At 34.7% G+C, this 72089-nt stretch overlaps 5 protein-coding genes and 1 pseudogene across 5 annotated transcripts; 3 read left to right on the plus strand and 3 right to left on the minus strand.

The window, feature by feature from the left end:
* The first annotated feature begins 6453 nt into the window (after positions 1–6453).
* LOC129305526 (aquaporin NIP2-1-like) lies at positions 6454–7887 on the plus strand. Its single transcript, XM_054945530.1, has 5 exons — positions 6454–6594; positions 6823–7047; positions 7176–7370; positions 7455–7516; positions 7611–7887. The coding sequence occupies exons 1-5, from the start codon at positions 6454–6456 to the stop codon at positions 7885–7887; spliced, it is 900 nt and encodes a 299-aa protein (XP_054801505.1).
* Positions 7888–9137: 1250 nt separating this feature from the next.
* LOC129306600 (aquaporin NIP2-1-like) lies at positions 9138–12195 on the plus strand. The gene is made up of 5 exons (XM_054947275.1): positions 9138–9308; positions 9467–9691; positions 11335–11529; positions 11643–11704; positions 11799–12195. Exons 1-5 carry the CDS (start codon positions 9177–9179, stop codon positions 12064–12066), a joined length of 882 nt encoding a protein of 293 aa, XP_054803250.1. The 5' UTR covers positions 9138–9176; the 3' UTR covers positions 12067–12195.
* A 146-nt stretch (positions 12196–12341) lies between these two features.
* LOC129306599 (structural maintenance of chromosomes protein 4) lies at positions 12342–22149 on the minus strand. Its single transcript, XM_054947274.1, has 28 exons — positions 21868–22149; positions 21449–21538; positions 21198–21299; positions 20897–21073; positions 20684–20814; positions 20336–20414; positions 20104–20261; positions 19933–20008; positions 19668–19796; positions 19446–19590; positions 18592–18722; positions 18158–18310; positions 17858–18047; positions 17053–17186; positions 16134–16292; positions 15447–15755; positions 15193–15369; positions 14975–15058; positions 14688–14897; positions 14483–14572; positions 14273–14394; positions 14041–14196; positions 13856–13963; positions 13715–13775; positions 13128–13262; positions 12932–13019; positions 12759–12831; positions 12342–12660 (listed from the first exon to the last, which is right to left on the minus strand). The coding sequence occupies exons 1-28, from the start codon at positions 22009–22011 to the stop codon at positions 12540–12542; spliced, it is 3732 nt and encodes a 1243-aa protein (XP_054803249.1). The 5' UTR covers positions 22012–22149; the 3' UTR covers positions 12342–12539.
* Positions 22150–32870: 10721 nt separating this feature from the next.
* Positions 32871–34313, minus strand: LOC129306912 (gibberellin-regulated protein 4-like; annotated as a pseudogene).
* Positions 34314–53102: 18789 nt separating this feature from the next.
* On the plus strand, positions 53103–54673 carry LOC129305107 (zinc-finger homeodomain protein 10-like). Its single transcript, XM_054945035.1, has one exon. It carries the CDS (start codon positions 53496–53498, stop codon positions 54450–54452), a length of 957 nt encoding a protein of 318 aa, XP_054801010.1. The 5' UTR covers positions 53103–53495; the 3' UTR covers positions 54453–54673.
* A 13604-nt stretch (positions 54674–68277) lies between these two features.
* On the minus strand, positions 68278–68976 carry LOC129307246 (mini zinc finger protein 2). Its single transcript, XM_054948149.1, has 2 exons — positions 68858–68976; positions 68278–68745 (listed from the first exon to the last, which is right to left on the minus strand). The coding sequence occupies exon 2, from the start codon at positions 68714–68716 to the stop codon at positions 68429–68431; it is 288 nt and encodes a 95-aa protein (XP_054804124.1). The 5' UTR covers positions 68717–68745; positions 68858–68976; the 3' UTR covers positions 68278–68428.
* Between the last annotated feature and the right edge of the window lie 3113 nt (positions 68977–72089).

Genomic DNA, 72089 nt, shown 5'->3' on the forward strand with positions numbered 1-72089 from the left:
TCACATGGACCATGTAAAATAAATAGACATTATATTATTAATAAATGAACTTTATCATGTTAGATATGAACTTTCTGTTATACATAAACCTGGAAAACTTATACAAATATTCAATGCGAATAATTTTACTTGCATCAATGCAAGTGCTCTCCATACATACACCATAATATTTGCCATATATCCATTTACCAAAAAAACCAATTCCATGTACAAAAAACAAACTTAAGATAGCATCCACACAATCCTAGCTAGAGTTAAACTAATTAATGCTAGTGCTTCATCTCATCATGTTTGTTTTTTCTTCAGTTTCTACTATGAGTGCAATGGCACTTTGAGCTTTGACATTATTGAAATAATCTACTAGCTAGCACAAAATGACACATTTGAACTATTTTATACTCCTGTACAAATTAACAAAATTTAAAATTTTCAAGTAAAAGTCTTAATATTCACAAGTACATGTGTGAATATTTACAAGTAAAAGTCCATATCTTAACAAGTAAAGCTTCAAATTTGACATGTTACCAAAGTTCACAAATTTACAACTAAAAGTCTAAATATTCACAAGTATAGATTCAGTTATTCATAAGTCAAAGTATATATTCACATATTCATAATATTAGGTTTACATATTAATAAGTGATTGTCCATTTTCTAAGTAATTCCATATCTTCTCGGGTAATGAAATTCTTGTTCAAAATTGATAAGTTCTTGTGCTGGCAAAGTTCACAAATTTACAACTAAAAGTTTGGATATTTACAAATACATGTTCAGCTATTCACAAATCAAAGTCCTTACAACTTCATATATTCACAACTTAATGATAGCAAATTCCATTTTTACAACTACATATTCACATTTTGACAACTTTAAGTTCACATATTAACAATTAATTCTCCATTTTTGGCAAACTCCATATAAATCTAGAGAAATAGACGTAAAGAATTAGCTAGACTTGAATTTCACTTTAATCCAAAATGGCATGCTCCTTTGTAGGATAATATTAAATATATACATGAAAAACATCCAATATGAACAAGTAAAGCACCATGATTTCACAAAGAATAATCCACTCCAAAATATCCACAACCAACTTAAAGTTCAACAAACAAGTCAAATTATATTAGAAATCAAATTACAATTACTAAGTCTAAAGAACAATCCTACCATTATATATATATATATATATAATATAGTTGAACGTATGTATTAACAAGACAACCTTCAAATTTTCACAACACTACATTATAATTTCATAACACAAAGTCCATTTAGGCTCCTAGGTAGATTCAGATCCAAAGAATTCACCATGTATGGAATGCAAATTATAGATTCATCATGAATCAATGTACTCAACATGATGTAGGGTTTCTTTAGTTCATTTGAACTTTCTTAATTTTAATTTCTTCAATCCAAACCCAAAAAGAAAATTGTTGCCTAGAATATTTCCACAATCGAATTTTCTAAACTATACTCTAGCAATCTCATGGATATAATGAAAGCTCAAGGATATGGTGAATGCACCACATTCTAAAGTTTCAAAGTTGATGATTCTAATTGAAGGAAGAGAAGAAAGAGTGAGGAGGAAGAAGAAGAAGAGAAAAAGAGAGAGGGAAGAGTGAGAAAGAAGAAGAGATTAGAGATTTGAACATGTGTGTGTCATCCTAAATTTTAACCTCCAAATTTATTTAATTAATTAATCAAGGGTAAAAAGGTGAAATTGAGTGTTAATTATTTTAGTGACAGTTTGTGATGGCTAACGAACCTATTGGTTTTGGATAAAGCTTGAGGGTCAGATCAAAAGGGTTTTAGGCCACCTAGGCCAATATAAAAGAGGAAAAGTTTTGCGCTAGCTCATCTGTGCCATTCACCATAGCGCATGGGGCTTCTCACCACAGTGAACAATTAGATAATTTAAATCTGCAACTCAAAAAAAGAAGGAGATTCAAAGAGAGACAAAGGGAGAAGACTTAGGTTAGCTAGGGCACGTGTCCTTTGGAATTTTCAAGGAGTTTTGAGCTTTATTTTATTTAAGTATGTCTTCCTCTTCCCCTTCCTTTCCTTTATATGTTTAAAAATTAGTTGTTATGTGGGGGGCATATTATTTTTAAACCTCTTGGCAATAGGTCCAAACCCATTAGTTATAATAGGAATAATAAGATTTATTTTACTTATCTAAACCTAGTTTAAGGATTTAACAAGGTTATGAGTTTGGCACTAGGGTTTTGGACAAATCCTAGCCACTTTAAGGGAAAATTTGGATTTTGGGTGTTGAAATTGTTGATATTTAAGCCAATGAGAGTTAAACATGGTTAATGGGATTTAATAAACTTATTGGTTGTAATTTTAAGCTTATGGTTGCAAAAATGATTATTAAAGTATGAGTTTTGGGAATTGGAAGTAAGAATTTAGTTGCTTTCTAATGATATTAGTCTTTCATAATTGTAGATTATTGTTGTTGCTGGAGTTTTGAGCTCAAGCCTAGCTCGAGCAGCAATTTATATTAAGGGTAACCTTTGAATTTCTAAATGTTTGAAGTAATCAAGGAATCTTTAACTTATGTTATTTCCTATTAGATTGATTTAGTTTGTTTTGTGAACATGATTAAAGTGAATTTAATCAATTATAAACTCAATTATTGTTTCAGAAAAATATATGGAAGTGGGGTTTTCTTAATTTTCCATTAAAAACATATTATGTTAAAAGATTTTTATATGAGATGGTAAAGCTTCCCATGCATGCTTGTGATAGTTTGTCTATATTATCTATGCATGCTTGAGTAATGTTATTGTGCATGGATGCCCTAGGAAGAGTTGATTGTTTTTCACATGGATTACATTAATATTATGAGGTCTCAATATTTGGTATATTGCTATACTCTTAAACCCCACCTAACAAAGGTAGTAATAAGTTTTACTCTTAAACTCCAATTAGTAAAGTTGGTAATAGGGTTTTGTAACATGCTTGTATTCAAGATAAGGAAATCTATGGTCTAAGAATGAGAGTAGAGCCTTAGCTAGGTCACTGCTCATGATCAGAGAGTTTAGGCTATTCCAGTCACATGGGTTTAGCTCCTAATTATTGTATAGCCTTTAGATTCAATTAGCAATGATAGAGGTTTGGAGATGTAGTTAATTATGCATTGCATTGTATTATGTTAACATTGATGTTAATTGTTATTTATTCGCCCATTATGCATGCTTATATTAATTTGACTTTCATGTGTGTGATTTAGAGCTTCCCTTGGTTAATAAGTTGTATTCACCCCTATACTTCACATTGTAGGTTCTAGCTCTAAGAAAGTCAAGGGAAGGCACCTAAGGCATATGAATATGAGATTACTACAATATGCCTGTCTCTTTGATATATATGTGTAATTGATGATGATATATTGCCAACTAAGACAATTATTTTGATTTATTGCACCAATACATATTAATTGTGATAGTTGAATGTACTTATTACCCTATCATTGTTATGTGTGCCATAAATGTTAGTCAAGGCCTAAATATTGGTGCAACTAGGTTTAGAACTTATTGATATTACTTTTAATGATTGTAAAGTGATTAAATCATGAATTTATGTCATAGTGACCTCCCTTGTGGTTTTATTGAGATTGGGGTTGAGGAGTTTAGAAGAAATATGTACAATATACTAGTGGTTTGGTGTACTGTATAGATAATTCTAAGGACTTGGCCTGGGTAGATGTTTGGGCTTGTGGCACTTGGTGTAGATTTTGGATTTAAGTGTGAAAAAGGAGTGTTTGGTTCTAGGTGTTCAACTTTTGTTGTGTCATTAACTTGAAATGAAACTAGTGCCACTAGCTAGCTTACCATCTAATTTTTTTAGAAACACCTAGATCACCCTAATCGAACATCAAACGGAGGCTCAGGGTGTGTCAAAAGTTTGCCTCGATGCTGTGGCTTGGCAACACTAATGATGTCATTTTTATGCAATTCACTGCCATGGATAGTGCCTTCGTTGCGTTGCATGACACAAAGGGGATCCCCGTGGTGCATTGTTGCATTGGCCATGATAGATGTCCTTAAGCTTCTTAGCCGCAGTGAGTAAACCTCTTGGCCATGGCGAATGAGTTTGTTTTGGGAAAATTAATTTTTAAATGTCTATTTTTAAAAGGTTTTTAATATTTCAAAGATATTCCATGAACTTTTCAAACTCTAATTTGAAATAATTTGAGCTTAGTCATGTTGATGTTGATATTAAACTTGGGATCCCAAAGATTGTTATGATGGGTTCCAATTCTTTTTGTAAACTCTAACAGTTTTTCAAGTTAAGTTGATATTGTTTATACTATTTTATATTTTTAAAACTTATGAGTTTGATTTTAATTGCTATAGTAGACCTTTCAATTAGGGTCTTTTCTTTTTTAGTATAGTTAGCTTTCCTTAACTGCAAATGATTACTATTTACCATGGTATGGTAACTAAGATGGTTAATTCTTAATTCCCATGGTAAAAGGTGGTTTTGAGAGTACGTCTTGTGATGAAATGAGGAGAGTTTTATAGTGTGCATGGGTAGATTTTAGGAGGTGCAAATAAGTCATTTTACTTAAAAATAAAATTGCAAATGAGGCCTTGGACCCTAAGAACAATTTTAGATTCCATTGGGACTTATCTGCAATTTTGCTGCTTCTAGGAGCCCTAAGTGTGATTCTGTCCTTTTTTTTTTTTTTTAATGGATCAAGTACGAGCACCCACACATGCCTATGTAGTTACCCTTTCACAACAAATCTAGGTTGTGGTTCTTGTATGCAGGATTGGGAACTCCATGCTGGAAAGGAAGAAAGCAGAACACTTTAGATGTTAATATCTTGGTCTTCCTTATGATGAGGCGTGATTGCAGTTTCCTGAACCAAACAAAGAGCGGCTACTCGACCTTCATTTCCGGACTTCCAAAATGGATTTAGGCCGCACAAGAGGACATGCAAATTCCAACTGCAACAATTACTATCTGAAGCAAGATGGAATCCATATTCCAAACCAGTCTGAGCAACTTTTAAAACAATGTTATTTCTGAAGACATCAAGCAACTCCTCTCTCGCTTTACGCTTTACCATTGTCAATACTTTTGTTGTATTCTCTTCCCCTTCTTTTGAGGATACAAATTTTAATTTTTTACGCTTTATATGATAGCTATATGTTTTTCATTCACTCGTCTTTTTGATTTTCCTCCAACTGATGTGCAGTTTGCAATTATGATATAAATATTTGATCTCCTTCAAAAAAAAAAGAAGACACACACACCCACCCTTTTACTATATGTGATGAAGAACCTACAACCTTCTCTTTCAAGGGAGTGTGGGTGCCACAGGGACGGATCTAGAAACTTCTTAAGGAGGTTCAAATGGCAAATAAATTGTGAAGTGGGGGCCAAAATTTATTTTATTTGAGTAAAAATTAAAAATTTACAAGAGATAAGTGAGCAGTGGGGGCAAGCAACCGCCGGGGGCGGGGTCGGTCCCTGGTTGCCACTGAGCACAAGATACTATTGGCAATGCCATGCTTATCTGACAAATTACCAGCTATAGGCATGAATAGGCTAGCTGATGAATTGGCAAATACTGTAGCTCGAAATTCTTTCCTGATGGTTAACTCATTCTGTATCATCAGGAATCCCCCCCTCTTTTTGTATCAAGTTCATTTCTGGGATCTGACCTTTCGGAAATACATTCTCATGGTCATATTGCTGACATTCCAGTTTCCACATGTTACAAATATCTCTAAGTAGTCTCCCTTAACTGAAACTTCTATTACTCACACTTCTACTTTTCCATTTGGACTCGTCCGATTCTCAGGCATCTCAGCAAATTTCTTTTGTCATTATTTCCATATGGTAAAAGGAATATATTAAATATATGAATATAAAAGTAGTATTAAATAAATATAGTATTTGCTTAAAGAGGGCATCTTATTGAATTGTCGTCCTACGTAATTACCAATCCCCAATATATTCCTGATAGAGACGAGGCTTGTTTTTAAACGATGCTGTTCATATTTACTTAGGACCATAATTCAGTAACAGACAAGCTCGTCTCGGATTTTCCAACCTATACGAGGGGCTCTTCAAATTCAGTGTCGTAGATGTAATATGCTTCTTGGTGGAATCGAGTTAGCCAGGCATAACCAATGCCTGTGCTTCGTAGGCCAATACCTATGTGCCATTTTACCATGAGTCCATTTCCATTAGCATTCAATAAAATATGAGGTTCCATCCATGCGTTGAGGCTTTGAGCCGCCAATTATAATATCGCAAATAATCAATTGAAGAAAACCAAGTACCAAACAGATTCAATTTTTAAATACAAACAAAAAATGGGGGCTGCGAGGCCGTGGGGCATTATAAAATTATGGGCACTCCAATCATTACCCTGCAGCAACTCATCAAGTGAGACGATAAACTTGTGAGATATCTCCTATACTAAATTAAACAACGATGTCGAGAACGAGTCAAAACATGCGCAGCTTGAATACTGAAACAGATCAGCCGGAAAGCTCTGGTACCCAGAAGCACTATGCTGGTCGTCTTTGCATTGCAAGACTTGCAGAAAATTACCCTCCTGGTTTTCTTAGGAAGGTAACAGAAGTGGTCTGTGCTCTCTATTGCACAGACCCATCCACATCACAATTATATTATATATATATATATAATCTCTCTGTTCCTCTTAGGCTTAGTTGTACATTTAGCAAAAGCACTGGCTTTTAAGTTGTTTTGGGAACATGATGTTGTGTATGAGTTATGCTGAATCAGGGGTTCATGAGACGATTAACGTTTGGGTTGATGAAGTATATAATAATAAAACAGGTATTGGCAGAGATAATTGGGACATATCTGTTGGTGTTTGTGGCAAGTGGGACGGCTGCACTGAGTGCATTTGACGAGCAGAAAACATCAAGACTAGGAGCTGCGCTTGCAGGAGGATTCATTGTGATGGTGATGATTTATGCCATCGGACACATCTCCGGGGCCCATATAAACCCAGCAGTCTCCTTAGCTTTCGCCGCTCTGGGCCATTTTCCATGGAAACAGGTACTGCTACTCATAATGTATTTTGATACTTTCTAAGCCGCGGTCTCAATATTTTCCAAGGGAGGACATGCCTCGGCCTCGGCCCAATAACCATGCACGGATATAAATCTCTTAGGCTTGTAATGCAGGTTCCGTTTTACGTGGGAGCTCAAATGACAGGAGGCATTTCGGCCTCTCTTACGCTGCGGCTATTATTGCATCCTATAAAAGAGCTTGGAACAACTTCACCTTCTGGAACAGATGCTCAAGCTCTGGTCATGGAAGTCTTGGCTACTTTCACTCTCATGTTCGTGATTTGCGCCGTCACAACTGATGCAAAAGCTGTAAGATGATTCCCAGCACTTATAAACAGATACATGATAGTACTTTACCACCTTCACATAAGCGTATATCTATATAATTAGCAGGTTCGAGAGCTGGCAGGAGTTGCAATAGGCATTTCAGTGTGCATAGCAGGCATCCTTGGAGGGTAAGTACGGTAACAAACTGAAAAAAAATATACGAAATACTTTTAACGAGAACTGAAGCCATTGAAGGTACTTTGTTTTGTTGGTTACTTGCAGACCAATATCAGGGGGATCGATGAACCCAGCAAGAACATTTGGTCCTGCAATAGCAAGTGGATCCTATAAAGGAATTTGGGTCTATCTGGTTGGACCAGTCGTTGGGGCCATTTTAGGGGCATGGTGTTACAGTAATATCAAGGAGAATGATAACTCTGCTACTTCTTCCCCCGTTAAACTACATTCGTTTCTATTCAAGCTACGCTCCATGAATAAGGAAACAGAGAAAGTTGGTGGGAAAGACGATCCACACGTCCTGCGCGCGAACAGTGTTTAAAACTTAGTCACCTGCAACATCCACAATTCCAAGATATTCAGTTCAGGGACTTCCTACTCTCGAACCCTTGTATTATTACTTATCCTCTTAATTCAAACTTCAAAGATACCCTGAAGTGGTATAGGTGCCACTTCATCTCCGGAGGTATGTTACTACATAAAAGGAAAAGGGAAAATGGGGCAAAAAAAAAAAATTAAACACTCTACTTCACCTTCTGCACAATCTTCCTGTTTCATAGGATCTGTTCTACCTATTTGAGACAGTATAGTTTTGTATTAGTTGGCAAAAAAGTGATCTCATTTTCAATGCAAAGTCGGAATTTCTCGTTGGACTTGGAAACGTTACCTTAATTCAAGGGAAATTGGTGAAAAGTAAATTTGGCATCTTTTAATTTAAAAAAAAAATGGCGCATCTTTGAATACAAAAAGAACTACTTCCCTCACGTTATTATTATTATTATTTTTTTTGGCTGATATTCGTTTTCTTTCCAGCCTCTTGAACTTAAAAATGGTGTCAAAAGTTTTACTGATCTTAAATAAACTTAGTAGGAGCAAGAACCAACTACTAAATTTTACACTTGTCCAGAAAATACTTCCCTAACTTGCAAACCATGGAATCCAGCAATTTTAAGATGAAGGATTACTTTGAATATTTTAATTTTTGCCCTGTTAACGCCTTCCCTTTTTTTTTTTTTTAATAGTAACATCAGGGCCAGAGCCCGGAGGTAAGTTGTGGAGTTTAGGGGCAGTCACACCCGTGGGGAGGGAGGGAGGGAGGGAGAGAGAGAGAGAGAGAGAAAGCTTGGTATGGTTAATATTACATGTTGTGTTGGAGAAAATGACAAAGACTGTCACTATTTCTTCACAAGTTTTCATTTCGCCCTCTCTTATAAATTTCTCTGAGTAAATTTCACCCCCAAAAAAAAAAATCTCTGAGTAAAATATTTGTATTGTGACATTTTTAAACAGACGGCCTAACTTACTAGATGTCAACAACGAATCCCCACATCATTTTCATGATTATTAGTTGGGGATTATTTTAAAAGCGCAGGCAGAGCCCAAAACAAGAACACCACAATTCAAGTGGAGTTAGGCGTGTGACCAAGGTTTAGATTTTAGAATAACTCTAACTAATTTAAAACTTTTTTTTGACCAACTAACTAATTTAACACTTAAACAAACATTTGGGGCACTCTTGGACATTATAAAAGGACTCTTTGATCATATTTCCATCTCCATGCGAGCCACTAATTACAGACTAAACTTATGAGAAATCGCTTCCTCTAAACAATGATGCAGACGACAAGTCAAAATGTGTGGAGATCGATTACTGAAAGAGAACAGCCAGAAACCCACGAGCGAGCTCTTCCTCTTCCCTTCGCAAAACTTGCAGAAAATTACCCTCCTGGTTTTCTTAGAAAGGTAATAGAAACGATCTATATATGTTCTATAGCATAGCCTCATCCACACCACCATTATATTAATCTCTGCTTGTCTTTGGGAAGAAGAATTTACAGGGGTGTGCATTTGTGGAACATATCACCGTTGTTTGGGTTGATGTATCTATTATATTATAACAGGTATTGGCAGAGATTATAGGAACATATCTGTTGGTGTTTGTGGGAAGTGGGGCTGCTGCCCTGAATGCATTTGATGAACAGAAAATATCAAAACTAGGAGCTTCACTTGCAGGAGGATTCATTGTGATTGTGATGATCTATGCTATCGGGCACATCTCTGGTGCTCACATGAACCCAGCAGTCTCGTTTGCCTTCGCCGCCGTGAGACATTTTCCATGGAAACAGGTCATTACTACATGTTTACTATCAATCTCTGCAATTTGAGTCTGTGATGGTAGAATTTTTCAACGTAGATGGGTTGTTTTTGGGGGGGTATGTAATATGCTCACTGGTTGAATCTAAAGCTATGTTTGGTTTGGGAGAAAGGGAGGGAACGGATGGAGAGAGTTTTTATGTTACCGGGAGAGGTTTCTAATGATATTTTATTTGGTTTAAGAGGAGAGGAAAGATAAGGCAATAACTAATTTAATATTATACCCTTAGATGTTAACTCTTTTTTTTTTTTTTTACTTCCATCTTAATATCTTATGTAGATTAATTTTCGCTAATTTTTTTATAATGGACAATCATTTGATTAAATAAGTAATAACTATATATAATTTCAATGAATGACGATGATTTCTTATTTATATCCAGAATAGTGATGGCTTTTTTTATTAATTATGTTTGATTTTCTAGTTTGTGTGGACCGTAAATTAAATTGAAATTAAGTGAAGTGAACTAGTTGGTCCTCCAGCTTCTTCATCACAAATTCCTCAAATTAGAATCGCGAACGTTGATTGATTGATTTTTTCTTGTTTAAATTGAATTATAATCAGGAGATCCATAAAACTCATGGTGGACATTGTTTAGGTTGCTCCATGGGTCCCTAAAGATAACCTACGCTTGAAGAACACTGTCGAAGGTAATAACACTGTCGGAGGTGGCGAATGATGATAGCAAGCAAAAACAAGGGTTTATTTTACAAATGACATTACTGAAATTTAAGCAAAAAAATGAGGGCAAATTAGTTCAGATATTTAGCTCAAAGAAATTTTGCCTCCCCTCATTTTTTAAATTTCTTAATCAAATGAGGGAGGGAAGCATTTTTCCTCCCCTCCCCTCTTCTCCTCTCCAAAACCCCACGCCAAACATACTCTAAACATTAGTGGTTGACAGTAGATTTGCCTCTGCCCAATCGATATGAGTTGGGGGTAACGTCGCTTCGTTTTTGTTTAGGTCCACGTCCGACCAGGATGGCCCCACTGCATGAGGCTCCATCAACGTATTGACGGCTGACCCACCAAATATTTCAAATAATAAATTAATATATTAATAATTATAAAGCGACAATCTTTTTTCCTGTGGTGTACATAGAGAGCGAAAATTTGCCACATGTTTTTATGATCATTGGAAGGGAAAGATCCAATGATGGGCCTCGAACATGGGCTTATATCTTCCACACGACCGTGCATATCCACGTTATCCTGTAATTATAAATGTGAAAATACGCCTGTTTTGTAATTCCGAAGGGGGAAAAAGCCGGTATCATTTGATACATTTTTACATTATTATTATTATTATTATTATTACGTCCCTTTTGCTCAACCGAATAGCCAAAAAATAACGATCAGTATGAATTTTTTTTAGCACACTTTTGGAATCAGTTTCACAGGTGGATTGTATTTCTTTTCTGGGGATCCAAGAACGTGTTAAATTTAGAACCAGAAGGAAAGTCAGTTGTAGTCTTTGTTCATGGAGGTTCAGGAGGTAGAGCCCCAAAAGTTTCCTGTAGAAGTTGAACTGACCGATTTTTGTTTACGGGTCTACTGTTGTAGGGTTCTAGGGCATACCCTCAAATAATGAATCACCCATTACTGTCAATGCAGGTCCCATTATACGTGGCAGCCCAATTGACAGGAGCCGTTTCTGCCTCTTTCACATTGCGGCTGATATTGAACCCAGTAACACAGCTAGGGACAACCTCGCCTTCTGGAAGTGACGTTCAAGCTCTTATCATGGAGATCGTGGCAACGTTCACTATGATGTTCGTCGCCTCCGCCGTGTCAACTGATGCAAAAGCTGTAAACTCATGCTTCTTTTAAAAAATAAAAACATTTCACATTATACCGTCACATGTTAGTCCCATCAAAAATTCACATTATTCCACCTACACTTCAATGCATTCACTTAACAGGTTGGAGAGCTCGCAGGAGTTGCAGTAGGCTCTTCCGTGTTCATTGCAGGCATCCTTGCAGGGTAAGTACAGTGGCATTGTACACACCCACACACCCACAGGCTCCCCTTAAAACAGATAGCTAAAGCTGTGAGTGGCGGTTCGCTGGTTATGCAGACCAATATCAGGGGGATCAATGAACCCAGCAAGAACCCTAGGTCCTGCCATAGCAAGCGGATCCTATAGAGGACTTTGGGTCTATCTGGTTGGACCAGTTATTGGGGCACTTTTGGGAGCATGGTCTTACATTACTATTAAAGAGACAGATGAGTCAGCTTTGGCCACTTCACTGCTATCATTCCCATTGGAGCTACGCTCAAAGAATAGGGAAACTAGGAAAGTTAAAAACAAAGACAGCCCACAAATTATGAGTGAAAATGTATAAAACCCAGCCACAGCACCCTCAATACTAGATACTAAAGGATCTCTCAATAGTATCATTCAATTCTTGAAGACATTGATCATTTAGGTACTATATACTGATGAAATACGTTCTGCATACCTTTACACCTTAGGGAGCAACACTTGTCCTAACTCAGAATACCCAGCATAATTTTCTAACGCATAACAAATCCAACTTTAATAGGTATAATTATATGTTTAATTTGAACTTGACACGACCAATAGATAAGAAACCAACTTTTCAATTACATGCAAGAGTTTACAAATCAGATGAAGCAATCTTTCATTTATGTTCCCATAGGTTCATACTATGGGAAAAAGTCAGATACAGCAGTAATATGTTACAGCAAGGAGAGCACTTATAAATAAACAACAATAATGCAATATTATGCAAAACTAGTACATGAGACAGTATAATGAAGCATCTCCTATCCAACATCATTAGTGACAAATCCATCAAGCAGCTTTTTGACATACCACAAAACTTCCTGGATTGATAGTAATGCTCTTGGTGCAATTATCAGTTTTATAAATCCCAACTAGTCGATCTGCCAGCTCAAACATATTGTTCCTGAGACTGCTCAAGGCAAAACATAACATGGTAAGTACAGTAATTATCATCAGCTGTACCAATAATCATCCTAGATAAAAGCTTAAGGTGAGCACCAAACCAACCTTATGATAATGAACTGGGCATCCTTAGTCCTATCCTTTACATAATGCCCCACAATAGATACATTCTTGAAGTCTAGCACATCAAATAACTCGTTAAATCAATTATATTGCAAATGAAGTTGCCAATGAAGAACACATTTAATCAATTTAGCAACAAGGTTAATAAAAAGTACCCAGAGCAGCATCGATTTCATCCATTACATAAAGTGGGGTAGGCTTATAATGATGAAGAGCAAAAACAAGCGCCAATGAGCTAAGAGTCTGCTAGTCAAAGAAAAATTTTAACAACATGCTCAAGAAAATATAATTTGCAATCCTTCTAATTTGAATCAAATCAGAGCTTAAGTGCCAACAAGTTTGACAACTAACCTTTTCACCACCTGATAAATTCGCAATATTCTTCCAGCTTTTCTTTGGCGGTCTAACACTGAACACAACGCCTTCAGAGAAAGGATCCAAAGAATCCACAAGTTCAAGCTCTGCATCACCTCCAAGTGTGATCATCTGCAAAAAAAACAGGGGAGGAATTACGTGCTAATTATCATAACCCTACAAGGTGTGTGCACACGATACTAAGCATGGAGAGAAAGACAGTTCAATGAAGCATAAACAAACAAGAACCCCCCAAAAAAAAAAAACACAGATCCATGGATAAAGGAGCAATGATTGGAAAATTCTGAAAAAGAAACTAAACCAGACATGAAAATGGAAGTTCTAGATCCAGAACCATATTGCCAGCAACGCAAAATCAGATTGGCATCCAAATCATGCCAACTTGTGGGAATAAGGGTCAAAGGAACTGGAATAGAATTTACAAAGTATAAAAATTTAAACTAAGGAATATGGGAAATCAAACATATCTTTTTTCCTTGTTACATAAGAAGGGTTTGAATATTTTGCATGTGCGAGTGGAAGAGTGAGAGGGAGGGAAGGAGAGAGGAGAGATTATCCAAAACCTGATACATTTCTTTCAACTTTAAAGATATGGCATTAAATCCTGCCATAAATTCATCCAATCTGAAATAACAAATTCAGCTGTTATTGTCACAAAAGGAGAGATAAAGTGAATACAAAGAACAAATAAAGAGTTTGCAGACCTTCTCTTCCTCCATTCATCATACTGTTTCTTAATATCATCACGCTCATGAGTGACTTTGTTAAGTTCCTCAACCCGGTCATTGTACAGCAATACCTTTTTACGATATCTAATAATCAAAAGCAAGTCCATCAATGCAAGTTCAGAAGGAAAGATAGTAAACGAAACAAACTTGCAAACTCATACTCTGAAATTGAATCAAGATTTGGATTCATCTCCTTCATCTGTGCTTCCAGCAAAGCAACCATTTCAAGGGCCCTTTTCAGATCACAAGCTTCATTAATATTATTTTCAGTCATTGTAGCCTGGACCTTCTCATGATCCACCAAATCAACCTGAATTCTGCAACCAATTTACAATCTCAGAAAACGTTGAGAATGTAAGACAATATATCCCATATAATTACCAAATAACATACTGTTCCAGATGCTTTTTAAGAGCTGTTTGCAATTCATCAAGTCTTTTCTTGTAACCCTTCCCCTTCATTTCCAATTCCTTGTATTCTCTCTTCATCTCTTTTAATTTAAAATCAGCATCAACCTGGGAAATTATCACTACCATCATAAATTTCACACTACCGACACCGAGTGACATGAAATCAAAAGAAAACATCCACAAGAGAAAGTACCTCAGAAGCACGCAATTCTTCTACTGTTTTCTTCACCTTATCATACTCAGACTTTGCTTCATCCAAGACTTCACTATGCTTTTCCAACATCTGTACAGCATCAGTAGTACATCAATGAACAGGAAAAGATATGTTGCATTGTTTAGTCAACATATTATCGTGTCAATACAACTTTATATGACCATAAGAAGGAAAAAGGGAAAACCTCTTGTGTTCTCTTGAAATTTTCTTGCACCACAAATGCTTTCTGTTCTATTTCTTTGAAGGTAGCTTTTGATTTCTCCTTCTCCTCACCTAGCCGTTCTTTCTCCTTTTTAGATTCCTCAATTCCTTTAGTCAACTTTTTAATCATTTTTTGTCCTGTCTCTATTTGGACTTTGTGCCGGTTAATCTCTGAATTACTCTTATCAATATCCTAGTAATTGGATGCCATTAGCACAGACAATACATCAAATTTATCTGAAGATTATTATCAAAGTAGTAAATGCTTACTGATTGAATTTTCTCGACCTTTGACTTCTGTAATTTCAATCTTTCACCCCCAGCATTTTCAATATTTCTCTGAAGCTTCAAAGCCTAAAAATAAGCAAAGTTAAGGATAGATGAGCATGAAAATAAGTAAAGTCCAGTTTTCAAGAATCAATCACACTAAAATAAAATCAAGCGCAAAACCAGATAGGCACAAGAACAAAAACAAGAAACCAACCAACCTCTTCCTTCAGCTGTTTAGACCCATCGGTAAGCTTACTAATTTCCAATTCCTCAGTAGAAATAATCTTCTTCAGCTGTTCCAATCTGTCAAGCTCATCCTTCTTTGGCTGTGAGCTAGCCTCAAGAGAAGCAAGTTGTTTTTCAATATAACTATGTTGTGAATTTAAACTGTCAACCTGTTGAGGAAAAAGTACTCAATGTGTGACATCAATCCAAATATTGTACCCTTCTCAGAATGTGAAACAAGCATTACCTCCTTCTGTGCTTTAGCCAATTCCATTTCCAAGGCTGTAACAGCTTTCTCTGAGGCCTGGTATCGCCGCCCTGCATCAAGGATCCTTTGGCGAATGGTATTTAATGAATCGACCATCTCAGACAATTCCTTCTCAGCATTTAAAACAGCTTCTACAGACACACTGCTGGCTCGAATTGATGTCCCCATTTTACCACCGCGTGGCTTACTACCTCCACCACTCATTGTTCCAGATTTTTCAAAAAGTGCACCATCTAGAGTAACAACTCGGCGAAAATCATTGTTTCTGCCATATGCAATACGTGCTGCCTTCAATTAGAGGAGGCAAAACATGTCACTTCATTTTTTCTCACTCAAAATAGAAAAAAAAAAAAAGATGAAAATATACTGTGAGACATAAGTTCCAGCTGCATACTTCAGCACGAGCATGGCATAACAACAGTAAGCCCTAGGAAATAATTATTATCTCCTTTTTTTTGAGTTGCTAATGAACTTCACGGTATAAACATGCAAGCTAATTCAGAGTAATAAAGATTGACCAAGCAACAAAATTTGCTTATCAGCCAAAAGTCTAAACCAGAGACTCATGTCAGCAAGTATGTAGAAGGAATTTTCACGGATGAAACTAGACGTTACAATTTCAAGATAGTAGTAGCAGAGAAAATCGATTAAGAAATGGATCCTGACCTGGTCGAGATCATTAGCTACAACTGTGTTGCCTAGTGCTGCAAAGAAAGCAAGTTTCATTCTCTCATCTTGAACTTTCACTAAATCGTAAAGGCGTGGAACTCCTTCTGGGGTGCTTACATTCTGTTTCAGCTTTGGAAGAAGATCAACTTGCTTCTCCTGGAGACAAAAACAATGTCCTTTACAACTATTAAAAAGAAAAAATCAAGTAAAATCAGTATATACAAAAAATTTGAACAAAGTAAATCAAAACCATTAGAACAAACTGAGATATGATTGGTCACTATGATTTTGTATTCAATCACGAGTGCACTGTGATCAATTGAAACATAAGCTTCATTTAAAAAGGTGGCCCAGCTTGCTTCCATTCCCCTACTCAGAATTAAATTGCTTCCATGAGTGGGCTTTCCTTTATAACCTTATAAATTAACCAATAGTAAGTATTACATTCTTGAAGGCAGCCTTCTGTTAGTTCAAAATTTCATTTGCCCCGTCCACAGAGCTGAGATTCAGATCATTAAATATGTCAGTTTAACATATCCATCTACGTATTGATCTTCACTCTTTTTTGGTTTTTTTTTTTTGGGGGGGTGGGGGAGGTGGATGTCGGAATCTTCACTTTGGCTTAGGGAGAAAAAAATTAAGCTACATTGAAGTTGGTTGGTCATTTATTTAAGGTATAATGAGTAGATTGAATAGCCCCTGGTCTCAAGTCTAAACTAGCAAAGGCCTGTGAATTGGAACAAAACTGTTAAAGGAACTAAATAAGGATGCATAATAAAGTCATAACCATAAATTCATCTGTTTTCCCCATAAAATCTACGATACCAGCAGAGAGCCCAGCTTAAAGAGGGGGGGAAAAAATATTATCTACACTACTCAAGATACCAAAAACCACTAAAAATACTATAGACAATACCAATATCATGAAAGTTGCAACGCCAAGATTCTCTCTTCGAAGTAGCTCAACACATGCTTGTGCTGCATTGGTCGTTTCTACCACGATATAATCAAGTCCAGGACATGCTGTTGATATAGCAACATCATATTTCGCTGCAATGATTGGTTTATGAGAAGTCAATATATTGGCATGCGTTGATCAGATGAAAGTTTGGTTACATGTTTTATCTTAAAAAAATGGAACATATTAAAATTTTTAATAGGAAAACTGAATAACAACAACAGATCTCATTTTCCTAGAGCTATTGTCATCCTATGTACTTCGCAATTTATTGACAGGACAAGCATAAGCTTGCTCTGTGTGTGTATTTTTATACATATAAAAAGGTCATGGGAAGCCATTTGACTTGTGAATTGTAACTAGCTTGTGCTAAATTCTGTGCATAGCATGGAGAATAATACTAGTCATTAAATTATTAAATTATATATGAAACAAGCAAATCATGTCCTCTTTTTTAGTGAAAGACCAAGCAAGTCTTTAATGGGATCATACCTAATAAGTAAGAACCAAACCACGAGGCCCAACAGGCTGGCCTAAGTTTAAACCATTACTCTATCACATTTATCCCAGCAGGCAAGCCCTAGAAAACTTGTGCTGATCTCAATTTAATAAAATAGGATAAATATATCCTCATCCTCATAAAATGATTACTATAACTCAGATCAGTCTTGTGAATTTAAAAAACAAGAATAGTATTTTAAAAAACCAGGAGAATGTGAATAAAAAAAGACTGAAGCTTGGGAAAACAGTTGAAAAAACTCACCATCAATAGCACCTAAATCACCCATGCGGCCATAAATTCCTTCTATTTGTTTGGTCTCCTTTGCTTTCAAGATTGCTTTTAAAACTGATCCCTGACTCTTCTCAGAATCCATAATAGACTTTAGTTCCGCAACCTTTTGTCTAGCAGCTTGTTCGAGAGGAATCAGTGCATCTTGTTCTTTGATGCATTTCTTAAAAAGACCATCCATATCACCAAATGCAAAAATATTAATGACCCAGAATTAAGAAAGGAAAAGTGTGAATCTTACAAAGCTAGAATTAAGAAAGGAAAAGCACAAACTTGTTCTTCTTGACGTGCTTCTGATGCTTCACGCTTGTTCTTTTTTATATCACTCTGTATTTGAGCAATACTCCCACTTTTTATTTTAATTGTTTCCAATATACTTTGCATCTGGTTTTTAGCATCTTCAAAAGCACCACGGGCAGCTTGATGCTGAAAGAATAAAAAATTACCTTCAATCTACTATTAAATAAGATGAATTCTGGTCAGAAAAGGTATTTGAAGGTGAAGCATACATTCGTGCCTCCTGCTTAAGTTCATCACTTACATATCAAATAGAAAAGTTATGTTTTTTAAGGAAAAACGTAGACAAGGAACTCTGATTTTTTATCAATGTCCATTGATACTTTCTTTCAAGCAAAGAGAAAACGAATTGCCATGGTAGTGAGCTTTCTCACAAGAGGTAGTTAAAAGAAAGAAAGCAGAAAAAACACCTTTTCGTTCAAAAGCTTGCTCTCTGTACATGCAACTTCTAGTTTCCCTTTGTGCTCTATCAAATCTTTCTCCCAAGGTTCTAGCTCAGCACGAATTTTGGCAAGCTCCAAGCGATATCTCTCAGTTTCAGCTGCTTGCCAATCAATAACAATAAATTTGACCAACAAAGCAAAGGAAAAAAAAAAACATGAAAAATCTAGAAACAAACACCACTACTGCATATAGCATTCCAGGTTATGCAATAACTAATAAAAAAGAGAGCAAAGACCATCCTTCACCACCCAAAAGACTGAAATGAAAAGGGAAAGATCTGATATAGGAAAGAAGCCTATTAGGAATCTCAGGAATTCTGAACAAGCAAACGAAATCAAATTTAGAGGCCACTTCTGCACAAACAAAACTCAAAGAAAATAATTTCTATCAATGGGTTGCTGGCTCATATTATATGACAAAACAATCATACGCATGCTGATATCAATGTCAGTGTCAAAATCAGCAAATTATGCCAAACCCCCTTCACAGCTATACTATAACAACATACTGATGATTCAAACTGAAAAACCAGAACAGTTCATTGCCATGATTCCATCCTCCATTAATCAAAATCAAGACACAACTATAGTATCAACAAATCTGAAACAGCACAAAGCAATGACTCTCTTATGAATAATGATCTGCTAAACAAAAAGTTTGAGAGCCCAAACCTAGAATTTTAGAGCAAAAAGGAATGTTGAGGATCAATAAAAATAATGGAAGGCATGATTAATTCAGGTGTATCACAGCTTCAACAAAGTTTGATCAAAACACAAAAGAACCTTCCAATTTCTTGAAATTGAAAACAACAGGCCTCTACCTTTGGAACTTTCTTTGATTTCCTCTAAAACCTTCTCCTCATCCAGTAATAATTTTTGCAGCCCTGGAATAGCATCCTCAAGTTTTGGTATCAAATTAGTTGATTCGTCACACTCCTTCACTAGGCCTTCAATTTTTGATGAATCCTGAAATAAAAAACAAATGAATAAGCTGCACCGTTCGTGGATACTATCGGGTGCAGTAAACTACACCTTCTTCTTACCTTTTCAACTTTATCAGCCAGTTTCTTGATCTTTTGATTCAAGTGCTTAAAATCTTCCCGATACTTAACATCCTGTCTCTCAAACTCCTTGAACTCTTCCTTACACTTCCTCATATCATTATCCAGCTCCTGCTCAACAAAATGAAAGAAAAATTGACCAAAAGATATCCTGCATGCTTGATCATAAGTGCATACATTAAAAAATATAAATATGGGCACATCATGTCGAGCAAATTGATATCAATTATATCCATTTCATTCAAACCTCTTGTCGTTTCATATAGTTGTTGTGCTTATCTTCAAGCTCTTTCAAAGTTTGCTTACTTTCTTGAATTTTGCCCCTGGCATCACACATCAAATTCTTAATGAAGAAAACATATTTTCAGCTACATATGCACAAAACACAAGTTAGTTACCGGTCAAAAACTAAATTCACCTTTCATTCTTGAGATTTTCTTCAAGGCTAGAAATATTTCCTTGTAGCCCCTCTATTTTTCCAGAGCTATCTTCATAAGCCAACTGTGTGGCCTTCTCTTGCCATTTTAGAAGAGACAACTCTTTCAGCATGTATGCTTCTGCTTCATTCTTCACATCCTGTCCCAAGAAAAACCTTTAAATGTTGTTCTGACATCAAACAACAAATGAACGTGGCCGCTTTATATTCATACCTCCAAGCTATCTCTTTCTTTCTCAGCTAGCTTAACCATTTGTACCACTCCTGATCTTCTTTCATTTAGAAGCTCTAACCTAAAATATCAACAATATCATTGCAGGCATTAGAAATCCTGAGTTGGAAGCTAAAATATAATTAATCACTGTATCAACATAGAAAATAATAATAAATCATTCCCACGAAAAGATAAACAATAGGAAGGTTGCATGAAAATTAATTTGTATGAAACTCCAGAAAATCCAATTATACAAAAGCAGCCACATGTAAGCGTAAATTTTTGTGATGATTAAGAAGGTCACATGTTCTCAATTATTGTTCATTGAAATAGAACAAGAGTCCTCACTGTTTATATGATTCATCAATCATCTCAACATATTTGTTGGTTCCGATGATGTCTTCAAGATATTCTAGAAATCCCTCATCATGCGGTCCTTGAGCTTTTGGTTTCATAAGTGAAATTTGCTCAACTTCACCCTGAAAACAAGAAGATCAACTTCCTGAGAGATGGATAGAAGCATCTCTAAAAAATTAAACTGCTATGTAACAAATTCCTGACCTGGAGGATCAAAAACCTGTTATTGTCAAGGTCAACACCTTTGCCCTTGAGTTTCTTGGTAACTTCAGTGAAATTACTGACGCGATCATTAATGTAATATTTTGATGAGTTATCGCGGAAAGCCACCCTAGTGATTGTAAAATCACTTCCTTTAACAGCCTCATATGTTTCCCCATCCTGGATGGTGCAATAATTTAGTCGTTGGATTACGTCAGCTGTGCCTCATCATTTATTTTTTAGTGTAATAAATAGGAGGAGAATATTGGGGGAGAAAAATCAGAATCATGATAAAAATATGCACCAAATCAACGATTTCTTGAAAATGAACAGAAACCCCTGCGCTATCCAGGTTCTGGTAATTTGTAGAATTGTGGATAAGCTCCGAAACTTTATTCAGTCGCATCTGCAAATATAGAGTTCACAGATGACGGAGTGAAATAACAGAAAATAACGGGAAAAAAAAAATTATAAACGATTGAACGCTTCATTGATTTCTACCGTTATAGGAAAAAGTTAAAGCACAACGATGATGATAAGGTCACAGATACACACCTGCTTGGCTCGCTTACCGAACACGAATAGCATGGCATCGATCACATTGCTTTTTCCACTCCCATTGGGTCCAACCACAGCCGAAAAGCTCTGAAGCCCAGGATGGGTGGGAAAAAGAGTTAAAATTGTAGAAGTGGAAACAGAACCTTTTTTATGCTCATATGATTTGCGAGAAACCACATTGAAAGCCCCATAAGGATGCCTCTTTAGCTTCCTAAAGATGCAAAATTTTGACGGAGACTAGACAACGTGACCTGATACGTAGCTAAATGGAGTGTTATTATACTTATGATCAAGTTCATCGCCGTGAAACTGCGGCCACCGAGCGAAATTTCCATTTACACGGAAACAATTGAAGAAACGAATGAAAACCCTAGGTGTTTGGTTAAACATGAAAGAGACGAGAAGAGATGCAAAACCTTGTGGAACGGGCCAACTCGTTGCTCGCCGGCATAAGATTTGAAGTTTTTCATAACCATTTCTTTGATGAAGAGCCTGGGTCGTCTGGATCCTCCAGGGACTGAGTCAGAGCCATCAGCCATCACCTCTTCTTGCGGTTCCATTTCCAATTCCAAGTCAACTCAGAACCCTGAAGCCTTCAATGCACTCCGCAGAATTCGAAATTGAATTTTACCGGAAGGAAGAAAATAATCTCACCGTTTCTTCGGAAATTTCTGTGAGGACGAGGTTTTTTTGGTCATTCGATGGATAGCGGGAGTGTTTTAGCGGGAACACAATGATGTCGACTTTTAAATTTTCAGTAAATGGACCTAGAGGCCCAAAGTAGTTTATACTCGGCCCTGTGCAATGTACTGGGCCGAGTTAGCACAATAGGGCGAGGCCACGGACAATATGTCGGCCGTCTGGCACTGTTTCAACCCGATTTGTGGATTTTATTCTGATTTTTAAATTTTTTTTAATATCATCATTGAGACTTTTTAAGATTTCAATATTTTAATAAAACAGATATGGACTATATGATATGTTACCTAAAAATCAATAAATATAGAAAAATAGATAAAAAATACATTAGAGCTATTAATTAAAAAAATGTTTTAATTAAGAAGGGATGGAAAATATATAAAAGGCAAGATTTATATATTTAGCCTTATATATTTAATATATTTTATAATAAAATCAAGATATGTGTAATATAATGTATTAATAATATTAATAACAAGAATTTATTATAAAATAAATAATTTATAAAAAATACACATATTTTGATTTAATTAAAAATAAACACTTTAAATATATAAAATTAAGTATATAATTTTTTTCATATATAAAGTAGAGGTGCTGGACTGTACTGTAAAGCCTGCTGAAAATTGATTTTTTTCATATAATATCAATGTCATATAAACTGTGAAAAATCTATAGAAACTTGCGTTGTGCCAAACAGTACAGCCCATGATTCTTATTGCATGTGAATGCATTATTGTGTCAATTTTATAATTTTATTATTTCAAGAATCGGTATTCTATAAAACATGTTCTGAAAATAAAAAAATTAAAAAAAAACTTTTTGTATGATTATTCTAAAAATTATATCTAAAAACAAAAAATATATATGTAAAAACTTTGTTTGATTAATTGTTCTTCGAACATGTTTTGAGAACACCAAACAAAAAAAACTTGTTCAATTAACTTGTTTTTATAATTAATATTAGCGTGATTTTTATATTTATTTAATACTATATTATTACTATAAATGAATTTAAAATAAAATTTGAATATAGTCTTTTACCCAAAAAAAAATTGAAGTACAATCATCCACTTAAACACCATCAAGTGCAATCAAGCCTAAGCACAAAGTCTTGCTCTCAGTTCGTTTGCCACAGCATCGATGAATTCCTGTGTTCAGATATTGCTCCCTTAAAACCCTAGCTACTTGCAAAAATGAGTCCGCACAGCGTTGTTGTCAGTAATGTCAAGCATAAGTGTAAATATGCATAACACATTTGTCATGTTATGGTAATATTATTATAAGTAACTCACTTGGATTCATAGTGATGCCAAATCCTTGGTCATCGTCCCTGACTCTATAGCTCCAATGCAAGCTGCCTCCAGTTTTTCAACGAAATCCAACAGTCTAGCATTGTCATCCAACTTTGCCCTGTAACAAAGAGATGCACCAGAGTTTCTTGATATACCAGACATTATTTTGCAGCTCAATAGAGTGGAAATTAAAATTATTCACACTCTACAAATCGCAGTATTATACTATATACCTGTGGGCTTGGTCCTCTTGTCCGAACGAAGATGGATGCTATGCTATTTGTGCCTTGGCTAAACATCTCCTTAGTCTCCTTGCATAGTGAAAAATGTTGTTTAGGTGCTAAGTATCAAGTAGAAGGATCTATGGCTAGAGAGTTTCTCATGCAGCTTAAACTTAACCTAGTAACATGTTCTTATTTTTGAAATCTATGTTCTTCTATATGTTATAAATTTTGTTGAGCTTACCAATTTTTTTTGTTTTCATTTTAGAGAGCATATACACCCAAGATCACAAGTGCCATGAGGGCATAAAACCAAAGTGGTAGAACTCTAAAACACTTAATAAAGGTTTATTCTCAAGAATAGAAGGATTCCTCTTCAATTTCAATATAAAAATATGATATCTACTCAACAAAGAGAAGGCAAAAGTTTCATGTAGAAATTATTTCAATTCTTGTTTGGAAGAATTGCTCTGTAAATCATACAATTTGCTTCTTACTCTATAGTAGTGAGTGTTTAGCTAATGAAATGAGAAATTAAATAACATATTTCCCCAAGTAGAAAAGAGATGTGAGGTCACAAGGTACAATGATTTCTTTAGGAGCATTACCAATCCTAAACTTAGCCTCATTTAACACAACCAGCAGTTAGAATAATTGACTTGTCCTCAGCAAATATTTTTATGCATTTATTGCACTCTATGCAATATAATACAATAAATCAATCAATAGACATATCACATAAAGGATTGTCCCTGAATCCAGTAATTTGAACCTTCTGTTAGCTTGGTCTTCTCCGAGTCCTATTCTCATTGACTTAATTTATTCTAGCAACATCTAAACTGCAAGAAATGATATTTTAGGAGAGAGATTTAGAAATCATGGTCATATTTCATATTAACTTGAGTATTTGAAATTTCTAAATTTTTAATTAACTTGAGTATTTGAAATTTCAATGATTTTAGTTAGTAAGTGTAGTACTTTGATTTATATATGAATAATTTATTTTTCTTCAACCATGACAAAATAAAACATATGAATAATTTGTTTTTCTTCAAGAATGCATTATAGCATAAAATAATTTCAATTCATCTCTTTTTATGGTTATGATTAAGATTTACATATTTGTTAAATTTATTATATTGAATTATTATCTCATCAATTAAGTTTTAATTGTTTGAGTTTATTATTTTTATCTTTTAAATTTTATTTTTAGCGATGCTATTCACTAAAAAATGTCTTCATATCAGATTTATTAGTTAACACTGAGCTTCTTGTTGATTATTGAGGAGTTTATCACTAATCAGAAGTGGAGGAGTTATAGGCTAAGCTACCTTTTAATGTAAACTTTGATTATAAGAAAATAGTACTATTTTATAAATTAAATTTCAGGCGCTCTACACAGGCTATAACTAAGGCCTTTATTTTGTTATATATTTTGTTTGCTGGCTAGAAGGAACTAAACTTCTGATAGATTTAAATATTTTTGCTTAAAATATTATATTATAAAATTTTGAAGATTATATTTATAAAGGAGGTTCTGCCGAAATTCATATAAAAATATTGAAGTTTTAATTAATAAGAAAATGGTCATGTATGTTATAAATCAATATAAACATAATTATGTTTTAGTAATAGAAAGATTTTTTGATTTAAAGTTTAAGGAATGTATGATGTTGTTTCCATCTTGTATTAGTTACTTTTATTTTTAGGTATGACATCAATATGTAGTGATTTTTAATTGTTATATACTCGTAAAAATAACCATTATATAGATCTTTTTTTAACAGTACAAGCATAACATAAATCTATCTATAAAATTTAGAAGCCATGGAAAAGTTAATCTATATAGGACTTAAATCTTCTGATAAAGGCATTCAGAGAGTTGATAAATGAAAGCAAGAGAGAGAAAGTATCGAGTGAAATGAATGAAGTTGAATTGCATATGAGAGAGTACAGACAATATATATATATATATATATATAGAAAACATAGTCACATACTCAGTGCCAATACTTAATTAGTTTGATTGTAACTAATTTGTAATAGACTACTTGATTAAATTATCACCTGAATTTAAAATGGTGAATTTACGTGAGGTTTTCAGGAGAGATAAACTTCTATATTTTATAAGAAATAATAAAGTGAATAAAAAAATTTTAAAACAATTATCGAATTCACTAATTTCAATCAGATGATTTGAATCCAATCTTTATTACTTGTATATTGCTTTGGGAGGGAATTTAGCAAAACCAAACAAGATGGGGTGACGGATGGTGGTCGGTGGAGAAAAACACAAGATTGAGTAATGACTTCACACGACCTGGGCAATGGACAAATCAGACTCAGAGGACGCGCAGGCTCTGCCCTGGAAGGGAGCAAAGCAAGTTTCAGAGAGAAAGAGGAGAGATTGGACCAACCAGCGAGCAGCTGCCCAGGAAGTGAGCTTTGGAGATTGAAGCCACTCTACGGCTCCCTAAACTGCCAACTACTACCTGCATGTGTCGTTCCCTTTAAATATTTCTCCCACCTTTTTACAGTTCCCATTCTCCCCTCCAGCATTTTTTACTTTCACTTGCCTGCACTTTCATTTTTTTTTTCAATAAATTTCAATTAAATGAAAGTCACTCTTGTCATCAAAAACTCGTCTCACCCCCGTGATAAGTATACCCTGTATATTATTCACGAGAGGCAAAAATAGAAAGGGGTAATAGGGTTCTGCCCCTAAAAATAAAGACGAGTCTTCATTGAGTTTTCCCAGCCCTCCTATTCGTATGGGCAAAGACCCCTCCGAGGATATTTTTTTTATCATAAGTAAAATTTCAAATTAAATTGCCCGTAGATTCAATTTTATTACACTTTACTATAATTAACCAAAGAATAAAATGCAATGAAATCTAATAACATCAAAGTATCTACATATCTCGAACAAATCTATTTAAGAATATATTTGGTTGGAGGGGAGCCATCGAGAAAAAACATTGATAATGTCATGTCCTAACTTCTTCCCACAAGGATGGCAAATTTTTATTTTTATATGTTTTAACATCTGCAAAATGCAATTTTGTTGCTGTACTGTTCACTGACACGTAATTAAGATTTATTAATTTGTTGTGTTATTGTTGCTAAAAGTTAGCAACTTCTTGTATTTTTTTTATGATGAGGTAGATTATGACAATAATGTTCGTTAGAAAAATAATCGAGGGTACTGACCGGTATATTGTTTTTTGGTTAAAATTTACTATTTTGACATACAAAATCACGTGCTTTGTATCATGAATTTTGCCTTTATACGAGTCTAATACTTTAATTAGTTGCAATAAATTCAGCTAAGAAAAGCTCAATCCACAAGTACTGTGTTTGTTTAATACTATTGGCTATATTGCACAGCACATGATATTAACTATATTCAAAATCAACATGCGTACACACGCATAATGCGCAGCACATATATTATATCTCTTGTTTATTTTTTAAGTTGTGAACAAACAATTAGAATCAACCCTTACTATTTCTTCCTGAACGTACCCTCGCTAAGAACATGAATCTACAACAACGTAAAACATCACATCGTACACAACAATACGTTACATTATTCATCAACGTGTAGTGAGACGAGATAGCTTCTTATTCTTAATTTCCCAGACTAAAAAGGTTGATAGCTCTTTCGTTCATCTTTTCTTTCAAGCAAGGTGCAGCATCATTACATTTTTTGTCTCTTGGGAACAATATATGAAAGCACCGACTGCATGTCACACGCAACTGATAAATGAAATCAAACAACGTAACCACAATGCCCTCAGCAAGAGTGAAGATAAACTGATCAACAAATGTTTATCACTGTAATCAGTAACCTTTTCCCCAAATATGAACAGTGTCACTACTACCCCAACGAGGCGATTATTACGATTTGTATGAAAATAATTAACTACTAATTAGATATTCTGATTATTAATCATACTTTTGAGAGAGAATATAAAAAACCAACTTTGATTGTTAACGTGCCACGCAACCGAATATGGGTAAGCAGAGGAAAGGGAGATGGATATGTGGAAGCAAGATACACAAAGGGGAGAGGAAAAAATGGAAGAAGACGACGAGATCAAGAAAAGGAGCAGTCGGTGGGTGGTGTTTTCTCTTAAATTTAGGATCAACCCCAGATGAGAAGGAAATGGCATTATTGGAGAAAATAGAGAATGATGAAAGGGCAGGATGGTAAATTAATGAGCAGCCTTTCCGTAACAGAAAGCAGAAGAAACCAAGGAAGTGGGGAGGGAAATAGGGGAACGGGAAGGACCGAGAGACTGAGTATGTGGCAGAGAGCTTTTGTTACGCGTCCTGTAGCCGCAGAGTTCATCATACAAGGAATTGCTATGCAGTTGACAGATGGAACTCCGAGCCTAATAGGTTCGGGAGGGCTTTCGTTTTCATCCCCGATTTTGCATTTTGAACTCTTCTCACTTCCTTGTATAAGTACTGGTCACTAGCCTGGGTTTCCTCTGCACTGCAGTTCAGAAAATCAGAGAAATAGGGTGAGAGAGCAACAGCTAAGAGCAATATATCTATATATATATATATATATATATTTATATATGTAGTTTTCATTTTTTTTTTCCTTCTATATCCCCTTCTCGCTTTCTCAGTCTTCTGGTTTATATCTTGACTGTTCAAATTTGATTCTTCTCTCGCGGTTCCAATGCCATAGCTAGCTATGAGTCGATTTGGGAAGCAGATGAATGACTGCTTCCAGCATTAACGTTCTTTTTTTTTTATTTTCGTCTGTGTTTCTGGGGGCCTCGCAGAAAATTTAATTTCCTTCTTCTCCTATGCTATCACTTTTTTTAAAAAAAAAATTGCTTTTAATTCTATTTTAGATATGCATATGGACAACACCACGATGGAGATACATGTGAACTGCGTTTCGAAGCCTCATTTGATTAATTTCTTCCTCCCTTAATTTCTGAAGCGGTTTGTGTGTTTAGGGACGTTCATTGTACGTTTCTTTGCTCGCCCCATCAGTGGAGAGATTTAGTAGAGAAGGGGTTTTTTTTTACTTCTTTTTTCCTTCTTTTCTGATTTACATGAAATTTAACATGAAGATCTTAAAATTCCGCATGCACATGGTATATTCTCTAGTTTACATTAATCATGCCTGTTTGTGGCGTGATAAAGATCTGTGTTGAATTTTAAATTTTGATTCTCTTAATATGTACGTAATTGCTTCTCTTTCATTTGAAGTTTGAACATTACGAACACTTCCTTTTTGCATGAGTTTAATCTTTAACTACATATAAGGTCATGACTTCATGCATGAAGCCCGAAGGTCTGGAACGGGGTACGTTTTTGAAGCTTTGATATATAATAGAAACTCCGCCCTTTTCTACTTAAACCAGTGAAACGGTACTGTATGCGCTAGGCTTTCTCTAGAAGATGAACTCATAAACATATTTGTTTATTATAAGCCTGATCAGAAAACGTAAGTTTACACCTTTACATGTTTTTCATGCTTGAGGCAGGTCGGCATGGGAGATTACTTCACCGTTTGTCCTGAAGAACTTTTGAAGAACGGCCCAACTGATCATGCATCTTCTTCATCAATCCCAAGCCACATTGCGATTCTGATGGACGAGCTGATCGGTGCAGCCATGGAGGCCGACAAGGCCAAGATCTCGGCCGCATCCAATGATGAAGAAAAGGGCAAGAACACTCAGGCAGGAGGAGACTGCGAGCCGAGAGTGGAATGTCGCTTCTGTCACGAGGAGGACTGCGTCTCCAGATTTGACACACCTTGCCTCTGCAGTGGCACTTTGAAGGTATATTATATACTTCTATTTTCTGCAGCATTGCCCCTCTAGCCTCTACACTAACATACACGTGTGTTTTAATTGCATTATATATTGTGTTGAAGTGTTTGACATTAATATTCACTTTCTATGTTTACTTAATAATTATTCATTGATGATTAGTGTCGATCACTAATTTAATGTTGGCCATTTTTGTCAGTATTCCTCCTCTCCCATTTCGAAGAATTAGCTTTAATTTATTAATTGCTAAATAACAAAAGCCTCAGTGACTAATTTCTTTGGAGGTTTCGGATGGGTCATCTCGACCCGTGGCCGGTAAGTTTTTGTAACACAACATGATAAAATCATAAAATTAATGTGCTTGTTCATCAGATTCAGTACAAATTATATTCATCTCACTCACGGTTGTTTTAAAAAAAGTCTTTAACTGGTGTGTCATTGAATACTTTTTGAAGGTGAGAAATAAATATCAGTATAGCTTACTCTGTGATCTGGGTAAATTTTATGATTATTTATTGTTATTAAAGCATATTAAAAGAATATATGTCGAGTTTAGCCGTAAATCTTTTCAATGGGTACGTGGAAGTTTTCAATGCAGTTTTTGTCTTTCAATCTACGACAGAGATATATGCCATAATAAACTTCACTTTGACCTCTTAACTTGCCCCAGTTTGCTCACAAGACTTGCATCCAGAAATGGTGCAACATCAAAGGGAACACCACCTGCGAGATCTGCCGCCAGGTATGGAGGTGCATCTTTTAACACACTCTGGGTTGGATTAATTCTCTCCTTGGCATGGACCATATATCCTGCAGTTTCCTTGCGGTTTATATACGTACTTTGCACGTTATGACCCTTGCGTGTGGCTGCAAAAAAGATTGGACGAAACTAAACTTTGATATAACTTAAAATTTGGTTTTTTTTATGAAAATTATTAAGTTAGGCAATCCGTAGTCTGGTTTGATCCAATAATAACTCAAAAATTAACAGGACTGATCTTGGTTCATAGGATGAGAGACTAGTCCTATTAGTTTAATACTCACTTAGTTTTTTTTTTTCTCTATAAGAAGCAATAATTCATTTTAACTTAATAAACTCAATTAAAATAAGAAAAACACTTATAATCATAATAAATCCTTAATAATTTCTAACAACAAGAAAAAATATTTCAATTAAAATATAAATGGTCCACATTATTAAATTATTAGTCTGAGCTTGTGACCGTGCCAGGATCCAAACTTATTAAATTATTAACAGTCTTAACTTATTATTATAAATAATTAATAAACTAATTGTAATCATATTAAATAAATTTAATAGGATCAGATTGAATCAATTAGTTTAGATGCCCAGTCTTCTGTCCAATTCAACCTGAAGAAACAATCTAATTTTTTTTAGTTTTTCAATCTTAAAACTAGTTTTTAATAGGAACAGACAAGGTCAGAACTTCTCAGGATCATATTGGATTGAACAGGATTAAAGGCCTTCTATACAGCGGTACCCAGTGGAGAGAATCTCCAATCCGATCCCTACACAACTAACCCCTGTACATATAGTAATTGTGCTGTAATCTTCTTAAAGTCTTGATATATATCCAATCATGATTTGGATATGCAGCCTTACGGTCCGAGTTACGCTGTGACGGAACGGAGCTCTTCCAATGCCGACGAGGATTATGAGGGGTAAGTAAGTTACAGGTAGCAGATTGGAAGAGGGATAACTGAATAAACAGGATTTTTTTTTTCAAGTAGTTCTATTTCTATGAGAGTTGATGAAGTAATTAATTACTTGCTGGGTTGGAATTGTTACTATTGCAGGGAAGGGTGGAGAATTCCGGGAACTAATGCTCAGATTTATTCTCTGCTGGCGCTGGCGGAAATGGCGACTGATCGCGTGGCGGCAGCTCTGAATGAAGACTTTGACTTCAGGCATCCCACCGGAGGCGTCCTGTGTGGAACCGGGGTCCTCATCGTAAGCCTTCGCGCTCACGACTTCATCTTGATATTAGCTTTTCTCTTTCACGTCCAGTGCAAGAGCTCTTCATTCTGGGCCTTATGATATAGATAAGCATCGTTCTGTATATACATCGTACTATCATGTTAATTGTTAAAATCAATCAACTTTATGTCATACTTGTACACTTTCCTCGTGTTAAGAGAACTTCAGAAAAATGGTTTTTCTTTTTTCTTTTAATTCTGCAATGAATTGCTTGCAGATTTTTATCGTGATGATTCTGAGGGACGTTTACTACTATAGGCCACCTCAACATCAGGATAGAGTGTTTGATTACCTGATATTTGTGAGTGTGGATGACAGACAATTCCATTTTATTTTATTTACTTGCTCATTTTACTCGTTAACATTCAATTCCCTCGAGAGCTAGTAATTATTATCCATTAAAAAAGTGGCATCACACAGGGTCTGGTGCTTACGCTGGCTCCGTTTTACATACTGTCCTTGATTTACGAGTGCCGGTAAGTTGGTTTTTGTGGATGGGTGGGCCAGAATTCCTAGCTGCCTCGTGTGATTCTTTTCAATGGATAACTTCGATTATGATTTTGTGTTTGTTTAGATTGTGGATATACTTCCGAGAAAGGTTCCGATCGGAGTGACCTGTTCCCTAGGGAAGGGTCTGATTCTGCAACAAAATTGAATGGCATGACCAGAATCTCGGGACGAGTTGCAGATCAGAGATCAACCCTGGAGTTGTGCAGAGAGAATCTGAAGCTACAGTACTAACTTACGCCTGGGACTGTAGATAGCCATATATGTATGTGGATGTTCATATAAGCTTTTAATTGTGTTCAGAAGTTAAGCGTAAATATGGAATCAGTACATTTATAAATTGTAGATAAACATGGATATATGTAAGTACTCGGGGGCCGGGGCTGTGGTAGTGAAGTAGTTATAAATATGGAATCTTAATGTTGTCTTGTTGATATCAAGTACTCTAATATTGTGCAGCAATCTGAGGTTGAGTCGTCCCTGCCCTTGGAATTTCTGGCCCAGCATCAGGCTCACAGGGCCTTCTTATGCGTGACGAGTGGTTTCGGCTCAAATAAATGTTGGCCCATATTGTCCCTCCTTTTTACCTCACATGGACCAATTGTGAATCCTCCCTCCTCGATGAACAGAAAATTTTATAAAGCATAAAATTTTAATCATCCAAATATGACGTGGATAGTACACTTGAAAATTCGCGAATCCTTAATAGGAGTGAAGACGAAAAATTTCTGAATCGTGGAATTCTTTAAAAATTTCCTCTCACTCTTTTTAACTAGTAAGGTCAGATTAAGAACATCCAAGAACGCAGAAGAGTTGCAATGGGTTTCATTTGTTAGCTTCCATAGTAAATCCATTAGTAAATTCAAGCTCAAATCTATCTTCTAGTGCAAAATACAATACGAGACCAAAGCGAGAGGAAATATATAAAATTTAAATATCATAGCAGTTTCATAGATAACAGCGATAAGATTAGACAAAAGCCACTCTCATCGAAGGCAAAGCCTGGTGGAGTGACAACATAGCAGAGGAGTCTATGATTAGGCCGACTAAAACAGGAGACACCCTCGAGCACAACAAAACATTTGAGAGAGCAAAAAGGGCAAACCATGTGGGAATGCGATAGAAAAACAGTAGTAACTAATAAGCCAGTGTCATAGAAGGCGACCACGGATGAGGAAGCGACACAGAAATGGGAAAATATTGGTGGGGTGAAACTGTAAAAGCAAGTTTAAGGGCACTTGGGCCTCCTTCCTTGGTCTTCCAGTTGTTGTAGCAAGGGCACACGGCTTTGTTCCCATAATATCCCGGGGGCACGCACAGCACTTCCTGCAGCACTTCTGACAGAAAAACATGCACGGCTTCCGATACTGGGTCTGGCCGCACCTCCTATTGCATTGTGATGGGCACTCTGGTCATGTCACCAACACCAGACAAACCCCAATTAGTTTTCATCTACCTTCATTTCTTTTCATGCATTTTGGTCAAACATACAGCTTTTTTTCTCAATACAACTTTGACCACAGTCCAAGTAATTTCAACTCAAGATCGAGGATAACACCGTCATTTCGATAATTCATCCCTTTCAAAGAAACAGAAAACTACCCTGCATCTACTGTCTGGATTTGACTGTTGAAACTAAAAATTGTTCCTTTTTTCCCCTTCTCACTGATTGCAAAGCTTGCAAGCAAGATAGAAAAAGAAGCCAAAAAAATAAAAAACGGTGAAGGAACTTTACTTACGGTAGCTCTTGAGACTGCCAGGTCCATATTGGCTTCGGCCCTGAAAAACCCACAAATAAGCAGCACAAAAACATTAGAAAACTCGTGCGAGAAAAGGCACAGAGAAGGGGGGGGGAAGCAAGAGGTTGGATTACCTTGTTATCGTAGAGGTTGCCTGCCTGCCCATTGGCTGCCATGACCTGCAAAAAGATCAGAGGTACTGCAATGTGAGAAAAACCTCCACAACATACAGTACAGAGATTTGAAAAATGCGAGGATGACTCGTTGCATCGTGAGATTTACCAGAGTCTGAAGCATGGAAATGCCAATGAGGGCCAAGATCAGAGCAGCAAGAAACTTAGCCATGGCCGATGAACACAGAATCCTCCCGATTTAGCAAGACCTGTATAGAGCAAGGGCAGGACGGGGCTAGTGGGATCTCTGAATCGAGAGTGCAGGGTATTTATAGAACCCTCGAGCCGCGGGACTCAGCTGCAGAAATAATCGGGTGCATGCATTCGCTGAGTAGCGCGAGTTGGCACCAATTAGAACAAGGCAGCTGTAGGGGCCCAGATTTCAAGGTGCACGGTGACGAAGGATTCGTACGCCCGTATTCCGGAGAGAGATTTGAATAGGAAAATAGGAATAACAACGGTCGATCTCATCAATTAATTAACGACTCACCGGTTACCAATATTAACCGTTAGTGTGAATGCAGAATGCTAGGGAACTTTCAGAGTGGCGGTGGGGGAGCAGGGGATGGCAAATTCCGCGCTTTAAACTTGTAGTGGAAAGTGGGCCCCAGTAGAACTAGGGGAGGTTAATCCGGTTGAAATGCTGAATGCAGGAGGCATTGAATAGTTGATTAAAATCTCGTATTTATGGTGAAGAAAAGTTTGAGGGGAGATAGAGGAGCAATGGATAATGGTGATTCAGCTGTTGGTATATACGATGCCCGCAAAGATCATTGTTTTGCACGGGGGAACTGCATGGAAGATGCACATTGTAAAAAAAATTACATCTAAGTGATACAAAAGAAAATTTATTATTAAAAGATTCTATAAAATTTATAAAATATTCTTAAATATCAAATCATGTGAATTTACAACTTAATTAAAGATATTAATAATAGGATAACAATTATTTATAACCTGTAAAAGAAAATAATAATTTATAATAAAAAGTTATAAATAGCTGTTGTTCAATTGTCAATGCTCCCTAATCAAATTATAAATATACAACATTTGAGATTTGAGAATATTTTGTAAGTTTCATCATACTTCTTAACATTAAATTTTATTATGTTAAATCTAGATGCAATTTTTCCTACATTATATTGCGAGTACATTGGTGAAAAGAGAGTGGATGAGGTGAGAGCATAAATGGAGAAGCAGGGAGTTATTGTGCCTATTTGGATTTGCATTCAAAATCAATTAATTGTATAAAAATCACATTTAAAAAAAATTATCCAAACGCCTCTTATTATATCAAAATCAATTATGAACCAAAACATATGATTTATAAAATAATTTATATGATTTTTGGACAAATTTTTATAAATGTGTAATTGAAAAATTGAATTGAAAAGCAAGTGGTAGTAGTTTTTGAGATAACCATAATTTTGGTTCATAATTACCTTGTTATGCATGAGGATGTTTGGATTTTTTTTAAAAAAACTATACATTTGATTTCATAATTAATTTTGATATATATAATGAATGTTTGGATAATTTTTTATATATAAGTTTAAATTCATGATTGACTTTAACATGTAACATGGGCGTTTGAATGTATTTTTATAAAACCATGATTTTATTTTATTTTCAATTCTACTATTCAATTTTGATTTAAAATCAATTATATTAATTAATTTTTTCATAATTAATTACACCCAATTAAAATTTAAACACACTCATTGTTTAATTGAGTAAAAAGAACGAGTAGTGTTGTTGGAAGGAAGTAAAGGAAAGAAAACGGGGAAAGTGAGGGAGAGGAGCTGTGGAGGAAGGGAAGCATGTGGGAGCATGTGGGAGGAAGCACAAGTTGGCGATCCAAAACCCTGTCAGTGGGAGATATACAGCGTTGCTCCAATTAATAATGCATGATCCCCCCAGTCCGTTTTGGGATTGATGGTGATGACGATAATGATGGTGAAGGGCGATAATGAGTGGGAAGGGAAGCGAAGCAGGGAAGTGCCCCAAATGGTGTATAATATTTTTTAAGTACCAAGATAAAAATTCAGGCAAAAAAAAAAAAATACAAAGATAAAAAAACCTTGCAAAGGAAAACAAATAGTGCAAAACTAGAAATAGAATATAAAAAAATTAAAAAAATTAATTATTTAATCTTTCTAATTTTAACTCAATTGTAACTTAATTTTTAAATTTTTGTCTCTTGTAATATATTTCATGAAGTTTCAACATCTTAAATATTGGTCACTCTATTTTAAATAATAAAATTATAAAGATTAAAAATATTTTAAACTTTTAATATTTATAAAGATAAAAAAGATTTAATAATTTAAAATATCAGTAATAAATTTTAAAATATTTTGAATCTTTATAATTTTATTTTTTAAAATATAAATATTAATATTTAATTTTTTTTAAAATATTATAATAATTAAATGATTAATTTTTTAAAAAATTTAACACGTAAATTATTGTTAGAAATTTGACATGCCAATGAATGAACGCATTTATCAACTGGTGCACAAGGAAAGCAAGAGTTAAAATGTGAGGAGTGAGGGTGGGGGGCATGTGAGCTCTGCCTAACCCCCACATGCCCCCTTCCGTCCTCTTAAATGCCAATAATGTATGTCTTGCGTTTCTGTTTCTGTTTCTCTTACGTCCTCTCTCCACTTAAATTTGATCCCCAAACCTGCCACCCTAATCATTCTTTCCCCCATGTGACCTCTGACAACACTCATCTTCCACTCCTACCCCCCTCTTCTTTTATCTTCTCTCTCCCCAGTCGCCTCTTTACTTTATCCCTCCACTTCTACCATATCTTTTCCAAGTCGGTGACATTCTTGTTATCTTCACAAAAACACAAAATGAGAGCATTTAACCGAAGATTATTTCTTGCATAAGGTCATTTTAAACTTCGTTCACTAATTCTATGAGTTTACAGCTTACCACCTACTCATTGGGGGAGCGCATTCATTGCTCATCAAGATGAGCACCTCTAAATCAATCTGGACTGCTTGGATTTAACTATTTTTTATTTTTTATTTTTCAATTTTAAAAATAAAAATTTATAAAATTTTAAATAAATATATTTTATTATTAACATGTACCATTCATATTTAATCTGATCAATTTAAATTTAATATTAATTTTTATAAATTAATGATATATATTTACTTTGAATTGTTTTGAATTTAATTGTATAATAAGTTAAAAATTTTAAATCTAAACAGTCCTAATTAAATCTGTATAGTCAACTTATAAAAAAAATATAAAAAATTAATATTAAATTTAGACTCATCTAATTAAATACGAATAGTACATGTTAATAATAAAATATATTTATTTAAAATTTTATAAGTTTTTATTTTAAAATTTAAAAAATAAAAAATATAATTAAATTTAAACTGTTTAAATTAAATTTGGACCATTCAGATTAGTCCAAGGGGTGTCTTGATGAGTACTGAGTGTGCTCCCACTTATTTTTGGGGGGGGGGGGGGGAAGGACCTGCGAACTGTTAAGCACAGGCACCCGCTGAAGTTCCGGCCCTTAACATCACTGGGCTTTGGATTGGGTCAGAATAGATTCATCTAAGTGGACTCTTTTCACGGATCATAACGTAGGACGCAATCCTTTTCCGTGCCCATAATCAATGACAAGCTTCTCAATCACATTCGTGCCTAACAAATAAAAAGCCCAACTACTGGGAGTGAGAAGCGGGCCTTAGTGCAACGGTCTTTCTGCTGGGAGTGACCCGAACAGGCAAGAAAGCCCAAAGACCCTTCGCTACAAGTTTACAACAGCTTCGTCTTCTTTATTTCCGCCAGGCTTTATCTTAACATCTCAAAGGCGAGCAGATTTGAATCGCCCTATTTAAATTAGTTCAAACTGTATTCTTATTTTCTTAACTTGATGTACCTTTTTTTAATTCGAAACCTAAAATAATCCAACGGTTCGTTTGACGGGATCTGGAAAAATATATCCTGGTTCTGAATAAGAGAAGAAAAGTAATAAAGAGATTAAAGAAAGAGATTGAAGGGGAGGAATAATTCAGGTGGTTAAGGCACAACAATCAGAGTGGTGTGCGCGATAGGCAGGAAACAGAGCAACAAAATTGGCAGCTGTTATAGTGACATTACACGGTGTAATACCGCTTAATACAGACGCTTTGCTGACTTTATGAATCCCACTCACTACTTGCTCATCGCCAGGTGGAGGAGGGAGGCATGTGGGCCCACGCCCGCACTCGTTTCGTTCTCAGAGATGAGCCATGGGGGGTCATCTGTGACGTAATCCGAGACCACCATTGTCATTATAAGCGGAATTGAACTCCCAACTTTGGGAAACTTGTACACTTTGAAAGCCACAGGTAGGTAGGATTGTCAGGTGCCATTATAAGGACATTTTTTTTTTTCAAAACAAAAACGCTGGCTAAATGGACGATCAGGATCGAGCCCAAGTTAACGCTCTGTGGACCTCTCAGAATAGACCACTCACTGCACGCGGCCCACGTATCCTACAGCTGTCCTCGCCTTTTCCATTTTGTTCTTTTCACTTCTGGGAATGAATTTGACCACTAATAAAACAGCCCTCCTTCCAAGGCCCACCCAACCTAGCTATTCGTCGTCTTTTACTGTCTAAATATCACATACGCATCCTTTTTCAAAAAAAAAAAAAAAAAGAGGAACGAGTGATACTAGGAAAACAAATTAAAGATAGACGCAAAAAGAGTCAACGACGGGTTGAACGGACTACCATGCTTGGCATTTGCTCCGCGACGAACTGGAGTTTGATGTACTTGGAGACACGGTTTGTTGGCGGTGCCGTCTAATAATAAGTGGTTGATCCAAGGTTGCTTGAATATATGTATATATGAGGAGAGGCTATTAAGCAATTGAATGTCATTTTGTGCTCACAAATATGTACATAATCATGCTGAAACAAATAGTAGTGCATGTTAATATAAGTAACATCAAAATTTTTACGAATTTGCTTACGGACGACAAGAAAATTCCTTATATTAACATACATATGTATATATGAAGCCTCGTTACACGAGAGTGTTTTTTTAGTAAATAGCTTAGCCATTCACCAAGGGGCTTTTAACGAGAGAAACCCGGCGACACTGATACATACATCAAAAGGACGCATGGAGGGCAAAATAGGACCACGAAACTAAAAACTCCGTCAACATCTACGAGAGAAAAGGGTCGAGAATATATTGTCTGGAAGACCGGCCTACATTATTACTGGGACATGGAATGTCTCGCTGAGGGGATCAAGAAAGAAGGGATTGAAATATACGTATGAGGGAAAGCGAGGAATGAAAATGAAATGCGAGAGAGCAAATGGATGAATGTGGCATTTTCTGTGGTGATCCCTGGGCCATTCGTATGAGAATTGAAGCATTGGATTCAGAAATGTGCAGCATCCATGGTGTTTGGAAGGAGGAGGCCTAGCAGGATAGGATTGAGATATTAGATTGGCCTACTTGAAGAAATTAAATTAACGAACCCTACAGCTAGCTAGTTACCATCTGGTAGGTCATAGAAGATACTAAAGCCCGCACAGTGATATCACCCAAGAGTGCTGTACAATATATATATAATTTGGAGATGGTCCTTGCTTCTCGGTTACTTCTTTCCATTTTTTCTGTGAGAGGCGCCCAACTAAGTATCGTTTAACATCCTTGATTGGGCCTAACGAAAGCGTCCGACCCAAAATTATGAAGACGAAGGAAAATCAAAACAACAGCACCAATATTCCAATGAAAACAAGGCTCGGCTTATTTTCCAAAAAAAAGATTTTTGTGCCACGTACATGCTTAGCATGAGCCTTAAAATTTATAATTAAGGGATGTTGAAGACAATTAAGGTCCCATTTGATTACAAGAATCTTGACCCATAAAATGATAATTATGTCTCCATTTCTATCTCACCCATATTTGGCTGCTTATAAGAGACATAGAATGGTCTCTTTCAAGAATGTAAATTACCATATTTCTAGGAATGGGGGAAGCATTTGCAAAATGGGAGGAATCATGTTACTCACCTTAAATCCAATATGTTTTTATTAAAATGTCCATGTTAATCAGACCCACCTTTTTATTTTTATTTTTATTTATTATTTTCTCTTTACAATATTTTTAATCTCATAAAAAATATTTTTAAGAAGTTTTTGAAATTAATCAAATTTTAAATTTAATTCCCAATGTATCATATTTATATATCTTTCTTAATCTTATAAAAACTTTTGAATGAAAATATAAAAAGAAAGAAAGAGAGACAAATGCATTGAAATAGGAAAAAGTAGGAAAAAGGTGGTTGTTGCCTCATAATGGTAAGGGTGTTATGGTCTTTATATTTTAATTTATATTTAAACAAATAATATAAATAAACTCTATTTTCACATATTTAAGTATTCTACGAACAAATTTATAATCATGATCATTCCATTCTTTTCCATTCTCCATCGTTCCATTTTTTTCCATTACCCCTTTTTCAAGAAACCAAATGCAACCTAAGTTTATATGGGAACATTATCTGACATGTTACAAATCTCACAAGACCATGCCTAGTAATCATGGATATTTCGCATACAAGCTTTAAATTGTTTGAGGGCAACAGTCTATGACGTATGATTATAAAAAGGGTTTAACTAATTCAATAAAAAACAATACAATAACAAACAAAAGGCAAACAAACTATACCAAAAATAGCCTCAGATTTAGTTTTCCAAAATCATCTACCTTGTATTCCACAATTAGACATAGGTTTGTTTTCAAATCATAAGTTGTAATTATTGCAATTTTGTACTTTGTTTTCACTAATAAAAAACACCTATTATATAATTCTCTTTGCATGCGCGCGCGTGTATATGTGTGTGTATCTATGTGCGCACACGTGCATATATACTTGTAGTTTAACACTAACTTTTAAAGGAAATTTGGGATCTCAAATATTTAGAAAATATTTTCAAAGTTTCTTTAAAATATTATTTAAGCCAAGTTTAAAAGTTCAAGTTTCTTAATTGCCTTTATGTGGTAGATTGTATGTTATGATTGTGGTTGTGTGTGGGTAAAGTCAGGCAAACTTTTCAGGAAGTCTCAATGAAGATAATGATTCCTGAATAAATGAGAACTAACGTCAGAGAAAGGAAGTAGCCCAGAAGAATAGCACAAAAGGGTAACATTTACCAAAGTAGCATTCTAAAGAGTCTCAAGTGGACAATGGACAATGGTCAAATCCTTGGGAAGAATAGTATGAATGATAGTTTGAGAAGCTCATGCAGCATCAAATTGGGATGTTGTTGCCAAAAGAGATGATTAGGGAAGAATATGAATGGGTTGAGTAGCAAAAGCTTGAAGGGCAAGAAAGGGTAGAAAGTATAGAGTGGTAGAAGAAATGACAAATGTGAAAGGAGAGGTTTAAAGTTTCAAGGATGCAAAGAAATGAAACATTAAGATGCTTCTACATTCAAACATACCATAAGGCTTATGACCATCTTTCACTCATATGCAAAAAAACATTAGTGGGCCTAAATCAAAGCGTCTAGCCCAAAATAAAGAAGAGGAAGAAAAATTGATATGACAAGATCAATACTCAAGTGAAGACAAGACTCGACCCTTCGTAAAAAAACTTTTCATGCCACGCACACACTCAGCATGAACCTTAAAATTCAAAATTAAGGGATGTTGAAGATTGCCACATGTACATGAGATCATTATCTAATGTGTCATATATCTTGCAAGGTCGTGCTTAATGATCACAAATGTTTCGTACACAGGCTTCGGATTCTTCAAGGGCAACCATCTCAAGTGTACATTTATAAAAGAGACTCTAACTAACATAATTAAAAGAAAAAATACAAGAACAGACGAAAAACACACAAACTATATAAAAAACAGTCTCATATTTACTTTTCCAAATCATATACCTTATATTTCACAATTAGACCTATGTTTATTTTCAGTTTATGAGTTATAATTGTTGTAACTTTATACTTTGTTTTTTATTAATCAAAAACATTCTTTATATCAATCTTTTTGTATTTTCACATTTGGGTGAAGCTGAGATAAAAGGGTTTGGAACTCTATTCATTTTTGGGATTCCGTGCATTTGACATGCTTTTTCTTGTTGTTTAGACATAACATCCAGTTTGTGAAGAACGACAACTAGTGACCCTTTTGGCGGCCTGTCCATGCAACCCCACCACCTTCTTTAATCTCCCTGTTTCCTTTCTTCCTCTCTGGATTTCTTCTACATCAGGGCGAATCTCGCTTATAATCCTCATCTTTTTTTTTTCCCCAACAATAATCATGAGCGAACTTTTCAAATTAATATTGATGGTTACAACAGAGTTAAATATGATAGTTTATTTTTTATTCCTTAAAAAATATGATACTTTATTTTGATTTATAACAACTGTGCTGGAGATGTACTGATGAATATACTAGGTCAAAACTCTAATGCGACATTATTTATTGCTTCCAACTGGGAAAAAACGGTGTTTATGTTTATCTGTCTTCGGCGGTTTCACTCTTTTTTTTTTTTTTTGGTACTTCGGTTGTCAATTCCGCGGAATAATGAGGGCTAAATCGCAAATTAGTGAGTGTTTTGCCGACGCAAGAAATCTCCGACAGCGAGCGAAAAGAGTGTGGAAAAAGAATCAACCTAGTCTATTCTGGATTGGATGATTCTTCCGTGGATTAGAATTATCTTTATTCCCCACAATCTACCTGGGATTTATAAAGTCAAACAATTAATGAAAGTACGTCGTTTCTTTTGATAAGCTCAACAAGCAAAATATAAAAATATTCAACCTATATATATATATATATAGTATATGTATTCCACAACGAGCAATTCAATAAACTAATTATAACTAGGCTTTATACGCGAGAGTTAAGACAGGAATATTTAAAATTAATAGAAGATGAAGATTCAATAAATATTAAAATCGATAACCATAGTATAAAAAAAGCATAAAATAGAATTATCTAATCTAAGTAAATATAAATTTATTAGCTATATAAAATAATAATTAAATTTATTTTCTTTTTTGCATTGAGGATCATTTTTTGGATAGATAATGGAAACAAATAACATGTTTTATATAAAAAAATTTTGTCAACATCCCAAATACATTGCAGAACATCAGTACTCTAATGGATCGTTAATTCAAAACATATAGCAATAAATAAATAATATATATATATATATATATATTAATATGTTGTTTATAAAAATATATCATTAAAAATATTTTTAAAAATTATAATAGTAAAAAGTTACATACTTTAATGTTAATTTAGAATGTAATTTTAAAATTTTCTTTTAACAAATTTCTTTTCAAAAATTGGGGTGATGCTCCTTTAACAATATTTCTACAGTGTTCCACCAACCCCTTTTACAATATAAAAAGATAAAATACAAACTTCTAAAAATGCTTTTCATTCAACATTCTGTTTGTGAAAATATAATAAAGAGTGAGAGAATATAATGAAAAATATAATATTAAAAATTATTATTAATAAAATTATTTTGTTAAAGTTTTCAATATTTTGAGATACTAAATTTCCTGTTAAAATGTCTTATAAATTGGAAAGTAACCAGTACTTAAATGGAATGTCTTTTTTAATTGTTGATTAAGTAGTACTTTAACAGTTAAATAACCGCAGTATGTTATTTTTTCTGGTTTGCTTCGTCGATGTTTTCTTACCCAAAAAAGGCGTATTTTAATTTGGAATGACAATTGGTTATAGGACAAAGTAGTGCGGGCACAACACTTTAATTTCCAAAGAAGCGACGGTTTTTTTTTTTTTTTTTCAAATTTTTTTTATCATTTATCATTTTTTTGTCAGAATTTTTACCACTGTTTGGTGGTTTATTTTGCGATGCCAAATCAGACACAGATTTGCGCAGTTGGCAAGTAATATGATCCCATTTCACAGTAAAATATTAAACGATTAAACTCAAAAATTGATGATTTAATTTCAATCTGATTTTATTATATATATTTGACTATAGTATTTTTTTATTAACATTGTAATATAATATACTCCCTCCGATTATATGAATAATTTTGTGATCATATTTATAAATTATTTCATTAAATTTTTATTGCAAATTTTCTCATTTGATCTATTAAATGTTAGAGAGAGAAAATATATTATTAATAGGGATAAAATTAAAAAATATTAAATTTTTATATAAAATCTTTTTTAATTTCAATAAAACATGCTGAAAGTTATATTATAATTATGAGAAGAGAGGATTAATTAGGAGCTTGTGACTGGAAATACAGGCAGGACAGGATGTGCAGATGGACCAAATTAATATTGGGTTCTCAGATCTACACAGTAAAATTTTTTATTACCAAAACCAGAATGAAAAATTGGTTTGGCGCGTCTGGTCTCTCACAGGCAAACATGTATCACAGGAATTGGTTCTCATCAGTTTCTCCTTCTCACTCTTGCCTGAGTTGGACGCTGCTTCTTTTTTCTCACCTCTTCTTCAATCATAAGCCACCCGTCCCTTAGCTAATAAATTAGCAGCACTCGAACCAATCCCTTCTGTTTTTTTTTTTTTGGAGCTGTAGCTACATCTTTTTGGGCTTATTACATCTATTATTCACTCTTTTTTTTATAAAAAATGAATTAATAAAGCCCGAAAAAATAACAAACATAACAATTATTGAAAGGATGATTATATTTGCTGGGTCTACATGCATTACGGGTGGGATATGTATCGAGTTGACTGCGTAAAATCATTGAGCTGTGGCTTCTTACCATGCCAAAGCTTGTAATCATATTTCTTATAGAAGAGAGAGAGAGAGAGAGAGAGAGGGTTCGTGTATAATGAATTCGGTAGATATTGAAATGTTACTATTAATATTTTATCTATTGGCATGAAGAAGGTGGGGTTCACAATTCCTTCATCGTGCTGTCCACATCAACGGTGAAGTTTCATTTTCAGCCTTTTTATTAACAGCACACACACTCTCTTTTGTAGATAAATCTTGGATAACACAATTTTACCTCTTATGGACATTAATTAATTAGCGGCCTTTCACCACATCGACCCCGCTATGGAGTAGTGCAAGGGAAGGACAGCAGAGGAACACCCCATATTAGAGTAAATATTTTCAAAAAAAATGCAAGGGGTTTGCTTGATGTGAAGCTAGCTGTGGTTCATAGCTTATAGTGATTTATAAATTTATTTTGGCCACATAGCTCATACTAATAATCAGTGACAATACTCACTGTATATTTGTTGATTGAAAGATAAGCAATGAAGCTCTAGGTTCTACTTCCTCCGTCTCTGTTGGTAAGAGCAAAAAAAAAAATAATATTACACAATTTAAAAAAATTAATTATGCTGAAAATAAAAGAATTAAATTACAATACTCTTTATTAATTATGTTAATCAAGCTTTTATTAATTATTTTTTATGATTATAAATGATAAATTATAAGAGATAATTTAAAAAGTTTGTAATAAATTTTATTAAAATAAATATGATTTTTTTATAAAAAAATTAAAAATAATAGTTTTTTTTCATGCGTTGAGGGTCTCGTAGACTCGTACCAAACGCTAGCATTAAATGATTACTGGACTGAAAATAAGCGAGGAAATCGCCGTTACTCGAAGAAACAATGAATACAATCGAGTAGAATCGTAGTTTCAATTTGTAATTTATTATATAAGGAAAATGCAGGCTCTCTGCTGGTGGGTCGGTGAAAACAGACTCAATATTAATGAAACAGAAACGAGAGCATGGGAATAATTAATTAACATCGACAAACGGATTTAAAAGAAAAAAGAAAAAGGAAAAAGCGTGGACGTGAGGTTATTCAAGTACTCTCTTAGTTTATAATTATAAAATATTTTTAATTAATTAATTGATTGACACCTCCTATAAATTACTTGACAACATTGGAAATTACACATTTTTTCTATGATTGTCCTTATTTAATAGCTTATTGTAATTAGAAAAATTATAATAATTGGTTAAAAAATTATCAAATGACACGTCGAACTTTTTTTAAATGCCTTATCTGTTTTTTTTGACATGATATTCTGAAAAAATGCCTTGTAAATATCAAGGGTGAGAGGGGCTTAATCTATACAGACAGGCTTATCTGATTTGGAGATTAGAACAGTGACGGGCAAGAAGTAGAGCGCTACGCTTTCGGCTTTGGTGCTCATCACTCGAGTATAGAGTCGGAAATAAGGGTTGGGCCTAAAGCTCTATTTAAATAAGGGTTCAGGCTTTGGAATTTTTTTTAAAGTAACCGAGCTTGAGCGCTTGGCCCTGATAAGCCCTGTAAAAAAGGGCTCGGGCCCGGACAAGCCCTCCAAGCTCGGTTATTTTTTTTAAGTAATATAAAATAATAATGTAAAAAAAAAATTTTAGTCCAGTCTACCAAGTGCCAGCAAAGCATCTCTCATACTCTCACTCGATCAGTCGGTCCAAACTACTCCAAAGTCTAAAATCCAAATTGAATAATCTCAGGCTCTCAGTCTCAGCCGTGTCAGTCTCGGCCCTCACTCCTCAGCCCTCAGCCCCTCACGCACTGACACAGACACAACTCAAGCACACAGCTCTCTCTCTGCTCTCACAATCTCAGTCGCCACTCGATCTCAGCGTCACAGTGAACCCTAAGACTCCTCACGCCGATGCCATCACCTCACGTAGCTCTCAACTCGGAGCTTCTCCCTCAGCCTTACGCCGACGCCTCACACAGCTCTCAACTCAGAGCTTCTCCCTCAGCCTCACGTTGACGCCAGATCCCTCGTCCTTGCCCTCGCTCCTCTGCCTCACAGAGTCACAGTCACACAGTCATACCTCTTATTCTCGTTCGCCTGAATCTACTCGAATTTCCTTTTCTCCTTTTTCTCCGTCGCAGCTCATCGGCTGTCGCAGCTCCCTTGATAATCTGAATCTCTATCTCCTTCTTTTCCATCTTGCTCGTCTCCTTCCTCTCGTCCATACTCTGCTCTCCTTCAGACCTTCACGCCTCACGTCTCTCGGTCTCTGGCTCTCTGCTTCTTGAATCTTGTCTCTCCCTCTCGCTCCTCTCGGCTTTCACAGGTTAGTTAATTTCTAACATATAATCAGTTAATCACCCACCTGATTAACTTTGTTTAATTTTTTGACTTGGATTATATCATAGAAAATAATTTATTCACCTGATTAAATAACAATGTTGTTTATTTTTGTTTTGATATTGTGTCCTGATTTTTTGTAAAATGATGATATGATGCTGTTGGTCTGAGATTCTGAGTTTTGATGCATGATTTTTAATTTTGATAATATGGTTTATGTTTCTTTGCACAGTATGTCATCCTCTAGTGTCAAGAGTAATGAAACTAGTAAGAAGTCAGTTGAAGGGGATGGTAAAAGAGAATCAACTTCCACCCAATTTACTACATATAGTCTAAAACCACCTAAGAAAGTAAAAGGTTTGACTTCAGACGTTTGGAAATCTTTTTCTAGGGTGGTTAACGAAGAGGGGTAGTAAAGGCCAAGTGTAATGGTTGTGGCACTTTATTAGCATTCGTGAAAATTATGGCACTTCACATTTGAGTCGTCATATTAAACAATGTGTAGCTCTTCCAAAGTTTCACAATGTAGGCTTGATGATGTTAGATAATCAAGGCAACATAAGATCTAGACAAATCAATAATTCACGTATAAGGGAGTTGTTGGGGATGTTGATTGTTGCACATGATTTGCCATATTCTTTTGTTGAATTTCTCTTCTTAAGGAGTTGCTTAAGGAATGTAATCCTAATGTTAAGCTTATGAGTAGAAAGACTGCTGTGTCAGATGTTAGAAGATTGTATGAGGTACAAAGAGACAAGTTAAATGTGATGTTATCAAAGTGTCCTAGTAGAATATGTTTGACCTCTGATTGTTGGATTTCTGTAACATCTAAAGGTTATATTTGCTTAACAGCACATTTTGTGGATGAAAATTAGAAGCTTAATAGTAGGATACTTTCTTTTTGTAAAATGGAGCCTCCACATTCTGGACATGAATTAGCCAGTAAAATTTTTGAGAGCTTAAGTGATTGGGGGATTGAAAAGAAAATTTTTACAATTACTTTGGATAATGTATCTGCAAATGATTGTGTGGCTGAGATCTTGAAAGATAGGTTGATTTTGCAAAATAATTTGATTTGTGATGGGGAATTTTTTCATGTGAGGTGTTGTGCATATATCTTGAACTTGATAGTTCAAGAAGGTTTGAAGGTGATAAATGTTGCAATAAATAAAATTCGAGACAGCATTAAATATGTTAAGATATCTGAGTCCAGGATGAAAATTTTCAAGCAATGTGTTGAGCAAGTTGGTGGTATTGACACCTCAATGGGATTACGATTAGATGTGCCTACTAGATGGAATTCCACTTATGACATGCTTGAAAGTGAAATTAGATATAAAAGAGCTTTTGTTTGCATGTCTTGTCGTGACACTAATTTTAAGCATTCCTTATCAAATGAAGAGTGGAGGAGAGCAGAGGAAATTTGCATTTTTTTACAACCATTTACAATGATTACTACTTTGAGTTCTGGCACATCCTATCCAACTTCCAATATGTATTTTGGACAAATAGCAAAAGTTGAGATTTTGTTGAATGATGCCATTAGCAATCGTGATCCTGTGATTTCTAGTATGGCGATTAGAATGAAGGATAAATTTGACAAGTATTAGAGTGATTATAGTGTGATCCTTTCAATTAGAAGTATTTTTGATCCACGAGCAAAGTTTGAAGCAATCAAGTATTCTTTCTCTTTATTGATCCTGTGGATTACTACATGAAAGTTGATAATATCAAACAAAAGTTGTATTATATCTTTGATCAATACAAAGAGATGGGTAGATCTTCCATTAATGTCACATCAAGTTTAATTTCAATACAAAGTCAACCAAGTTCAAGCACAAGTGGAAGGATGGTAGAGAAGAAGAAACCAACCATGTCTTGGATTCAACTTTATGGTGTAAGTTTTTATTTATCTAATACACATTATCTCATTACTATTGGTTTATAATCCCTTATTTGATACTTTTTGTTTTTTTTTACATAGGATTTTCTTAATTTCAAGAGTAAGGATGTTTCTTCTGTTGGAAAATCTGAACTGGATTATTATTTAGAAGAAGCTTCTCTTGATGGTCACCAATTTTCAGAGTTGGATGTGTTGCATTGGTGGATGACTAATCAACAACGATTTCCCAATCTTTCAAAGATGGCATGCGATATTTTAAGTATTCCTATTACTACGATAGCTAGTGAATCAGCTTTTAGTATTGGTTCCCGTATTCTAACAAAGTATCGTTCTAGCCTCCTTCCAGATAATGTGCCAGCATTAATTTGTACTCGAAATTGGTTACATGGTTTTGTTCCACCATTATGTGGTAATTTTTGTTTTGTGAAATGTTGTCTTGTGATATATGTGATTGTGTATGTTTAATAATAACACAATTTTGTTCATTTTTATTGTAGGTGAGGAAGAAGTGGTTGCAGAGTATATTGATATTGAAATCCCTCCACCTTTAACAAGTGGACCTTCTTCTTAGAGTTCTAATGTTTTATTTGTAGATGATGAGGATGAGGAGGATTTATGTTTTAATTGATGAATATGTACTATTTGGATTTTTAAATATGTTGTTTAATTTTTAAAAGATTGAGAGGACTTTAATTGTTTTCAATTTTTGAATATTTTAATTAATTTTTGATTTTTGATTTTATTTTAATTTTTTAAATTAGGGCTTTCGGGCCCGGCCCTGAGCCCTGAACATAAGGGCCGGGCTTCAGAAAAGGGGTTGAAAATGAAGAACCGGGCTTATGGGCCTAGGCCCATAAGGGCCGGGCCCATAAGGGCCGGGTCCGCCCGTTTTTCCAACTCTACTTGAGCACCTAGTCTAAAAAATTTATTTATACTCTTTTTATTTAAAAATATAAAATATTTTTTAAAATTAAATATTTAAAAAATAAAGTATTTTTAATATTTTAAAATGTAATCATCATTTTTTTAAAAAGTACCTCCATTGATAGTGACCTTATATTTATTATAGGGTGTTTAATAAAAATAAATATAAAAATATAGGGTTAGTTTGAAAGTAAGTAATCATTTTATTGGGAGGAATATAGTGAGATTATAGACTTTATTAGCTATGGTGAGATTCGATTAAAAATGCTTTATATTTTTAAACAGAGAGAGTATCAATTAAAGATTATATTTTTTACCAGCAATTAAATATTAATTATTATTAAAATTTTAATGAATTGTTTATAAAATAAAATAAATTATTATTAAAATTTGAATGAATTCTTGTTGACAAAAGATTTATTTAAATTGATAAGTTTTCGTTTGAGTTTTTATAATAAGTAATTCTTAATTGATATAAATTTCTCCCGATTATCATTGATTGATATTTTACCATTTTATCTTTATTTTTTATTTTATATTTATCATAAAAAGTTATAAAATTTTAATAAATGTATCTTGTTATCAATTTAGGCAATATTATTGTCAAACTCTCAAATTGACTCTTTAAATTTATTGTTTTTATATTTCTAACTTATAAAATTATGATATTTTACTCATAAACTTGTTGACTATGATAGGTATATATTGTATATAATTTGGTTCATAAAAATGGCAGGATTCGATTCAATAAAAAATAAAAATCAAAAGATAATATTATTAAAAAATACAAAAAAAGTTGCCTCATTTTGAAATTTTCATCTTGAGTGTAATAATCTATAATTTGAGTCTATGTCTCATGCTTACATTCCTATCACAAATTTACTTAAATTTATGAGTTCAGTAACCCTGCCAGGCAATAGTTGTTTAATTTGAATGGTGTAATTAATATTAAATTTTTTATAATTTTTATAAATTAACTATCCTATATACTACAAACAATCTAAACTTAATATTAACTTTTTAAATGTTTATAAATTTTATTTTTAGTAAAAATCATATTTAAAAATAAGAATAAAAATAATTTTCAAATTAACGCTTTAAAAAATTTAAATCTAAACTATTTCTAGTATATTTAAATAGTTAATTTAAAAAAATTATAAAAATATTTAATATTAAATCAAACTATTTATATTAAGTAAAGATTATTTTGATTGTTAATAAAGTATAATTGTTAAAATTTATAAATTTTAAATATAGACATTTCAGATTGCTTACCATGATATGCACCAAAACCGAACGCGAGGGTTACGTATGCTTTCTCTAGACAAACCAATAAATGATAACTACTACTCTTTTTATTTAAAAATATAAAATATATTTTAAAAAGTTAGTTATTTAAAAATATAAAATATTTTTAATATTTTAAAATATAATTATTATCTTTTTTAAAGTGTCTATTGATAATAATTTTATATTTATTGTAGGGTATTTAATATGGATAAATATAAAAAGATATTTTTTAAAAATTTAAATATTAAAAAATATAAAATATTTTAAACCTTTTAAAATATAATTATTTTTTTAAAGTGTTCCTATTGAATAAAATATTTTATATTTATTATAAAATATTTAATAAAGGTAAATATGAAAAGATAAGGTTAATTTAAAAATAAGTAATTACTTTATTGGGAGATAAAACTCGATTAAAAATGTTTTACATTTTTTAATGGAGAGAGTATTTTTTAAAAAATATAAATTATTTTTAATTAAATCTTACCCTTTAATAAAATAGTTATTTACTTTCAAATTAACTCTATCTTCTTATATTTATATTTATTAAATGCTTTATAACAAATATAAAATATTTTATTCAATAGAAACACTTTAAAAAAATAATTATATTTTAAAATATTAAAAATATTCCATAATTTTTAATATCTAAATTTTCATATTTTGAAGGAAGGAAGTAGTATTTAAATTATGAGGAATTTAAAAACCTGATTAACTTGTGCGCTGATCTGACTACTCGGTGACCGCGCAGAAAACGCAGTTATCACGAACCAAGCAGGAACAAGAGCTCCCTTCATCTGTTTTGACAATAAATTTTGCGAGGGGGTGATTGTGAGTTTCGATGCAATGCTTGTTCACACGCCATTCCATGATTAAACCTTTGCTCCTCCATGATTGGTCTGCTCACGTCACCCCCTTCCCCTACATTATTCCCTCTTTTTCACCCTCCATTATATTTATAGCTCTTCCAGTAGGAGGAGTATTACTGGTTACTATTACGAGTATTACAAAAATAATATAAAAATACAAACAAACTTTCATCTGAGCTTCCCTGATTTGCCGTGTAAAACCACCCCAGGCTTCAAAGTCAGTGCCCTTTCTTTCACTCACCAGTCTTTGCCACAACGATTTCACACGTTACTTTGACTTTAACCTCCTGGAACATCCAGCGTGGCACCAGAGAAACACCCGGCCAGCCTCACACGTGGCATTTTCTGTATGCGTGTCGGGTGATTAGGGAGGCCCCTCTTCCCGCTTCAATTAATTATGATTATGATTGTGATCATTATGGTTGACGCCCGATCACGGTTCACTGTACTCAGTTCCGCAAAACGGAACGTAGTGGCGGCATCCCTCCACCCCGAAGCACGAGCCCTTCACCCCCAAATAGTATAGGTTAGGCACTTAGGCCCCTATTCTACGGTACCGTTTCGGGCTTTCAGGACGTGTTTCTTTTGTCGGGGCTTATTGGGCTGAGTTGAAGGCGGCGTCGTTTAATCCCGCCCCAACTTCTAAGGCACATCTGCTGCCCCGGGAATTCTCCGTTGCCGACAAAGATACCCTGGAGGCACTGGTTGTCCTGTCCGAAACGTTTCGACCAGGGTCACAAATTTGCTACCAGCTTTAACTATGGGAGAAGGATAAATTAGTCCATGCGCAAAAGAAAATGAAAACGAGCTCAATGATTTACTGTGAAAGCTGTGCCATCCCGTCCTTGACTGCCAACTTGACAAATTAAGTTGGGTTCTCAGAAGTTGCAGGTCCTCGCATCTGCATGCTATGCCACAGCAAGCACCAACCACTCCCATGCTCCCTTAATTCTCGCTTCTTAATCGCCCCTTTAATGTTCTGGTTACACGCTCGCTCCCGGCAGGGCGGGTTAATTAAGACGTTGCTAGTGTTGGGTCACTGTTGCAGTACTACTTCTAGTAGTATTTAGTATTTGCTATATGCTTTGTAGCAACCATAAAGCCGAGGGTTATTTCTCATTTTCGTTACCAACGGGAGGGGTATATTTATTACTTACATCTAACCCTGAGTGAGGTCACTAACTTAACCACGGATTAGAACCAGGGTTAAAACTTCTAGTGGTTAAGAAGGACGACCACATAACCCCAGATTTTTGTTATCAGCAGCCATCGCCACTGGGGGCTTCCTCGCCAGCACCTTCTTTCCTCGTCTCTCTTCCTCGCTACCTTCCAAAAGTGGCCGTTCTTTCTCTCTTTTTCGGCTGCCGCATCCCGCTCGCGCTCTCGCCCCCACTCTAATTTCCCGAGGAAATCACCGGCACTTTTATGGAGTTCGATATTTGTAATCTGAATAAAGACCTAAACCTAACAACCCCTTAAAAGCTAGGATTTAATTTTGTTGCGACACTAGATGTTTGAGCCATGGATTTAACCCCCGCAGTCGCCAACAACACCACCGCCTCCACTACACCTACTAGTACGAAATCCCCGGAACGTGACAGTGAAACGCCCACCCGGATCCAGACAGCCGCCAAGCCCTTGTCCTACTCCAACGGCGTCCTCAAGCGCCACCACCACCACCGCCTGGCCAGCCAGCCCCTGCCCGTCACGTACAAGGAGTGCTTGAAAAACCATGCAGCCAGCTTGGGAGGCCACGCCCTCGACGGTTGTGGCGAGTTCATGGCCTCTCCCACCGCCAGCCTCGCCGACCCCAGCTCCATCAAATGTGCCGCATGCGGCTGCCACCGCAATTTCCACCGCCGTGAGCCCGAAGAGCCTATGTCCACGACTCACGTCATCGAGTTCCAGTCCCACCATCGGCACCATCCCCCGCCGCCCCTGCCCTTTCAGGTTTCCAATCGCAGCCCCAATTCGGCGTCGCCGCCTCCGATCTCCTCTTCTTACTACCCGTCCGCGCCCCATATGCTTCTGGCTCTCTCTGCGGCCGGGATACAAGCGCCGCCGGAGAGCGCGGCTGCTCCCGCTAACGCTCTGGCAACGCCGAGCCCGAATGCGAGGAAGCGGTTCAGGACCAAGTTCACCCAGGATCAGAAGGAAAAGATGTACCATTTCGCGGAGAAGGTGGGGTGGAAGATGCAGAAGAGGGACGAACAATTGGTTCATGAGTTCTGCAATGAGGTTGGGGTGGACAGGGGGGTGTTGAAGGTTTGGATGCACAACAACAAGAACACTTTCGGCAGGAGAGATTCTGCTAATCATGACGGTAGGAACGCTCTAGAGCAAGACCCTCGTGCCCTCACCACTGAAATCCACGCCAACAACGACAACGGCAGCGCGCAGGATGCGAATCATCACCTCTACACCAACGATAATAGTGGGGCAAACCTTGGTACTAATGGGTCCTCTTCGTCCTCTTGAATCTTTGGTGAAGGATGAAAGAATCGACGAACGGGAAGAGAAAAAATAATATCTTAGTAAGACCGTTGTCGGTTGATTAGTCTTTTCTTTTCTTTCACTTTTAATTTAGTTTTATCAATGAGATGATCATGATCAACTTCTTCAGGATATTTAACATGGCAGAGATTGATATCCAGAGGGAATTTTAATTATTTACTGGGTTCACCTTTTCTTGTTTCTTATCAATGGTAAATTCAGTTGTAGTTTTATGAGTCACTACTACGACCCCGAGTTTTATAAATGTCTCGTTCCCCTGCCCCTTCTTTCTGGGGTGATTTTATTTCACCTTCTCGCTCAAGCTTTTTAGTTTGAGATTATGGGTTTGGCTGGAGGAGCTTTAGTGGGTGATGAACTGTGAACTCTCAGCGTGATTATTTGATGTTCTCTTCTTTAGGAGAAGGTGAAAAAGCATGCTGCGCTTTTTCTCTTTCTCCGGTCAGAGAGAATATGATTTTCTCCATAAGTTATATGTCCATGAGAGAGAGGCAGAAAGTTTAGTCACGTAGAGTTCAGAAGGTTAGGGCGATTGTGAATTGCGCTATTTTATTGCTTTAGCCATGTGCAGATATGCTGATACTATTTTATATTCTACGATGAAGTGACCAAAGAGAAGCATAAACAAAATCATAATCGTATTCTATCATGTTGTGCATATCAAGCTGTAAGCTTTTCGTAATCTGATTGCATCAGATCAGGGTTAACTTTAGATAATAGGGCTGAATACTGTAGCGAGCATCGGTGATGTGGCTGGTGATTCCAAAAGAAACCTTGTAATGCTTTTTAATTATTCTTCCTAATCAAGCACGCATTCCTCCTGCACTAATTGTTTTTGGCTTTTACAACGAAACTCGTTGGGCCGTACACAGCTCGGGTAAAATCCTAATCCCATTATTTTAAAGTTAAAATAAGACTATCATGTAACCTAATTAAACGTGTTGTTGAAGATATCTGTGGGGCATATCCGTTCAAGGGAAGTAGATCCTCTTTTAACGAAAATATCATTATTAATTCAAATTAGGATAATGACCTGAGAGCCTGAGAGTGAGAGGGTAAGTGTATGGCATCAGTGACTCACCAAGCAAGAATTCTGACTTGTTGGCCACCATCTAAGGGTATGGGCGCTTTTTTGTTTTTAGCAGGTTCACGTTACTTGTTTAAATGCAAAGTTTTGGGGTCCACACCACGGGTTGGTTATGGTTTTTTGGTCATTGATGATGAGGTCAGCAATCTTGTGTTGGTGCCCCTAGCCAGCTAGGCATGGGCTGGTCGTCCTTAGTCCTTGATTGGTCCTTGACAAAATAGGGATAATACTGGAACTTCACTCGATAGCGATGAAGCATTGTCTCAAATCCCCACTAAATGCAACAGTAACTCACTGTGGGAGAATATGGCCATCTTCTCTCTACCCCATCCCCTGCACATGTATGCAGGTATGCATGGTACATTTGAAACTTGAATCGTTTGCGAATTTCAACTGTGTCATCGCCAAGTTAATTTATTGAGTGCATTTGTTCCATACCGTCGAGCTTTAATTGGACGCGTGGGCTGGTTCCTTAAATGGACAAAATCTGTAATCCTTTGAATGTTAGCACTGTTATTATTGATAATGATAGAGCAAGAAAGAAGTGGTTGAATTTCAAATTTCAAATTTCAAATTTCCCAAAGACATCCTCGTGATACGTGATTGGTGTCCTTCAGGGGAAAAAAGTGGTAGGCTTTCGGATTAACCAGATATGTAAGATAAGATGCGGCGTTGTTATCTTAATAATGCAGGGGTTGCTTAACATTGAGGTTAAGAGAAAGAAGAGGGTTTGTCAATGAGGTCGAGGTTAACATCTTGTACAGTGAAGCCAACTTTATGTCCCTACCTCTAAATATTACACCAGATCAGTGTGTCAATTGATGTGACTCCCAATATTGCTTTGATTAGATTGATGAGCCATTTTATTTTTCTTTAAGCTTTCTATCCATTTCTTGCTCTCTTCCATGTGGCTTTTCACCCGTTCACTTTTACTCCCTCGAGAATGAACGAACGGCTCGTGATTGATTTCGGCCTCTCAGGATTTCCACGGTATTTGTTCTTTTCTCTCTCTTCATACTTGCTTCACCCTAAATCAATGTAAATAGTGTCCATGCATTGCAATTTGCAAGCTTGACAGAAAACAATATGAAAATAAATGTTCTTTTAATTGGTCTGTATATGAGCCAAGTAGAATTTAATGACAATGCGTTGAAATCAGAACTAGATATCACAAAACGGTGATGCACGCAATAAAATTTTCGCTCTAAAGTGTCGCCCATATGGGTGTGGTGGGATTAACTTGTGTGATCATGAGAAGATAAAAAGCTAAATTGCATCATTTTTTTATTTAATAAATATTCGTTAAAAGTCAACAAAGATTCATCAGAACATCCAATCCCTTGGCCATCTCTTGCAGGATTAATTTTCCCACTTTCCTTTATTAATTAATAGCGTAACTCAATTCGCATCCGCTGTATGTTGATAATTGACACAAAACTTATTCATTGTTCTTACAGTATATACTGTATCATACACAAATAATTGTATCTTATAAAAATTCCTGCTACAAAACTTTAAAGCATCACTATTTATATCACCTACATTTTTCAATCGATATACAGGCGGAATTCCAATAAGTATATGATGGAATTGAATTTCCAACGCATTGACCGAGCCACAGAGGAGGTGATGGCAAAAAAAAAAAAAAAAATCCACATAAGAGGAGGGTTTCGCTAATCCATGTGAAAGAAACAACCTAACTATAACTGCTCCAAGCAATTGAGTATGAAAACACGGTGCATCTGTCGATGGGTTTAATTGATGCTCTCAAACTGCCAGAGTGGAAGAAAGGAAAAGGAATAAAGGGTTTGAAAATGTCGAAGACAGAAACCAAACTTGAAGGAGCTGTAAGCCTAATTTTCCTGTAACTGCAGTCCCATATGGTGGATATGATGCTTTGCTTTGAAAAGCCTGATGAATCGGCGAGGTTTACATCTCAACACGCTGCATGTGCCGCCACTAATCCATTGAGTCAAAACTCTAAACCTTGGTCAACTATACATACGTTTTAATTCTGCTTTTAATCTCAAAGATTTTGAGGTCCAAAAGGTCGATCGATGTCCTAGGCTATTTTTCATCGGATTCTCACGGGGGCGTCCTCGACAATTAGTAGGCTACTTTAAGGTCTCTTCAAGAGAGAGTACCGTATGCACTATCTAGGGGCTTGGATTCTCTTTAACATCGTGCGAGAGTGTGGTACATACATATAATTGTATGTGCATAGTGTAGGTCGGAGTCATTTCAAGAAAGCTCCAACAAGTAAGGAAAGTTATGCGGTCATTTCATGATCTTAATATATCTCTACACATATAGACCTCTTTATTGCGTCGTGCAGAAAAAGAGAAGGCTATCAGCTTTAAAACCCTAGCATGAAGCATGGCTTTGTCCCCCTGCATCAGGAATGGAGGTTGAAGCCCCCTCCACTAATATTTTTACCTAACATTCCATCTGGTGGACGTCACCAAATCAAGGCCTGACCATTTACCTGTCAAAGTGTTCACCGTCAGTTCAAATAATTCACTGACATCACCAAGAACACCAATTAATAACCTACTTGTAATCATTAAACTGGCTTGCAAATTGCTGTTAACTTGGCATGTTGGAGCGGACACTTCCTAGTTAATTAACCTCAGCATTGTGACGGAATTGAGGAATTTGTATTTCGTTAAAGGGACTGTCTCGCTTTTATTAATTTTGTCCAGGAGAGTTTTAAAGCGAGGGAACAAAATACCTTCTAAAAGCAAGGCAAAGCAACAGGATGGAAAAGGACCAATTACGTTGGAGGTCAACAATGGACCACACAATTATTTTACAGAATAAAGATATAAAATTAAAGGAATTGCGAATTTGGTGGTCCATTGTTATTATAATTCGAGGTCTCATGTCTAACGATCCCCATCCTTAATATTCCTGTGCATAGCTCGTGAGCCTTTTCACCGTTCTTTAATTTTAACATGCTGGTCCTCGATCCCTGCACAAACTTCAGACAGGGATTGGCATGATTGATCTCCTCCACATCTATCACCGCGCATGATATATCCTTAATTTAATTTCTATAACTAATCCTTCTAGTTTGTTTTTGGGGCTATTTTGTTCTGTGTCCCTACCATCTTTTCAGCTCCAACACATAATTGTTGTTCTCGCACTCACCGCAAGGAAAGCCGTGCCAAGAAGCAACAGAGCCTCGTGTCTGAACTTTTTGAGCTGAGTAATGAGTTGTTTCCTTTATATGCGGGTAAAAGCACAATGATCATAAGAAAGTCATGCATAATATCAGTACCATTTTTTTAGAGGCAAAAAAATATCAGAGATGTATAAAATATTTATTTACAAGCGATCATTGCTGTCAGACGTTCTATATGGGCTTACAAATCATGTATGTCACGTGATTGTTTAATATAATCAGAGGGTGTTAATTATGTTTATCAAGTTTAATTTGTGTGGGTTGACAAGCGAAGGGTCTGTCAATGAAAGGACTGTATTCTGTGAGTCTGTATGGCGCCATTGGAATAACACGCAAAACTAGCGATACGCAAGAGAGTAGTTTACTTTATTCTCGTACTGTCTTCAATCAAGCTTTACTTCATACCCAGTTACAGAGCATGCTGCATTGGGTAATTTCCTCATATTCACTGTCGTCCATGCATGCGAAGTAGGGCACTGATCTCTCTCTCTCTGTCTCTCACATGTGATTGCTTTGAAGGAAGATAGAGTGGGTGAGATAGAAGAAGTGGGTGAAACTGAAATGAAAAGGGGGAACGTGGAAGGAAGAAGAAAGAGAGCAAGTGTGTAACCCAACAAGGAAAACCATAATGGGCACTGTTGGGATTCACATGCCAAAGCTGTGGCAGGGGCCCATACCCTGCCTAACCCGCCTAGGCATATTCCTGCTACTCAATTCTAAATATTTTTACCCAAAAATAAAAAGACTCCTAAGTATTTTTGTAAAAAACAACACATCTAAATAAACTTATGTGTGTGTGTGTAAAGTACTATAAATGTTATTGTTCATCTACATTTAGATGAACAGTAATAATGTTTTAAAACAAAATTTAAGTGTTAAGAAATAATGTGCATTCAATAGAAAGAAAGGAAAACCACAATCATTTATTTCTATAATTTTATCACTTTTGTTTTTAATTTTTATATTTTTTTATATTTTTAATCCTTATAATTTTAAAAAGATTGAGTGATCTTTATTTTTTAAATTCTTATAATTCTTATTTTTGCAATATGTTTAGTGCCTGTAAGGACTAAATATACTAGAAAAAACTATAAAGATTAAGAGCAAAACTAAATAAAACTATAGAAATTAAATGTTATGTTTTTCTTAGAAAAAACGGATGTAGGGTCCATGGTAAAAAAATTAATGACAGATATAAAATTCATAGTAAAAGATATATGTATGAGTATGTTATTTATTGCTTGTATTTTGTATAAGTGTAAAATAATAAATTGTGCAATAAAATACAAAGTTAAATGACAAATTATAAGATAGAATGTTTTATTGTTTAAATTTTAATTTACATCAGAATAACATATATATAGAAATAAAAATTATTTTCTTATATTTTTAATATACACAGGAAACAATTTTTTATATATAAATGTTTAAGATCTAAATCCTTTGAAATTGATATCTATTAATTTATGTAAAGTTTTCCTTTTTAAGACATGTTAATAAAATTTTATATTTTATAAAAAATTATCAAAAATACTAAAAAAAGAAAACTTCACTAAAATTTACAAATATCAACTTTAGAGAATTTAAATCAAATTTTTTAATACACAGAGGATGTTATTTATGTTTTCAATATGTACAAATGAAAAATTTAAATATAACCATTATTAAAATTTTAATCTATATAAAATAATATATAAATTTCAAAATTTAACATAAAAGATATAAATAAAATATGTTGTTATTTAAATTTTAATTTATGTGAAAATATCATATCATAGGATATGTAAGGAATTGTTTATTATATTTTTCATATACACAAGAGTAACAAATTACATAACAGTATACGTGGAAATAAAACAAGTTGTTATTATTCTTAATATGCAGAGGTAATAAATTTAATATTAACACACACACACACACACCAAAAACTTGAAAGTCTACTAAAAAATTATAATCACGCACTAAATTTAATCCTATGAAGGTGATTGCACACCTCCAATTCTGAACCTCTCTTAGCTATTGTTTTTGTCATTATAGGCATATATATGACTAATAAATAGTACTATAATATTGGTCATTCTACTTATACAATTTAAAATCATTATTCATATTTATTTTTACTTTTATCTATAATTATGGTTTATAATTATTATTATGACATAAATTATAGTGTATGACTCATTATCATACACATTTTATTTTTCTCATGATACGTGGACCAACAAATTCTAAAAGGAAATAAGCCAATTTTATTTTGCTTGATATGCTAAAGTAAAAAAATATTTATAATTTTTAGTATATGAAGGCAATGCATTGTAAGATAAGAATTGTTGCTTAGAAATTTCGATGGAGTGGCAAATCTGATAATATTTATTGAAGAATAAATTTTCTTCTTCAATTATTTATGAGGTAGAGGCGTAGAGCTTAATAGAAAATTTATTCTTTAACACAATTTCAAAATTTCCCTTCACGTGAATTGAAGGAAGAGCATAAACACAGGTGTTGCCTTCTTGATTTTATTATGGGAGCAATATTTTTTGCAATGAAAACAAATTATTATTTAGATCTTTAATATATTCAGGTAAAACAAATTTTAAAATAGAATAAATTTTCATTTTAATTTAAATTTACATAAAGTAACATATTAAAATTATTATAAAATTTTATTTTTTTAATTTTATGCTTATCCTTCAAATGATAAAAATTTTCTTACAAATATTTAAAAATATCTTGAGCAAATTTTTACACTGCCTATGTTTAAGTAAAAATATATTCCGGCGCATCAGCACGGGTCAAAATCTAACTTCAATAACAATCTGTCAAATGCCACATAAAAGATAGGGAAAATAGTTTTTGCTCCCGTTTGCCTTTAACTAAAAGCCCGTCCAGGTTAACATTATGGAGTAAGCCCAAACGGAATGTTTGGGCTCCAGACTCATGGTGTCGGAACACAGATTTTTTTTTTTGCAAGGAACATAACTTTGTTATGAAAACGATGGTCAATTTAACACTTTCCTTGGGTCAGGAGCATATTCCAGAACTTCCTATACCAAGGATCCAATTTGAGTCCTGATCCAAAGAATTGAGGCCATTACTTTTTTTTTTTGAATGAAATTTAAACTATTTAAATTTAATATAAAAATTTAAATTTAAAAATTTTATTTTAATTTTAATTTTATATTTATTGATATAAAATTTTATAAAAATTTAATAAATTTGTTTTGCAATTGTTTATTATTAATTTGAATTATTCAGATTTAATTTAAATGGTTTAAATTTAATATTAATTTTTTTATAACTTTTATAAATTAACTATCACGATTTATACTGATAATCAGGACTTAAATTTTTTAAATTTATATTTTTTTTAAAATATTTTTTAGAAAGTACTAATTAGGAGATTAATTTTATTGAAAAAATTAATCTTTTAGTATTCCAACTTTTAATTCACTTGTAACTCAGTCCCTCAACTATAATTTGCTTATGGCTTAATCTCTCAAATTTTGAATCACTTACAAATTAGTCCCTAAATTTTTGTTAATTTTTTTTCATGTTAGCTTATATTTCACATCAATGAGCAAAAGGAGGGTATTTTAGAATAATATATGAGCATTTTTTATATCTCTCTTATTTGATAATAAACGACTGAATTTTAGGTAAATCACAAGTTGAGGAGCTAAGTCGCAACGAGTTATAATTGAAGGAATGAGTCGCAGTGAATCATAATTGAAGGACTGAGTTATAAGTGAATTAAAAATTAAAGGATTAAAAGATTAATTTTTTTCAATTTTATTTTTAATATTTTATTTATCAAAATAAAAAATTATATGTTTTAAAAAATTTAATATTAAATTTGAATTGTCTTAAGTATATCTGAATAATTAATTTATAAAAATATAATTTTTTAATATCACTGAATCATTTAAATTAAATTTGTACTATTTAAATTGGTGATCAACAGCATTATTAAAAATTTTGATAAATTTTTATATTAATAAATATACAATAAAATTAAAAATAGAATTTTTAAACTTAAACTGTTCAGACCTCCCTTGAAAAACTTTAAGTTGTGTCAAGTTTCTTAAAGAAACTAAGGTGAGGTAGTGATAAACACTTTGGCTCATTCTATCTTCAGGAAGCATACATTTGTAATCGTATCAAACCAATAATCATGGACAAATTAAATTCCAGGATTAAGTCAAAGAGTTTGAGAGAATAATAAGTTATTTTTAATTTTGGTTTTAATGCAAAATAAATAAAGAAAACATGTACAGAAATCGGCTAAGAATTCAAAGTAGATTCCATTACTTTTATCCTTGTTTAGTTGTTTTCCTTCACCTTAACTTGACTTCAATTGCACTCTTTAATTGATGAGCACTGAAACTAGTTTACACCGACATTTCTGGTTTGACAGACAAGAGCATACCAAAAATAGCACATTCTAGAAGATAACCATGGAGTTATTTTTTTTTATATTTTAATGTTATTTTTATATTTTAAATCTTTTTTATTTTAAAGCATGCAAAATTTAAAATAAAAATACTTTTATAATCGCGACTTCTAAAAAAAATGTATCTTCCATCAATCCTTAGCAACTCCAACATTAGGAAATGATTTAATGGTATCGTCTATGGGATTAATTCCGGCCTTCTGTGTGTTAGTCTTAGAAGTCCGACTAGTACATAAATATCTTTTCTTTTTGTAAAATGCAATCTTTTGTTACTGTTTCTTCAACAGTGAAAACAATAGTAACACATTTTTTTTAAAAAAAAAACGTTAATGAGGCTGAGGTGTCCCTGTACATCGTACAGGAGCATACTCTAGTTAAGTGAGAACTCTTAGATAGGCACATGTTCGACACAATGTTCCAGAACAATCCACGAAAAAGGAAGAAAGTACGTTCAACAAACGTAAAACCATAACCATGACCCAGGGCTAGCAACCCACCACTGATCATACGTTGTTGTTGTTGCTGTTTTTTTATTTTTTTGCCAAGGAATACGCTGTCTAGTCCAGCAAGACACAGAACTTATTGTATCTGTAATGCTTTCTAAGAGGTCTTAATTAGGGGGACGTTGCATGATTCATGGGAGGGAACAATGGAACAGGACTGTGCATGGTTTTGACTTTGATTAGGGGTTTCTCAGTGGGGTACTAATTTAACTTCGAGCCGCGTCTGCCTTTTCTTTTTGGCAATATTCTTTTCTAGTTCTATTTAATGCCACAATATTTTAAACCTCAACTGCTTAGAAACAAGTGTTAACTATACTCATAAGGAGGTATTTTCTTACAAAAATGTTAATTAACTTGTATAAGAATTTATGTTTAGAAACAAAAGAAAAGTAAAAAAAAAATTAGGATTCCTGTCTTGAGAAAAAGGGTAGGAAGAATGAAAAATAAATTCTTTTGAAATAGAAAAGTCACAAGTTGGTTTCACAAAATATGATAATCCTTTTAAGTTTTAAGAGACCTAATTGTCAATAAAGTTTTACTTTTAATTTAAAAAATTGCAGCAAAGATTTTTTGTTTTCAATTTTAGTTTGGTAAATAATTGAAGTGGTTTAAATATTCATAATCTTCTCTCCATGTTTCTTCAATAAGCAAAATGCAACAAAATTTTTATTTTAGTTCTAAAATTTACAATTTTAATTTAATAAATGACTAAAGTGATTTTGATATTCACAACTTTCTCTCACTATGTTTCCTCAATCAACATAGTGCAACAAGTTTTTTTTTTTACTCACAACGTTAGTCCTAAAATTTACAAGTTTAGTTCAAGAAATGATTAAAGTGATTTAGGGATTCACCACTTTATCTCACTATTTTTTTCACTTTTTTAAATTAAGGGGTATTTTTATCATTTCATTAAAAACTTTAATAATAATTAAATTCCTTAAAACTTAAAAACTAAAAATATTATCATATTTTATGGAATCAAATTGCCATTTTTCTATCCTGTAAGAATTTATTTGTCATTTTCAAAAAAAAAAGTATATTTTTGGGATGAATATAAAGATTTGGCGGATTTCTAATAATGGCCTTTCGTGTAATGGGCGAAATAATCCATCCGAAAAAGGGGGTGAGGCCCATGAAGGATTATTAATCATATCCCAAACATCACTTTGGGGCCACCACTGTCCCGGTGGAAAATGACATTTCACGTCTTTCTAAGACCATTCATTATATTTGAAGACGAGTTTGGAAGGAGGACTTGGAATAAAATGCTCCTGTAACAAAATGAAGTGTTCGTCCTCAACCTTCATCGAAATCTTCATGGGTTAAAGTTTTCATAGCCAAATTAATTGTGGAGATGAAGAACTCCTGATGGTTAGGAAAAAGTCAAACTCATCCTTGACTTGGAGAGGTATAAATTCTGTTTGAGACCTATTGAGAGATGGATTAGCAAGGAAGCTTGTCACAGGAAATCAGATATAACGGGTACCACTTTTTCTCTTCCCTTGTTCACTTTGTGTTTATTTTTGTTGCGTCTTGCAATCGTTTTGACTTTTGATACCTGATTATTTTGATTCTGTTAGCATTCCCTAAAAAAAGAAAGAACAAAAAATCTCATTAATTACTATGTATATGTAACTATGAACTCACGCCCATCTATTCTTGTTTCATATTGGAAGCTCCACTAACGCCTGGATCAGCATCGACAAGTCGGCAACAATGAAATTGAGTTACATCGTGTAATGGAATCATGCATCGGACCGCAAAAACAAATAAAATCATCTGGAAAAGATTGATTTGATCATCGATGTTTTTTTCAGCGCATTGAGTGTTGCAAAATAGAGATCTCAGGTATCTTTTCACGTACGCTTCCTTGTGATGGCTACAGGCTACTATAAATAATTTACACACGGCTGAATATTGGTTATAGATAACAAGCGAAGACAAACCAGAGAGCGTGGGGATGACGATTTTACTCTTACATGTATTACTCGCAACACATGATATATATATATATATATATATAAGCAGCAAACGAGCGTGGGGACATGATATATATATATATATATATATATAAAAGCAGCAAACGAGCGTGGGGATAAAGTCAATTAATACTTGTGACATGCTTAATTGCGATTAGAAATGAGTCGTATATTGAATATTGATGAAGATAGATAATGTGTACGTGACGGACCTTCTAGATATAACGAGGATGTCTGAAACAGTTAATGTGATGCATATTTACTGCTGAACTTTTTTGTAAGTCGATTCTAATTATTTCATCAAAATGAAGAATCGGCAGTTAAATTATTAATATTCTCTGAAAAAAAAAATTTCTCAACTTAGCCTCATTAAATCCACTGTTTTTAAAAACACTTTCTCCCTCATGTAATCCTTTGCTTTCTATTCATCAAAAATTGTTGAAGGTAAGATTGAAAGAAAGTCATTAATGATCAGTTTTTTAATATATAAAAAGTGACTTATAAAAAAGGTTATGAATTCTTTCTAAAAGATAACTTATATATAGAACCGAGGAAGTATACCTTTTGTTCATCCATTTGACCAGACTCAAATCAATTACATGCATCGAGCGACGGGATGCCAATTTAATTGTCGAAAGAATTGAGCATCACAAAGCTCAAAGTAAAGGCCAAAAAACAAAGCTCCAAGGAAATATAATAACAACGTAACTTCTCAACATCAAACGATTTTCTGGCCATATAAAAATCTCTAAGACTTTCAAAGGAAGAAGTTTGGATCTATTAACAAATCCATAAAGCACTCTTTCAAAATCTAACACCCCCCCCCCCAAAAAAAAAAAAACTTTCAGAGCCCTTTTTTGCTAGCAAGCTATGACTGACTTATTTGAGGTTATTTTCTAGATCCAAAATTCTTCATTCATTTTCGTGAATTTTAATGTCATCTATTTTCATTTTCATTATTTAAGATCCAATTAGTGTATTGTGGGTGTGTGAATTGTGTTCAAGTTGATGGCAGTTTCTTGTGATATATTTTGGAAATTTTAATCTCAAATTTTCACTATTTTTTTAGCAGCATTATTGCTGTAACAATTAATCATTTGTAATTAGGAACTCTAATTCATTATATACATAACAACTGAAAGAATTTTTTCTTAAACAAGTATGGCAAAAGCCTTCGCCAGACCATTAATAAAAGGACTCTATCTTAGAACAAAATACAGATTTGAAAACTTCTTTCTTGGGATTAGAAAATGGGGTAATAAGAGACCCACCTTTGGCCTTATATTTCATAGATGTGCTGAGCTCAAGGTATATGCATCTTCTGATCTGCATTTTCGGAATTGACATTTACCTGATTTCCTATGTATACCTGAAAGTTCGTTCCTCTATATGCACTCCAAAGCCTAACATCTCCATTTTTGCTTACACATCTCACATGGAAAATATATACCCATACAACCATGGTCCTCCCTATCTAGCTATTTGCACAGCAGGTGACTGTCAAATATTGGCTTTCAAGTCTTTTATCTCAAACTGATCCTTATTTTTCATTATGTGTACCCTTGATTAGGTTGCTTCGAATGCATTTAGGGTTTTGACCAAGGTACATGTAAGAGAGAGCGTATAATTAAACTATAGCCAGGCTGTTTAGCATAATCATTTTGTTCCTAAATTTGATTAATTTTCCTAACCAATAATTGCATTGACTAATCAATGAGTAGAATAATTAACACTCACCACTAAACCATATTATGCAATATGATCTTTCCATATATCCTTTTTAGTTAGAGTAGCAAATAACATGTTCTTTATTTCAACAACCAACATGATTAGACATGTGGACCGTTCATGTGTTCAAAGTGATCTCAAACCAACACCACCAGTTAGTGCCTTAGAGATTTAGCGATTACAGCACAAATGGAGCTCACTGAACCCAGTTAGTGTCTTTCGGCAGAGAAAAAGGTGAGAGCTTTGTCATCAACATCACCAGAATCTTAAAGCCTAGTCAGGTAGGTATATGTTGCTATATATATGGTGATGGCCAATAATCGAAGCGGCTAAAATTGTGACTTTTACACCTTTTGTCTACACGACACAAGGTTTCACACACTTGGCAAACTAGCTAGCATGCGTGATGTAGTAAAAGTTATTGAATTGTTAGAGACACACACTCATGTCATATCGTGAGGTGAAATCAAACCCTGGTGAGTCGGCATTTACGAAAATAGAAAAATCAAAACGTTGGACAGAGGGCCGCAACTCAAGGTTGTTATGATGTGGAAGTATTTGTGGTTTTGGTTGTGGCCTCAAAGATTCCGCGGGAATCTAATCAAACTCAGAACTCTATGAAAAGACACAAAATAAAAGGCTATAAACTTCTATTAATCGCATCGGTCATCTCTTCCTTCCCGAAACTGAGAATTGGTTTCTCAACAAGCCAATATTGTCAAACCCAGAACGCAACTTACACTTAAAGAAAGCAGAACAAGCGTATCAGCACGAGATGGCCTAGTGTATGAAGCAAGTTTCCCCAGGCCTAGCTAATTAAAAGAGAATAACGTCAGTGAGATTATGCAACAAAGCTCATCCACTCCAAACCTTATGCATATATGACCAGAATATCACTCTGTGTTATAATTTAAACCCCAAATTCAAACAATCAAAAGCAAACCGAACCAGGAAGCATATACTTGATGAAATACCATACTAATTTTTTATGTATATATAGAGAGAGTGCTCAAGCCCCGTTGGATGTAGGTGAAGAGCACTCACTCACTACTTCAGTCTCCATCTCTCTTTTGTGGAAGTTCCTGTGGCAGCCACAGGCAGCACAGGTCAGAGCAGAAGTTGTGCCTTCATCTCCACTGGCCATGAACTCGCGGCAGCCGTCCACGGCGTATCCTCCGACGTTAGCCGCATGATTCTTCTGGCACTCTCCATATCTCACACTCCTAACAGTAAAAGATGAAGAGCTTGAGCTCCGAGCAGGCTCTTCTCTTCTCACCACAACTTGACGTTTCCTCATCTGGCCACTTCCCTCTGTTCCAGCCCTGCCTGCAAATATTATGCTCAAGTTATCGATGAGTTCAAAATCAGAAACCGGCGATGAGAAAGAGAGAGAAGGGAAAGAGAGACTAGTGATGAAGAGAGAGGGGATACAGCTTACTTTCTAATGCATATGCCCATCAAGCCCTAACCCTAGAACATGTATTTATAATTAAATGCTAATTAATAACTTAATCATGATCGATTTCCTTCCTCAATATTAAATTAAAATCTTTAAAACTAAGTGGGAGCAACTGATCATACACACTTTTTACTGTGCGTACTATTTGATATTGTGATCAAATTTCTATTCACTTGAAAACCCTAGATAGGACATTATTTAAAACTAGAGCTCTAGCTAGTGATTCTAACGCACGGTAATTATGGCTTAACGCTGTTGTGATGGCAATACTGCAAGGCGATCCCACACCAGGAACTACCATGATATCTACAGAATTATTTGTGGCTCATATTGAGCCACGTAATTCACGATTTATAATGAATGAAAAAAAGAAAAACAAATTAAAATGATTCCTCCTTGTTAAAGGAAAATCCTTAATAGTGATGGGTTTGATTCGGAAAGACTTTTTTCTTTCGCCTAAAATAGTGATGGGTTTGGTTAGCTAAAAAATAAAGGTGGGTTTAATTTGGAAGGACCAGCTAAGCAGGATTTAACCCAAAAACGTACAGTGGCCCCTAACTTGATAGTAAAAGGCAGTTTTGTGGGGTGCACTGATACGATGCCAACAAGAATTGTCCATAGCTCTTGACCTAAAAACGTGAACATGATAGCCGAGCTTTGCCAAACCTGTACGACAAAATCACCGTGATTCTTTTATTTTCTTGTTTTCATGTCCATGTAACCATGTAGAATATATATTTACATATTAGAAAAAGGGTTTTGATCTGTTCTAGCCTCCCAGTAAATTACAATCATCATAATGTTTAATTATCTGCTTTTACTCCAACTATTATTTACCATGATGCTAGATTCATTCTGGTTTCCTAGGATTACAAGAATGGGAACCAAAACATGGGCTCATTTATATATGGTTCCTATTGACACGCATTGTAATGTATATATGCTAGTTGGTATAAGCAATTAATTTATTCTTCTATATATGTATAACATTCTGCCATGCCATTTTTCTTTCACCCTGCCGAAATATCGACCATCATAAATGTAGTCTTAGAAGTTTGTCTGGCCTTAATTAGTGTGTAAACAAAATTATTTAGGTGGAACTTCCGTTTTATTTTTTTAATACTTTATTATATAATCAATTTCAATGAATTCACTGTTAATTATGAACATCCTTGCAACTTGAAGGGAAATTTGGTATTCTAAGCATGATCACACGTCTAGCCAAAGGGGGTCTTGATGGGCTGCCACTCGATCGATTATATAATTCTTCTTGTTGGCGTAAATAGAGTATTCCACCGTACATTTATACGTCGATATGTATAGTTACAAGGCACGTATATTAGCTTATATTTTGAATTTTCTTTTTCTTGTTTTGACAGCGAGGTCGTGCATATTGATTTTTTCTCTGTACAATATGTTTCGCAGAAATGGGAAAGTTTTTCGAACAAATGCAGAGAAAATGTATTAAGATGAAATCATACATCCAAATTCAGATGCCGAAACATTAATTTGAGGAGGGTCGATATGTAGCCCCTGTTTTACGTGTTTTTACCGTACTTGTATGATATTTGGCGTACGTAGGCACTTGCCTTGGAACATATTATTAATTATAATTTGACTTTGCGAACAGCATGAAGTGATCCATGGAGGCTAAAGTGTACAAGAGTAAGACAAAAGTTCCTAACGTTTTAACTGCCTTTGGAGTTTGGTGAAGTGATGCTGGTACGTGATATAATAATGGAAGATTGAAGAAAAAGGGTCTCATTCCATTTTACCCTTGTCATCCATTTTTGCTCCGCGTGTGTGAACAGTGTTCTTCATCATCAGCCTCTCACTTGTGCGCCTAAATTGAACCAAAGTGAGCCCGACAACTCCATTACTCCATCTCTTTGATTTATTCGTTCTCACGAGGATTCTCAAAAGGCATACACTTCACCTTATTCTTCCTTAAACTTTTAGGCAGTACAAGTCAGTGATTACGCGTCTTGACTTCAATCTACTTTAATTAACAATGTTTAAGGAAAGGATTTGTGTCCTGTGAAGCTTTCCTCCATCATATCATCACTGTTATAGGTGATATAAAAATTATCAGACGAATTAATAGTTCACATTTGTGAAAATAATAGCTTTGCTTTTTAGAATGGAGGAGGGATTCAACTTCCTATAGTTTTCTCATGGACATCATATGTAACTCAAGGGGGTAAAAGAAGTTGTAAAATTTCCTGATGAACGATGGTTTCAGCAATTTTTACTTGACATTTTTAACTTTCAAGTAAGTGGATTATATTATTGTTTCATTGTGAGTACAGTTCACGTGCACCTTGGTGATCTTCTCAAGACTTCATCTGTAAGAATTTGATGGCAATCTGTCCAGACAACTTATGAATAGTTGTAAGATTAGCCAATTGGGTAAGTTTCCTTTTTATATATGCAAAATACATCATGATTATCTGTCTTTTCTTATCTGTACATAAGAAGGACGATAACATAATTAGCAATCAGTAATTACTGACCTGTTTATTCTGTACTCAAAATTTCGGAGTGTTGTGCCAATAATAAATGTCTTATATTGAATTGTTACCTTTTTGTTCTCACATCTCTAATACATGTTAAAGGACAAGGGCCCTAAACAATTGTGACAATGCTTCGATTTGGGACGTCAAATACAAGCATCTAGCTTGCTTAATTGGACTAAGACAATATCATATGTAACTTAGTTTGTGCTTGTCTTCATTTAGTGCATTAGCTAGCTATATATATAATAAATATCCTAATCCTAGATAAATTAATTACCAGCTACCAAGAAAAACTGTGGCTTAGAGCAAGTCCCTCTATCCTTTCTCCCAGGTGCGAAAACGCCCAGAGATAGATCGAGATGATTCAAAGTGATACGTTATTGAATCAATTTTGCCCATCGGATTGGTGTGTTCTTCTTAACATCTTTAATTAATAAAACTAATAGATAATCAGTTGTAATTCTGGCTAGGACCCAGGATATTGTTTGAGAGAGAAGGAGAGGGAGAGGAAGAGAATTAAAAGGCGGTTGATTAATATATGGATTTGAGAGTTGATGCGGATATTTAAGAATGATGATGTTTTGGAAGAATACAGAAAGATGAAGTCCCTTGCTTCTCAACCACCCAGCCATATTGTGATGGCCGAAACAGTGAAAGGTCTCATCATAATCATCGTCCTTCGCATAAAGCATCTT

The sequence above is a fragment of the Prosopis cineraria genome, unplaced genomic scaffold, assembly GCF_029017545.1.
Source record: "Prosopis cineraria cultivar Desert tree isolate PC_DT_omini unplaced genomic scaffold, ASM2901754v1 PC3, whole genome shotgun sequence".
Taxonomy (NCBI): domain Eukaryota; kingdom Viridiplantae; phylum Streptophyta; class Magnoliopsida; order Fabales; family Fabaceae; genus Prosopis; species Prosopis cineraria.

Excerpts from the sequence above, each read along its gene's own strand:
- LOC129305526 (XM_054945530.1), top strand. The coding sequence starts at position 6,454 with ATGTCGAGAACGAGTCAAAACATGCGCAGCTTGAATACTGAAACAGAT. Across the intron at positions 6,595-6,822 it reads CTCCTGGTTTTCTTAGGAAG|GTATTGGCAGAGATAATTGG; the intron begins GTAACAGAAGTG and ends ATAATAAAACAG. Across the intron at positions 7,048-7,175 it reads GCCATTTTCCATGGAAACAG|GTTCCGTTTTACGTGGGAGC; the intron begins GTACTGCTACTC and ends CTTGTAATGCAG.
- LOC129306600 (XM_054947275.1), top strand. The coding sequence starts at position 9,177 with ATGATGCAGACGACAAGTCAAAATGTGTGGAGATCGATTACTGAAAGA. Across the intron at positions 9,692-11,334 it reads GACATTTTCCATGGAAACAG|GTCCCATTATACGTGGCAGC; the intron begins GTCATTACTACA and ends CTGTCAATGCAG. Across the intron at positions 11,705-11,798 it reads ATTGCAGGCATCCTTGCAGG|ACCAATATCAGGGGGATCAA; the intron begins GTAAGTACAGTG and ends CTGGTTATGCAG.
- LOC129306599 (XM_054947274.1), bottom strand. The coding sequence starts at position 22,011 with ATGGAACCGCAAGAAGAGGTGATGGCTGATGGCTCTGACTCAGTCCCT. Across the intron at positions 20,262-20,335 it reads AAGAAAGAGATAGCTTGGAG|GATGTGAAGAATGAAGCAGA; the intron begins GTATGAATATAA and ends TTCTTGGGACAG. Across the intron at positions 19,591-19,667 it reads TGGCTGATAAAGTTGAAAAG|GATTCATCAAAAATTGAAGG; the intron begins GTAAGAAGAAGG and ends TTTTTATTTCAG.
- LOC129305107 (XM_054945035.1), top strand. The coding sequence starts at position 53,496 with ATGGATTTAACCCCCGCAGTCGCCAACAACACCACCGCCTCCACTACA.
- LOC129307246 (XM_054948149.1), bottom strand. The coding sequence starts at position 68,716 with ATGAGGAAACGTCAAGTTGTGGTGAGAAGAGAAGAGCCTGCTCGGAGC.